Genomic DNA, 72,089 nt, shown 5'->3' with positions numbered 1-72,089 from the left:
TATGGTTATTTTCCATAACACTATGGTATTACAGATTACACAGTACAAATATTACAATATAATCAGGATTAGCTTTCAGTGTTATGGTTATTTTGGAATCATGATGAAATAGTAAGATAATTATGCATATCAGAACTACATAGTATCTGACCCTAATGAATCAATTCAGTAAATATTCAGTTATTAGAGCACGATACCGTTGCTATTACAAGATCAGAGTGCAACCACACATCTTAGATAATGGGTGGGAGGTTTTCGTCAACCGTGGCTAGAGGGATTGTAGACTCCCCAAAAGACTGGGTTGAGGTGGCCGATTTGACGAGGTAGTTACCAGTTCCGCGCCTAAGAGAGGTTGCATTTTGGCCGAGGTGAGGATTGGTAGAGTTATAGTCAACTTACCTGGTAGGCCAACCAGGATTAAGTCTCGTCTATGGGCCACACAACCCTGTTAAGAGGGGTTAAATCATGACATTTAGTTTTCCAAGGTAAACATCACAGTTATGTATATATATACAAATTTAGAGAATATCAACAGATATAGTATGATACTAGAAGTATGAGAAAGTTGAAAACTCAAATATTACAGTTATACTTTAAACCATGTTAGATGCAAGTTATATTGTACATTGATTTACCAGCTTATATAATTTAAGATATTGTCAGTATAGTATTTACGAAACTCAGTCATCACACACTAGTAATAGCATATTTTCTCTTATTAAGCATTGTCTCATCCCAGTGATTTAATATTTTTCAGGTGATCCTATTAGGCAAGCAGATCAGGCTCGCAAATAGAGGAGGCGAGTACACTGCCCTATTTGTTGGGTAAGTGTACACAGGAGATAGCATTTTTGAGTAGATGATATTGGGGTAATGTGTATATATATGTGTATGGTTGGGAAGAGTACTAAAATTCTAGTATTGTTTATATGGATGGATAGTTTAATGTTTTTCTGCTGCATAGGTATGTAATATAAACAGGTTTCCTCAGTGCTCCCTTGGGGCCTGAGATGTAATAGCAGATATTATCAGAGTATATGATTTTGTAGTATAATAAAAAAAATGGTATGAAATTTCAGGTCGTTACACAAACCATCAACTGTTATACTCAATCTGTCAATGGTTACAGCTAAAACGTCTACGGTTACCTCCAAATCGTCGACTATTTGAGGCAGAATGGCACTCCCTATGCTCAACGCTTCATTATGCTTTCCCAGTACATGTATTCCTCATAATATGAGCCACATCCTCAACAATCTCCACCTTGGTGAATATTTTCCACTTAGGAGAAAATAACTGAAAACATACCCACTGCTCTGCCCGAGAACGTAGATTGGGCTCGTATCCTATCTAGCACCTGGAGACGTTAATCAAGTCGAAGTAATGCTTGAACTTGTCCGTTGTGACTGGTTTCGTCAGCATATCAGCAGCATTTTTAAATATATGAACCTCATCAAGAAGAAGCTCCCCTGAAGCAATAAATTCCCTGATCTTGTGATACCGCACATGAATGTGTTTCGTCCTCATATGGTACACCTGATTCTTCACCAAGTAGATGACACTCTGACTATCAAACTGCTGCTGAACTCCACCTTACTAGACACCCAACTCCCTAACCAATCCTGTGAACCACAACACTTCCTTGGCAGCCTTAGCAACTGCCATGTATTTTGACTCGGTAGTAGATAAGACAACTAGCGACTGTACCATAGACCTCCAATAAATTGGTCCACCCACAAGGGTAAATACGTACCCTGTGGTAGACCTCCTGTTATCCAAGTCTCCTGTATAATCTACATCCACATACCCCACTACTAATGGGCCACTCTGTTGTCTACTGAACATGATGCCATACCTAGTCGTACCCCTCAAGTACCTGAGAATCCACTTGACGACATCTCAATGTTGTCGATCCGGATTTCGAAAAGAACTTGCTCACCACACTAACAGCTTGGCCAAGCCTGACCTCGTACTTACTATGACATACATCAGACACCCCACTACACTAGCATAGGGGAATTTTGACATGTCACGGACCTTATTGTCCATCTTTGGGCACTGAGTGGTAGACAGCTTGACAGCTTGAAATGACTCCCTAATGGTGTATTCATCGGCTTAACAACAACCATGCTAAACTTCTCCAACACTTTCTCCACATAACTACCCTGAGATAACCATATTCTCCTTACAACTTTGTCCCTGCGAATCTCCATGCCAAGAATTCTCTTGGTTGCACCCAAGTCTTTCACATCAAACTCTTTTCCCAACAGAGATTTCAACTGATTCACCTCGGTCATGTCTTTTGCAGCAATCAGCATGTCGTTTACATAAAGCAACGGAAATATGAGAGACCCATCATCAATATTCCTCATATAGATATAACAATTGTACTCACACCTCCCTCCTCTAACCAATACAAATCATATAGACATCAAATTGTTTGTGCCATTGCCTCGGAGACTATTTCTATAATGACTTGCTTATCTTATCATATAATAAAACATACTTAATAACAAAGTCAACTTGAACACATGGGTAACGGGGACACCTCTGACATTCACAGCGGAAACCTAAGCAGCAGTAAATATAGATCACATTTTCATAACCATAAAATATAAATACCAGAGCCAACTACAATCCACCGTGATACTATATTCATATACAACCTCAAAATATCAAAAATACATCTAGGATCCCACAACAAAAATAAATCTCCAAAAATACAACATACGTATAGACATATCTAGGAACCCACAACACACATCTACTGTCCCTAGATCAAAACTTACCCTCCTAGCCGGGTCGTACTACTAACTCAACGGCGGTCACAGTCCGCCTATCTTTCTAGGTTTCCTGAAAATCATTTAATGTTCGGGGTGAGACACTTCTCAGTAAGAGAAAATAAACTAAATACAGCTGTGTGGCAACATGAATATTTAATGATAATATAGATATACAGTACATTCTTCATACCAGAAAACATTAATCATTTAATAACTGCATAAACGTATACCTTCATATTTTTAATAAATCATACTAATCATAAATGTTTGGTATAGCTAATAATACTGAAAACATACCCACGATGAATAGCTAGTTAATGTCATGTATTACCCCCCATAACGGGTTGTGCAACCCGAAGGCGGGACCCGACAATGGGTGGCCGACCGCTACCGAGTAAAAAATGTCTGTAAGTACGATGGACCCACCACACTCTAGTCCGGACTGTCAGGTGGACGTTTACAACTCTACACTGAAAGCCACATCAACTATCCATCTCGCACCCCCTCGTAGGGTGGTTAACACCAATTTGAACATAGATATCTAATCTATATAGCTACAGTACCGTGCTCCTGTACTGAACTAAACTAACATCCGGGTTCTGATAACATATAATACATGATAATATAGTGTTTAACATAAATGGATTGATAGCATTTTCTATATTTCATAAATACGGCCTTGCGTCAAACATTTCATAAATACGGGCTCAAGCCGAACATTTCATAAATATGGCCTCGCGCCGAAATCATATATCACGCACAACTTCATGCCAACTATCAATTTCGGCCTTGCGCCGAATATTTCATACACATCATTCTGAATAAATAAATCAATTATCATGCATTTTCAAAATCATAATATACTATATTATTTCATAATTCTTGAAAATATGTTTTACTCGTAAAATTGTCATATCATAATACTTTTCATGAAAAACAATATTCATGCCACACAAAGTTGAGTAAATTCGTACATTTCATTCTAAAATCACATTTTCTGTATAACAATAGTATTTTCCCAAATATACATTTTCTCAATAATATTCAAATGTAATACATGCTTTCTTGAAAATTAATTGCTGATAAATAATAATAGTTTGCAGGGACAATAACTGCTTTAGTTTATTCCTCTGCCTGGCACTGAAAAGAAACCCCCTAATTTCACTCGTCCTACACCAGCAGGGTTCCCCGTTCAACACCTTGAATTCAACAACTCCCAGAACTAAATTTCAGTATTTTCACGTGAATATCATTTTCTATAATTATGAAAAGACCAAATTCTGAATATTTAGCCTTACCTCGAATAAGGGATGAATTTTAAACTAGCCCCACCAACGATCCACTTCGGCAGATATGCAGAGAACTTCCCCAGGAGTGTCGTGGTGCTTTCTGATCGTCGAACCAGCGTAAATCCGGCCCAGAAACTTAGAGAAAAGGAGGAGAAACCGAAGGGAGGAGGGAGAGAGTGAAAATTTCTTACTTTTCCTCTGTAAAACTTAGTTTTTGCACTATTTATAGAGCCAGATTCGTCTACGAGACACATCACCTTGTCAACGAGTCCCTGAAGAGTTTTGTTGAAGAACCTTCACCCCTCGTCGACAAAATTCAGAATTTCCAAAACCCTCATCGGTATTTTCTCGTCAACAACACATGTCCTCCTTGATGAGACCCTCTTGTACCCTGTCGATGAATCCCCTGTGTTTGTTGACGAGGCCATGAGAAAATTTCTTGGATTATTACATTCTCCTCTCTTTATAAAATTTCGTCCTCGAAGTTTACTATTCATATAATTCATCATCCCTTAAGGCAAAACGGTTTTCTTATTTTATTACTTACCCTCACTTATGACAAAGGAATACCGTGGTTACATTCCAAGTCTTGGGAGATTACATATATCAAAAGAAAATTCCCCTAAAACTAAAATACCACTTACTAACTAAAGCATTACATGTACATGCAAAAGAAACATTACATATTTACTCACATTTCTTAATCACATCTGGACTTCTTAGAATAATTGCTGGTATTTCTGTCTGATCTGTTCCTCAAGCTCCCAAGAAGCCTCTTTTATTGTGTGATTCCTCCATAGAACCTTTACCAAAAGAATCTTCTTATTATGTAGTTCATGTTCTCTTATGTCCATAATTTGCATGGGTACCTCCTCATAAACTAGAGAATTACTGAGCTCTAACTTTCCATAACTGATAATATGAGAAGGGTCTGGGACGTATTTCCTCAACATAGAAACATGGAATACGTCGTGCATCCTAGATAGTGTAGGTGGCGAAGTTAGCCTATAGGTCACCGGCCCCACTTTCTCTAAAATCTCAAATGGACCGATAAACCTAGGGTTAAGTTTACCCTTCCTAGCAAACCTCATAACCCCTTTCAATATAGCTATCTTAAAAAATACATGATCACCAACATCGAACTCCAAATTCCTACGGCGATTATCGGCATAACTCTTCTGTCAGCTCTGAGCTACACTAATTTTATCTCTGATGAACCGAACCTTATTATACCCTTACTATACAAGCTCTGGTCTCACAACTCACCGCTCACCCATCTCGTCCCAATATAACGAAGAACGAAATTTTCTACTATATAGTGCTTCAAATGGTGTCATGTCGATGTAGGACTAGTAACTGTTATTATATGCAAACTCTACCAGTGACATAAACTGAGTCCAACTACTCCCAAAATCTAATATGCTTGCTCGGAGCATATCTTCTAGTATCTGTATTGTCCTCTTAGTCTGCCTGTCTGATTGAGGATGGAATGTCGTGCTAAATGATACTTGAGACCCTAGAGCTTCCTGTAAGCTTCTCCAAAAACATAACATGAAGCGCGGGTCCTGATCTGACACAATAGATACTGGCACCCCATGAGAATGAACTATCTCCTAAACATAAATCTCCGCTAAACGGCTAAGGGAATAGCTGATCTTGATAGGGAGGAAATGGGCGGTTTTAGTCAACCGATCCACTATCACCTAAATCACATTCTGGTCATGCGATGTCGACGGCAGCCTTGAGATAAAATCCATGGAAATATGATCCCACTTCCACTCTGGGATAAATAGTGGTTGTAACTGACTTGCTGGCCTATGGTGCTCAGATTTTACCTTCTAGCACGTCAGACACTAGGCTACATACTCAGCAATTTATTTCTTCATACCACTCCACTAGTAAAACTCTCGCAGATCCCTGTACATTTTCGTACTGCTGGGATAAACCGTATACAAAGATCTGTGAACCTCCTCCAAAATAGTCTTCCTAATGTCAATATCAGCAGGAACACATAATGTGGAACGAAACTGTAAAGCTCCGTCATCTGAGATGTAGAATTCCTCATCCTGACCAGTCTGCACTCTATCTATCACCTCTGCTAATTCAAGGTCTTCCTTCTGAGCAATTTTAATTATTTCTTGCAAAATAGGTTGTACCACTAAACTGGCGATACATACTAGAGGATCACTATCTACCAACTCTATGCCGAATCTCTCCAGATCCATCATGATCGGATGCTGGATCTCCATAGCCATCAAAACTGATTCCCCAGACTTTCTGCTCAGTGCATCAGCTACCATGTTTGCTTTTCCTGGGCGGTAACTAATAGTATAGTCAAAATCCTTAATCAATTCTAACCACCTTCTCTATCTCATATTCAATTCCTTCTGAGTGAAGAGATACTTTAAACTCTTGTAGTCGAAGAAAATCTCGCACTGCTCGTCGTATAGGTAATGCCTCCAAATTTTCAATGTGTGTACCACCGTAGCCAATTCAAGATCGTGGGTAGGGTAGTTCTTTTCATATTCCTTCAACTTTCTGGACGCATATGCCACCACTCTGCCATGCTGCATCAATACACAGTCAAGTCCCTTTAAGGACGCATCACTGTAAATGACATAACCTTTACCCCCTGATGGGATGATTAGTATTGGTGCCGTAACTAGCCTCTACTTCAATTCCTGAAAACTCTGCTCACAGATGTCATCCCATTCAAATCTGGTATTCTTCCTAGTCAGTCATGTCAGAGGCCTTGATAAAACTAAGAACCCCTCAACAAAATGGTGGTAATATCCAGCTAACCCCAAGAAACTCTTGATCTCCTAGTCGTTCCGGTCTAGCCCAATTCACTACTGCATCAATCTTACTGGGATCCACAAAAATTTTGTATCCTAAGATAACATGCCCCAAAAACACAACTTTCTCGAGTCAGAAGTCACACTTACTAAACTTTGCATACAACTTCTTGTCCCTGAGCATCTCCAAGATCTGCCTCAAATGTATCTTATATTCCCCATAGCTCCTCGAATAGACCAGCACATCATCAACAAAAACAACAACAAACTGGTTTAAAAATGGAAGGAAGATCCTATTCATTAAATCCATAAATATCGCAGGAGCATTCGTCAGACCAAATGGCATAACAAGGAACTCATAATGCCCATACCTCGTCCTAAAAGCGGTCTTCGATACATCTTCTACTCTTATCTTTACTTGATGGTAGCCTGACTTGAGGTCGATCTTGGAATACACCAGTGTACCCTGGAGTTGGTCAAACAAATCATCTATACGAGGTAGAGGATACTTATTCTTTATGGTCACCTTATTAATCTCCCTGTAATCTATGCACATCCTCATAGACCCGTCCTTCTTCTTCACAAATAGTACTAGAGCTCCCCACGGAGATACACTAGGTCGTATAAAGCCCTTATCAAGTAAATCCTACAACTGATTTTTCAATTCTACCAACTCTACTGGCACCATTCGATTCGATGCTTTAGAGATCGGTACTGTACTTGGAAGTAGATCAATAGGGAAATCTACCTCACGATCAGGTGGCAGACCTGGTAATTCATCTGGAAACACATATGTAAATTCTTTCACTACAAGCATGTTAACAAGCTTTAATTCATTCTCTGACATTTCTTTTACAAAGACTACAAATCCCTGATAACCACTCAGAAGCAGTCTCCTCGCCTGAATGGCTGAGATCATCTGAGGTAGAGATTGCACTCGTGACCCTGTAAATTTAAATTTTTGTTTTCCTAGAGGTCTAAATATTACTTCTCTCGCATGGCAGTATATACTGGAAAAATTAGCAGCTAGTCAATCCATGCCAAAAATAATATCAAACCCATGCATGTCCACCACTACCAAATCAGCAGATAGGATCCTCCCCTGAACATCAACTAGACAACCACGAAGCACCCTACTACATCTCATTGCTGACCTGGTCGGTGTAGCTACTAAGAATTCAACATCTAGTAATTGTGTTTTAGCCCCACATAATTTAACACACTCCAAAGATACAAACGAGTGTGTGGCCCCCGAGTTAAAAAGTGCAATAACTTTAAATGAAACATATTAACCGTACCTGTCACCACGTCGCCGACTGTCTCAGCATCACTTGACATTAGAGCAAAGACCCTGGCTAGGGCCATATTTCTCTGCTGGCCTCCACGTGGTGCCTAATAGTCTCCTTGAGCAGGTTTAGGAGCAGGAGCAGCACCAATTTGAGCCTAACAATCCCTCATCACATGCCTTGGCTCCTCACATCAGTAACAAACACCTCATACGGGACGACACTCCTCTAAGTGTCTCTTCCTGTAAGACGGGCAAGCTGGAGATGACTGCATACCCGAAAAACCGCCATTCCCGATCTCCTACCTTCGATCTCTATAGTAGCCACCTCTCTTCCATGAACCATGGCTGACTCCCTGCCGAGAACCAGAAGGTGCGGATCTCTTTTTCTGCCTCTGCTCCTCAGCCTCCAACCACTCCCCAACCTCTACTATAGTGGCCCTATCCACCAATTCAGTAAAATCTTGTAACTTCAATATTGATACCTATTTATGTATTTCTCTTCTTAGACCTCTCTCAAATTGTCGTACCTTCTTTTCTTCATCTGGTATGATGTACGGGGCAAAGCAAGATAATTTGATGAATCTCGTCACGTACTATTGTACGGTCTGCTGTCCCTGCTTCAAATTCAGGAACTCCTCTATCTTAGCTTCCCTGGACGAGGTTGGAAAATACCTGTCGAAGAATGTCTCCTTAAACCGATCCCATGTCATCTCCATAGGTACCGTCCTTTGCTGCTCTAGGAGTTTCACCGCCGTCCACCATCTTTCAGCCTCTCCAATCAATCTGTAGGTAGCGACAACACCCTCTGCTCCTCAAAACACTACAGCACTGTAAATATTTTCTCTATCTCTTGCACCTAGTTTTCAGCGATTGCAGGATCTGTTCCCCCTGAGAAAGCTGGAGGATTCATCTTTATGAATTTCTCTATCAAGCTACCGTGGCCGGCCGATGGACCACCCTGTTCCCTTGAACTCCTAGCAACTTCGACCATAACTTGCTGTGCTACACTATGTAAAACGGCATCTGAATCACCACCCACTGCGCCTGAGGGTCCAACACCCTCATTCCCACTAGCATAGGCACCACTACTACCAGGGTATATCTTGAAAAACAAATAACTTAACTTAGAACCCCTTCACTATACATATCACTCAACCAATATAGTATATACTCCAAATTAATTCATCTCTCCTTATCTCAATTCAAGGTTCAATCCTGCAACCTAGATACCCAACCCGACGATAGTTTACCATGACTTTCCTAAAATCGTCACCCCAGGAAAATCACACATACAACCACGGAAGTCCTGCATCTAGACTACAAAATCAGACTTCAAATCCCCTTATCCTATACTTTGGTATTATTACTGCTGCATTCTAGAGTCTATAGAACCTAGTATCCTAGGCTCTGATACCAAATTGTAATGATCTGCTTATCTTATCATATAATAAAACATACTTAATAACAAAGTCAACCCGAACCCATGGGTAACAGGAACACCTCTGACATTCACAGCGGAAACCTAAGCAGCAGTAAATATAGATCACATTTTCATAACCATAAAATATAAATACCAGAGCCAACTACAATCCACCGTGATACTATATTCATATACAACCTCAAAATATCAAAAATACATCTAGGATCCCACAACAAAAATAAATCTCCAAAAATACAACATACGTATAGACATATCTAGGAACCCACAACACACATCTACTGTCCCTAGATCAAAACTTACCCTCCTAGCCGGGTAGTACTACTAACTCAACGGTGGTCACAGTCCGCCTATCTTTCTAGGTTTCCTGAAAATCATTTAATGTTCGGGGTGAGACACTTCTCAGTAAGAGAAAATAAACTAAATACAGCTGTGTGGCAACATGAATATTTAATGATAATGTAGATATACAGTACATTCTTCATACCAGAAAACATTAATTATTTAATAACTGTATAAACGTATACCTTCATATTTTTAATAAAATACTAATCATAAATGTTTGGTATAGTTAATAATACTGAAAACATACCCATGATGAATAGCTAGTTAATGTCATGTATTACCCCCCATAACGGGTTGTGCAACCCGAAGGCGGGACCCGACAATGGGTGGCCGACCACTACCGAGTCAAAAATGTCTGTAAGTACGATGGACCCACCACACTCTGGTCCGGACTGACAGGTGGTCGTCTACAACTCTACACTGAAAGCCACATCAACTATCCATCTCCCACCCCCTCGTGGGGTGGTTAGCACCAATCTGAACATAGATATCTGATCTATATAGCTACAGTACCGTGCTTCTGAACTGAGCTTAACTAACATTCGGGTTCTGATAACATATAATACATGATTATATAGCGTTTAACATAAATGGATTGATAGCCTTTTCTATATTTCATAAATACAGCCCTGTGCCTAACATTTCCTAAATACGGTCTCGCGCCGATCATTTCATAAATACGGCCTCGCGCCGAAATCATTTATCATACACAACCTTGAGCCGACTATCAATCACGTCCTTGCGCCGAATATTTCATATACATCATTTTGAATAAATAAATCAATTATCACGTATTTTCAAAATCATAATGTACTGTATTATTTCATAATTCCTGAAAACATGTTTTACTCGTAAAATTGTCATATCATAATACTTTTCATGAACAATAATATTCATGCCACACAAAGTTGAATAAATTCGTATATTTCATTCTAAAATCACATATTCTGTATAATAACAGTATTTTCCCAAATATACATTTTCTCAATAATATTCAAATGTAATACATGCTTTCTGAAAAATTAATTGCTGATAAATAATAATAGTTTGCATGGAAATAACTGTTTTAGTTTGTTCTCTTATCTGGTACTGAAAAGAAACCCCCGAATTTCACTCGTCCTGCACCCGCAGGGTTCCCCGTTCAACACCCTAAATTCAACAACTCTCATAACTAAATTTCAGTATTTTCACGTGAATATCATTTTCTATAACTATGAAAAGACCAAATTCTGGATATTTAGCCTTACCTCGAATCAGGGATGAATTTCGAACTAGCCCCACTAACGATCTACTCTAGTAGATATGCAGAGAACTTCCCAAGGAGTTTCGTGGTGACTTTTGATCGTCAAACCAGCATTAATCCGGCTCAGAAACTTAGAGAGAAGGAGGAGAAACCGAAGGGAAGAGATAGAGAAAGAGAGTGAAAATTTTTGATTTTTCTGCGTAAAACTGAGTTTGTACACTATTTATAGAGCCGGATTCGTTGACAAGACACGTCACCTCATCGACGAGTCCCTGAAGAGTTTTTTCGATGAACCTTCACCCATCGTCGATGAAATTCAAAATTTCCAAAACCCTCCTCGGTATTTTCTCATCGACAAAAAATGTCCTCGTCGACGAGACCCTCTTGTACCCTCGTCGACGAATCCCTTGTGTTCGTCAACGAGGCTATGAGAAAATTCTTTGGGTTATTACAATTTCAGCCTATAAAGTGACTTCTTCAATTTACAAACTAAGTGCTCTTGTCTACGTTTGCAAAACCCTTATGGCTGTGTTATATAAATCAGCTCCTCTAGATCACCATGGAGGGACGCCATCTTTACGTCCATCTACTCCAGATGCATATCGTGTTGTGCCACAAGTCCCAACACTACCCTAATGGAAGTGTGTCTGACTATAGGGGAGAGGATCGTGAAAGGAAATTTAAAATTTCTTTGTACCCTCTTTAATTAATTCTTTCTTAACTCTTTTTGGTTTCAGCAAACACACATACAAAGTTGGTTTACAATCACAAGTTCAGTGGAAAATTAATTTAGTTATAAAACTTTATGAATGAGAGTTCTAACTTGAATACTTCTTTCAGCAATTTAGTTCAACCAACCAAGATTCCCAAAGTAATATTCACAATATAGAATGAATTCAGAAATGCTTCCAAGATTTAGCAATTGAGTAACTCAAAGTCAAGTTTAAGAATGTAGTTGATAAAAGCCCTGTATTAATAGATTTGATTTCTTAATATGAAGTATAATTGAAATTTCCAACACTCTTCCAAAACTAATAATTTGAATAAACTTTCAATTAATGAGTCTTGAGTGCTAATCAATCAACGTACTCCCTTATGGTTTCCGCAATAAGTATTGATCAACCAACGTTCTCCCTTTTGGTTTCAGCAATCCCAAAGTCAAATTCATTTTCAACTTATTTAATATCCAATCAACGTAGTTTATATGAGCAAAAATTAAAATCCAACCACGTAGTTTATATGAGCAAAAATTAAATGAGAGTAGGGAAGAGAGTGACACCACGAGTTTTATGAGGTTCGGCTATACCCGCTTACGTCCTCGCCTTAGGCAACACACCTAAGGATTCCACTATACCACTCCTTTATGGGTAGGAGCAACCTTACGCACTCCTTTGTGGGCAGGAGTAGCCTTTTACAACCCCTCCTTCAACTAGGGTGGAACCCCCTCTCCAAGTAATACCCCACGCTCGGTACAACGATTCAACAATCCTGAACCGTCAAGAAAAACAAGAAACAAATTTGGTGTACAAAGACACTCTCTTTAAAAGTAGATTAGTACAATTGAAAACAATATACATCAATCAAATAACAATATAGAAAGATGAAGTTCAAGATAAATATCACGAGTTCTTTCTTAGATTGAAAGATTTAGAATTTGTGCGCAATGATTGGTGAGAAATTCTCAGCAAGACTCAGTTGAAACTTCAGCAAGTATGTGAGCAAGAGAGCTTTTTGAAGATTATAAGCAATAAGGCTTGATTGTTGATTTTAATTCTTGGTGTATTGAATCCTTTGTATTAGGGGGTATTTATAAAGTTTAGAAAGTGTATTTCATGTTCCCCAAGTGACTTGGAGTGTTTCCCAAGTTTTCATAACGTACGTTTAGAATTCAAAAACTCAATTTTGGAAACTTCCCGTTACTTTTAAAAATTTTGAATTTCAAAGACTCAGTCGACTGGGGACGAAGAGTTAGTCACCTGGGTCATTAAAAACACAGAAAATTTAAAGGCAGTAAGGTGTCAGTCAACTGGGTTGATAAGAGTCAGCCGCTTGGATAGGTTCTATCTGTTGTTCAGTCTCCTGAATAGATATAGTCAGTCACTTGACAAGTTCAACCACCCTTAAGTATTTTGGTCATAACTTTTTCTATAAAACTCCAAATTGGATGTTCTTGGTATCAATAAAAAGCTAAGAGAAAATCCCATAACTTTCATGTTAAACACTTTTTAAGATAATGTTGAACTTTTTAGTCCAATCCTTGGTTTTGATAATGACAAACAACATGTTACTAATGTGTGTGTTGAAGTACTTGAACATGTTAATCATTCAGAATACACACATGAAAGTGATGTGGTTGCCAGAAAGATATCAACAAGCACATACTTCTGGTATAATCCATGGGAATCTGAAGAGCAAAAGAAAGAAGGAGAAGTTTTCATTGTATTGCTTTTAGTTTTTTCAATTTGGTCTATAATAAATTGCATGACTTGCATGATAGATTGCATAAACTCAAAAAGGCCATAGAATGACCATAGGAATCATTATCCATATAACCTAAAATGCCTTATACTTAATTACACTAGGTTGATGAAACACTGAGACCAAAACATGACTTAAATGCACATTTTAAGTAGTCTCGGTCGACCAAACCCGAAACTATATAAAAGCTTTGGTCGACCGAACTTACCAGAGTCAACATGTTGACTACTCGGCCGACCGTTCTTAAATGAACGTGCCTTCACATGGTCAACTGAATTGACACATGGCTGAGTCCCAACAACTTGGTCAACCAAACCGTTAGTTTAAAACTAACCTGGTCGACCAAACCTTAGAAAATGGTCAACCGAACCTACCTTGGTCGACTGAACCTCGAACGGTTCAAAATCGCTTTAATACGACTAACCATATCTTATGTTCGAAATGGCCATGGTCGACCGAACTCAGCAATACGGTCAATCGAACTCAGCAATACGGTCGACTGAACTTAAAATATAGTCAACCGAAACCTCTCGGGTTGAACATTTTTTACTACAGTATAACAATGTTAATTTTATTTAACCTTTAATAATCTTTTCTAAAAAGACTCCTATGTCCCTCAACGGTTATATTTTTATGTATGTCTATATATACCAATTCATTTGGAAAGATTAATGATGGATTAGAAAATATCATTAGCCAAAACTCTCTGAAATTCAAAACCCTTATTTTCTCATATACAAGCCAAAAATCCATCTTTTACTCATCCTACTTGCTAAAATCTCTTGGTAAGATTATTATTGAGATTGTTCATACTAGCTCACACTTTCATTGTAGTTTATTTTATTGAAAGTGAGCTTGAGAGTTGCCTTATGATTTAATTCATAAGTCTTCTGTGGGAATACTCTCTAAAGCTTGTCAGTCTTGCATTATCGTTGCAAGTATTCAAAGGCTTGTTCTTGTGCTTTGTGAAATACTTTTCAAACAAGTTTGATTTCAAATATTTCATATACTTTATACTTAATATTTGTTTTTTTTTTAATTCTTTGTGGATATTGCTTGTGATTGATATACAAATTTTTAACACAAAGATATACTCACACCACTCTCATATATTGCTTGATAATAATGACATTATCTTGAGGGTAGTCACATTTAGACTCCACGGAGCTTATACCTTCATATCATACAGAAGTGCAATTTGTAATTGTATTAAGCACATCGTGGTACATATCTGCTTATGTAGAAGCATTTGTACTGTACGCAAAATTTCATTTTCATTGATTATATTCTAGGAGTGGTTTGAGGGGGTTTGATCTAGCCCGTAAGGATCCGTAAGGCCTTCTCTGCCCTGCAAGGAGAGTTTGTAAAGGTTGAGGTTAGCTCTAGAAATTTGACCTAGTTGTAAATGGTACTACTCCACTCGTTAATTGAGTAATAGTGGTAATCCTCGGGCTTGCGAGCTGAGGCGGGGATGCAGGCAGAATTGGCCGAACTCCGATAACATTTCTTATGCCTGCTTTTAATTTTTGAATTCTAATTTCAGCACTTAAATGTTTGAGTATAATTGTTTGAATATTGATTAAGTTTTTGATTAAATAGAAAGACCCTAAGTTTGTGCAATACTGGTTGAGGAATCTGAATTGACTTAGGCAAATGTTTTTAAACTCCAATTCACCCCCCTCTTAGGAATACACCAATTCCAACATATATGTTGGCCTTACAAGGCTTAAAATCTTGTTTTTATACTAACAAACAAGTGGAACTTAATATTTTTGGTTGAGTGGTGATATTTCATAACTCACAAGGATCACATATATGAAAGCAAGGTCAAAGTGCTCACAAGGATCAAATGAAACTTATATTCCAAAGGAACATGATCATATAAAGCTTAAAGAATACTTAAAGGCATGGATGATATATTAAAGCTTGACGACTATGAGAGGATGAACTTGATATTAAAGCTTGAAGAAAGATCCAAGACAAAGCATGAAGACTTAAGCGTTTAAGAATGTCAAAAATCTAAGAAGTCTTTATGTAAGTACTTCATTCGATTTCAATATGGATACAAGAAGCTCTTAGGTTAATTTATTGGACCTAGATACCTTTTAAAATACTTCAAAAATATTTTTATAAGGTGAAAAGATATTTCAAAAAGGTTAAAATTATTTTTAGAATGAAAAACACCAAAAAGAGGTTTTTCCAAATGCTATCATTTTTTTCTACATCCGCATTGAGGTGCATTTTTCTCTATCAAACACTCCTTATTTTAAAAAGTATTTAACATAAAAATTGTAGGATTTTATCTTACCTTTCTTTTTACACTTAGAACACCTAATTTGGAGTTTTATAGAAAACTTTATGACCAAAATACTAAAGTAGGGTCGAAGTTGTCAACAAACTGAACATTGTTCACGACAGAACTTCAGAAGATTGAACAGCAAACAGAACCACTTCAGATGACTAAAGTGTGACTTCAAACGTCTGAAAAATTTTTTTAGAAGACTAAAGATTAAATTCAGACTTCTGAAGATTTTGCTAAAAGTTTTCTAAAGAGCAGAACCACCTCAGGCGACTGAACCCGAAAGTTCATACATCTGAACACTGTTAACGGTTATTTTGTAAAAAAGTTTTGAAATTCAAATTCATATTTCTTAGGCTCTAAACTTTGAGAAAACTTGAGGGACACTTCAAGAAACTTGGGGAACATTAAATAGACTTGATTACTCATTTATACACAACCCTCCAAGGCTAAGGATTAATTACACAAAAAAAATACAGCAAACAAGTTTTCTTGCTCTCAAATCTCCCATTTCTCTCAAAGCGCTCTTGTGCAATCAATTCCTAAGTTTCATTACTGAGATTTGCTGTAACGAAAATTCTGAGTCAACTCTTAATTCTTTCAACCTAGAAAGAAGGCTTACAGTGATATCTTCTTGAATTTCATATTTCCATATTGTGAATTTGATTGAAGTATATAGATTTAACTTATACTAATCAGCTCTTTGTGAGAGCACTCTTTGTACACATCTATTTTTTGTATCTCTTGTAGATTGTGACTAGTCCAAGGTATTCGGATCATTGGCTAAGCGAGGGGATATCGCTTAGAGAGGCGGGCTCTAGCCTAATTAAATGAGTGACCGAGTGAGGGGATATCACTTGGAGAGGCAGGCTCTAGCCTACTAAAGGAGTGTGTAAATGGTGTTGTTCCGCCCGGCAAAGGAACTGGTTTTAGTGAATCCTTTGGTGGTTTGCCAAAGGCGAGGACGTAGGCTGGGGATAAGTCAAACCTTGTAAAAGTTGTGGTCTCACTTTCTCTTTCTCTTACTCTCTTTAATTTCCAGCACACATATAAACTGCGTAGATGTTTTAATTTCATAAATACTACAGAGTTTGGATATTAAATAAACTTAAATATTAATTTATTTTTGGGCTTGCGAAAACTAAAAGGGAGTAGTTGGTTGATCAATACTTTGCGGAAACAGTAAGGGAGTACGTTGATTGGTTAACACCCAAAGACTCTTTAATTGAAAGTTTATTTAAAATCTAAATTTTGGAAGAGTGTGGATGTTATATTACTTATCACCTTGAAAGACCAATTTCATTCTCTACAGAGCTAGAGTCAAATAATAATTATATACAGGGCTGCAAACAAACAAATATCTTGAATTTTTGAAAAGCTGAGAATTGCCAAAAGAAGTTGTATTGTATATCTTGGTTTGACATTTAGTGGTTGATTGGTTTGATTGGTTGGTTGAAGTTTTGATTACTTGAGTTGAGATTGATTTGTGGATTGATTATTCATTTAAGTTTTTGTGTAAATCAACAAGAAGTCAAGAAATCTTTGAAAGAATTAAAAGGCTTAAAAATTCATTAAAAGATTTGAAAAAAATTTTAATAACCTAATTTACCCCCTCTTAGGATTACACCTTGGTTTTCAATTGGTATCAAAGCGGGGTTATAACAAATCCTAACAAGTATTTATATAAAGATCTATATGGCACACATAGGAGTAGCTCCCTTCGGAGAGGGTCAATCCTCAACCCAGCTACCCATCTTTGTGGTTTGAACTATACTTTTTGGAAACAACGTATGAAAATATATCTTCAAACTATGAATTGGAAAGCTTGGGAGGTTGTCATGGATGGAAACCTAATCCCCCTTAAACTAGTAGATGAAAAACAAGTTCCTAAGGAGAAAAATGATATAACAGACTTAGATCATAAGATGCTGTAAGTTAATTCTAGTGCTATGAATGCTTTATATTGTGCTCTAGACGCTAATGAATTCAATAGAGTAATGGCTTGCAAATCGGCCAAGGAAATATGGGACAAGCTATAAGTAACTTATGAAGGCACTACGGATGTCAAGGATAATATGATTGTTATGCTTATAAGCAAATATGAAGCTTTTAGGATGAACCCAAATGAATCCATAACTAATATGTTCACTAGGTTCACTCACATAATAAATTCCTAATGGCCTTAGGAAAAACCTACACTACCTATGAGATGATAAGAAAAATTCTTAGAGGACTGCCACCTATATAGGAACCAAAAGCCACTGCCAAAACGGAAGGAAGAAATTTGAAAAACACCTCCTTAGATGAGCTAATATGTTCTTTACTCACATATGAAATTGCAATGAATGAAAGGAGTGGAAAAACCAAAGCCCAAGAAATGATAGCCTTCAAAGCCTCAAAAGAAAACTCTAGTAGTGAAGAAGAGATGGATGAAGATGAACTAGCCTTCATATCTAAGAAACTTGCAAAAATCCTTAGAAGGAAAAACAAATTCAAAAGAAGAAACCAAGACTCTGAATTAGAAGAAGAAGAAATTAGCAAAAAGAAATCTAAAAATAAAACTCCTACATGTTATAATTGCAACAAAGTTTGACATATAAAACCAGAATGTCCATTTCTTAAGAAAGATTCTAAAATGAAAAAGAAAAAGGCCATGAAAGCCACTACTTGGGATAATACAAGTAGTTCGGAATGTGTATCAAGTGACCAAGAGGTTGCTTATACTTGCTTTATGTCTTGGGACGATGAGGAAAGCTCCTCATCCAAATCCTTAAATAATTCTTGTAGTAATTCATCAAATGAATCCAATGATGAGTGTATGTCATCTTATGATGAATTACAAAATAATTTGTTCAAAGTACAAAATATGCTAATCAAAGTAACTAAACAAAACACATAATTGAAAAACAAGATCGAAGGAATAATGAAAGAGCTAGAATCAAGTAAGATTGTTGAAAATGATAAAGATTCAAAACTCAAGAAAATAGAAAATAAGTATGATGCTGCAATAAAAGAATTAGAAGTTAAAAAACTTGCCGAAAAAGAAAAATACTTAAAAATCAAGAAATTAGAAAGTAAGAATAAAAAGATGATAGAAGACCTTTGATCCCTATCCTTTATGGAATATGAGAAAGACATATATTGTAATAACCCCAAAAAGGGATATAGAAGATTAGTTTAGTGATTCCAAAAAAAAAAAAAAATTAATTAATTAATCAGATTTATAAAAAAAATAATTAAAATTTATTTTTATTTTTATTGATAAAATATATTATTATTATTATTATTAGTATATTAATATATATGTATATATATATATATATATATATATATATATATATATATATATGATAACTTCCTGAAGGATAAGATCCTTCAAGAAGACCAAGTCCCCCCCCCCCTTTTCTTTCTTTCTTGTTCCATTCTCTACGTAGAGCCGCAGCCCCCCACAACAGTTTCTTTCTCTCTCCTTCTCTTTTCAATTTCGTGACGAATTTTCACCCGATCGAAAATAAGAAGATACCGCCGGACTCCATTCTCCGTTGCCTTCATTTCTACCGGAGCGGATCGGTGGTAGGAACGGCGTACACGTATCTCCTGGGGTAAGTCAATTTTCCTTTTTTCTTTAATTTCTTACAAATTATAAGCCCAATCGACGAACGAACACTACCACAAGAATCTAGGGATGATTCTCTACAAGTCTAGGGACAGAATTCTCATAAGGTCGTCGTGGACAAAACCCCAAATTTGGGGTACGGGGGTAATTAAGGGGCTTATTTTTAATTAATTAAGATTAATTTAGAAATGCTAAAATATTGAGCATCTGGAATTGAAGTAGAATGTTCGGAATTCAGGGCTTGGGTGAGTGCCGTGGGTGTAATTTTGGGACCTGCAGGCAAAATTCAGAAAATTAAGTGGGGGTGTTAAATATTAGTTTAAATGTTAATTTGAGGTATATGGAGCCTAAGGAAGGTTAGATGGGTATTATTTTGGGAAAATAGGTTAATTAATATGGGAAAAATGTAAATTGTAGGATTTGAATTTCGGGCGCTAAAGGCGTAGGATTTGAGTCCTAACAAGACTCACAGTAAGTCAGGTAAGTGGAATAAATTATAGTAGTATTTTTTAGAATTACCATTTGAATTAATATATGAAAATGACCATATTGTATTTTTCTTGAAAATTATTACGATATAAATATCAGATAAATTGTGTGGCATTTAAGTAATATTAAATTGTGATGCTTTGCAGCGTGAAATTAACATATTACGAATATTAGATGAAAATTTTTTGTGAAAATATTGAATTGAGAATGATTGATGTGATTAGTGAAAAATAATGAAATGTGGTATTTATATGTGAGTGAAAATTATTTGCATGAGAAATGAGTTTGTACAAATTACTGATATGAGTATTTTGGGAAAAGTGAAAATATGTGAAATATGATATATATTATCACGAGATGATGAAATGTGCACAGAAAATGATGAGAATATTTATATTGAACTAAATTGTGATATCTGGAATATATGATTTATGAAATGCTAATACCGTATAATGATTGTGGGTATGTGGTAGTGAACCCTGATGGATGGTTATGATATTGAGCACGGTACCGTTGCTAGTGGCGTTAGTGCAACCACACGGACTCTTGGAGCGTGTGGCATGACAATCGACTATGCCATTTTGTAGGGTTGTGGGCCCCCTGAGACCGAATCAGGGTTATAGGTCAGCCAGTCGTACTACAGATGCGATATGTGATATGATATTTGATCCAACCAGGTTGGCCAACCGCAGTTAGATCCAGCCTTCGAGCCGCACAACCTTGATCATAGGGGGGAAGCATGACGTGGATAGAAAGATCTTCAGGGTGAGCATGAGTTACAGACGCGATGTTGGTATTTGATACCAAGGATACTCATGAGCCGGAAAGTAAAATGGAAACGAAAAGTAAAAGAATGATAAAATTGGCTAAAATGATAAATGAAAGAAGGAATGGAAATTAAGAAATAAAGAATGATAAAATTGAGAAATGGAACCGTGTGAGTTAATAATATAAACAATTGAGGCGAAGTGAACCTCTCTGCCTGAGGGCTTACTGAGTAAGGTGAGTGCCCTGATAGGTATTAGATGTGGTCATACCTGACTGCATAACGTGTTAGGGCAGAGGAAAGCTATCTGTATGAGCGGGTAATCTTCTATATTCTCAGGAATTTCGCGAATAATTATGTGTTGGAAATCATTGAATTTGAGAAATGATTTTAAAGCTTATAAAAGCTTGTGTTGTATATCTATATGATTATGAGAATGTGTATATCAGTGTATTTTCTCAGATGAAATGATGATTTGAAAAGTAAAGTGTATTATGGCCGCACACTGTAAATAATTTATTCCTTCTTACTAAGATGTGTCTCACCCAAATTATCTAAATTTTTCAGGGAATAGGGATAGATCAAGCGATAGAGCTCCGTGACCATTGGGAACTAAGACCCTGATACATAGGGTGAGTTTCTTGATTAGGGGAGGTGTAATTCCCCTAGTGTTGAGTAGTTTTTGAGTTTGTGATAATGATGTATATGTGTGTATGTAGATACTCTAGGAATTGTATATGTGTGTATGTAGATACTCTAGGAATTGTATTCTGAATTATGTAAATACACTGTCTTCTACTACTACGTTTTATAAATAAAATGACTTTTTACCCGGTACCTAATGCGGGTTGGGTCGTACGAACGATAGGAGGATTGTTGACGTGACCAATTTATAAATGAATATTTATTTATTATTGATTGAAAAAAAAAATTGTACGAAAAAATTAGGTGTCACATATATACCTCTGAATTAGAGGATAAAATCAGAAAATTATCTCAAGAATTAGAGAAATCACTAAAGAAGGTTGATGACAAGAAAGATATTGAGATAAATGATCTCAAAAATCAAATTAAATATAAAAAAAAAATCATTTACAACTTCACAAAATGAAAGAAAAACTTTGACAAAATGATAGGCTCACAAAGGATGACCTTAAATAAAGAAGGCATTGAATTTAATGGGGTTGAAAATAAAAAGAAAAAGAATCTTTACATGAGTTATTTTTCAAAAGCATCCAAAGATTATGCTAGCACATCTTCCAATGCCTACACTAACACCATATGCTACCTATGCAAGAAAAAGGGTCATATAAAATTTGAATGTCCATTAAAGCAAAAGGATGTAAGAATTAAACAAGTATAGAGAATAAAAGAAACATCACTTATGAAACCTACCAGACCCAAAAAGATATGGGTACTTAGATAAAAAGCTTTGTTTGAGACAAATAAATAACATTGTTGGCAAAAATCATAGGATGATTCATATCAGCTTAAAATAGAGAGTTTTAAAATTTGGAAAGAAAATTCATATGAAAGCAAAACTCAAGCATATTACATGAATATTTTGATAAGAAACATTTTAAGAATGAGAGATACTTGAAGACAACTTGAGCAATATGACAAAGCAAATGAAAATGAAATACATGTTGTGCTAATTTGCTATACATGCTATATGCATGATCAGGACTTGACTTGTATTAATAATGTATGGCCCATTATATTGTAAACTTAAGCATGACTATGAAGCTAAATCTTGATATAAGAAGTATAGAGTTTGAGCATGAGATTATTGAGCATGAGCATGAATCTTGATATAAAATTAGTTTTTGACTATGCATGCTAATAATGAATCAAGTAGATAAATTTGTCTTGTGCTGCTCTTTATATTGGTATCCATGAGCTACGAATGATATTTTTGATATCCATGAACTATGCATGATGTGATAGTATTTTTGGTATCACATTTTAAAATTTTTAATTGGTATCACGATTTAAAAGGCTCAATTGGTATCACAGATTGACATTTGAAAAAGACAAGCATAATTAAATTCATGAAGCATGTTGATGATGATATTGGTATCCATGATAACATACATGATATGAATCAATATTTGAAGCATGGGATGATAAACTTAAAAGCATAATTGGTATCAGAGCTAAATGTATTAAATTCAGGGGGAGTATTATGACTTATTGCTTGTATTATGTTTCTTCCCAAATTATTAAATTGGAATCATGGAATAAATAATTGCTATCATGAATTATTATGCATGTTGAAGTTTAAAGTACTATACTTTTTATGGTTGCTCATAGCCTTAGTACTTAAAGTCTTACTCTTTTTGATTGATGTCAAAAGGGGGAGAAGTTTTGGGTAAAAATTGAGCATAATATTAAAAATTGGAAGCTTATTGAAATGATATATCAAAAAAAGGAGAAGTGCTTGATATTGATTGATATTGATATTGAATAATGTGATGAGCATGATAGTAAAAGATTTTTTGAAATTGATCATGATATTGTTAAGTTTGTCAATATGATGCTTATTGAAAAGGGAGCCTTCTTAAGGCTTATTCAAATTTTTGCTTTTTGTTTGTCATCATAAAAAATGGGGAGATTGTTGGCCTTACAAGACTTAAAATCTTGTTTTTATGCTAACAAAAAAATGGAATTTAACATTTTTGGTTGAGTGGTGATATTTCAGAACTCATAAGGATCACATATGTGAAAGTAAGGTCAAAGTGCTCACAAGGATCAAATGAAGCTTATATTTCAAAGGAACATGATCATATAAAGCTTAAAGAATACTTAAAGGCATGAATGATATATTAAAGTTTCATGACTATGAGAGGATGAACTTGATATTAAAGCTTGAAGAAAGAGCTAAGACAAAGCATGAAGACGACGTATTCCACGTTTCCATGTTAAGAAAATACGTCCCAGACCCTTCTCATGTGATCAGTTATGGTGAATTAGATTTCAGTGATTCACTAGTTTATGAGGAGGTACCAGTATAGATTCTGGATAGGAAAGAGCAAGAATTACGTAATAAGAAGATTTCTCTAGTGAAAATCCTGTGGACAAATCACACAATAGAAGAAGCTTCTTGGGAACTCAAGGAACAGATAAGACAGAAATACCCGCAATTGTTCCATGGGGTTCAATCATAATCAGGTAAAGTGTAAGTAATTGTGTAATGTTTCTTTTGCAGGTTAGTCAATATGTGTAGTAGTTTAGTTAGTGAGTAGTATTTTGGTTTCAGGAGAATTTTATTTTATATATGTAATCTCCTAGAACTTTGAATATAACCACGGTATTCGTCATAAGTGAGGGTAAGTAATAAAATAAGTAGACTATTTTCTTTAGGGGATGATGAATCGTATGGATAGCAAATTTTGAGGAATTTTATAAGGAGGGGAGAATGTAGTGACCCAAAGAATTGTGGTATTTAAATAATAAAAGAAGGAGGGAAAGGAAATTTTAAGGGGGTCACAGCAGGTCTTCATCGATGAAGTGGCTTATTGGGATCGTCGACGGGGACACGTGTCTCGTCGACGAGAAGATATCGAAAGGTTACTTTCAGTTCTGAATTTCATCGACAAGGAATGGGTGTTTGTCGACAAACTTCCTTCGTGGCCTTGTCGACAAATGACGTGTCTTGTCGACAAAGGCCAGTGTATAAATAGCCCTAAATCTGGATTTCAGTACAGATTTTTCATACAAAATAGTGTTTCTCTCTCTCCTCTTCGATTTTTCTCCCTTCTCTCTAAGATTCTGAGCCCATTCTTCGCTAAATCGACGATCTGAAGCCGCTACGACACTCTTGGGGAAGTTCTCTTCAAGTCTGCTAGAGTGGATCGTTGGTGGGGCTAATTTGGACTCCATCCCAAGTTCAGGATAAGGCTTTTTATTTAACATTTGACTTTCCCACAGTTATAGAATAGGTAGTACTTGAAAAAATACTGAAGTTTTGTTCGAGCTGAAGTTTTAATATGATATATCAGCGTATGGGCCAAAGTTTTTATATGATATGTCGATGTACGGGCCGAAGGTTTTTATGATAAGAAAAATAGGCGTACGGGCTGTGATTTATAAACACAAAATGCCGACGTAAGGGCCGAAGATTTTTATGATATATTATGCAAAAATGTATGAAAATATTAACATGACAAATATGATTATGAAATAGCCATGAATCATTATTTGGAAATATGTTATATGTTATCAGAACCTGGTTGGCTTGGTTTAGGCTTTCACGAAGCACGGTACCGTAGCTATATAATTACGATCATGATTATGTTAGTGTTACCGCTTGTCGTATGGGGCAGTGGGAGATTGGCAGTCGATGTGGTTTATTGTAAGCATGCATCCCTCTGGTGTCCGGACCAGGAGGGGCAGACCCATCGTACTTACAGACTTTTGTTTGACTCGACAGTGGTCAGCCAACCACTATTGGGTCTCACCTTCGGGCTGCACAACCCAGTCATATGGGGGAAAGACATGACACCAACAAACTAACCATCCAAGATGTTTTCTATGTACTGTTATATGAGATGATTTATGTGTATAGAAATTCAGTATGTTATACCATGATATGATAATATATGTTTCCCCAAATATGATACAGACGGTTTTATCAAATATGTTTATGTACTGTTATATGTATAACACGAAATTACTTATGTTGCCACACACTAGTATTAGTTTATTTCTCCTACTAAGAGGTGTCTCACCCCAAATTACATAAACATTTCAGGAGCCCCAAAAAGAAGAGCTGATAAAGCTCCGTAGTGTTAGGATTTAGCTGTTCTACCCTGTTTGAAGGGTAAGTGAAACGCCCCGAACCCTTAAACCTGGGCCCGGTGCGTTATACCTGATCATATCCTTGATAAATCATGATCTATAACATACACAACAGAAAATATCAACAAAATCTCCATATAACATAACACCAGAGTTTACTAATTCTAACTATAATCCATATTAAATCATCCAACACCTACATTTCCATAAATACGTAACTCCCCAAACAATTCAGTATTTTCATAAATACATATATCTCCAAAACATTTTAGTATGTTCACAAACTTTCATTTTTCCATAGACTTAAAATATAAGGACATAAAACATAAATATTTGCATCCCAAAATTAACATAGAAATATACCATTTTCTTTTTCTATTCCCCAATAATGCTATAAAAACTCGAGCTTTTAAAGCTCGATCTCGAGGAAATCCTGAAAAAGATAAATTCATATTCAGGTGAGACACATCTCAGTAAGCGAAGAAACAATATATTAAAGCAATGTATGGCCAACATGAGTTTATAATCAACATAATATTTAACATTTGCAAATTCTTAGCATAAATTCTGAAATCATTCCCTGAACCTAATCAAACACATGCAAATGTTTAACCCACGAGATTACCTGAGGATATGGGTGATTACCCGCCCATACAAGTAGCACCCCTCTGCTATGATATTTAGGCAACCCAAAGGTCGCGGCTAAAGCATACTAGGGCCCTCACCTTATTCAGTAAGCCCTCAAGTGATAATTGATCTCATACTCACACCATTCAACAATAGCTTACCGGCAAAGACCCTAAGGATAGGGAAATCTACCCACCCATACAAGTAGGTTCCCTCTGCCCTAGTACGTTATGCGGCTATTGCCACATCTGTAGCTACTAGTCCACTCGCCTTACTTAGCAAGCCCTCAAGCAAAAGGCACGCCTCGCCCAATCGTAACATGTTCTACGTACATATATACTTCTAATATCATAATACATCGTTCTTTCTATCATTATTCAATCATACACATCTGTTCATATTCATGGTTTAACACTGTATTGCATTTCACTTTAAGTGACTCTTTCCCATTTTACATTGTTCACATTTCACATTTCATTTCCATTCCATTCATTTCCCTTTTCATTTCATTTTCATTTCATAATCATTTTTATTTAATTCATAAATACTTGACATCTTTCCAGCTGCGGTTGGTTAGCTTTGGCATCATTTCAGCCGTGGTCGACATCTTTTCAACCGTGATTGGTTAGTTTTGGCATCCTTTCAGCCGTGGTCGGCATCTTTTTAGTCGTGATTGGTTAACTTTGGCATTTTTCAGCCATGATTGGTTAGCTTCGGTATCCTTTCAATCGTGGTCGGCATCTTTGTAGCCGTGATTAGTTAACCTTGGCATCCTTTCAGCCGTGGTTGGCATCTTTTCAACCATGATTGGTTAGATTCGGCATCCTTTCAGCCGTGGTTGGCATCTTTTCAACCGTGATTGGTTAGTTTCGACATCCTTTTAGTCGTGGTCGGCATCTTTTCAGCCGTGGCTGTTTCCATGATTGTATTAACACTCACATGCAGCATATTTCATATATCATTTTCATGCTCATTTGATTTTCTGTATATCTTGCATCTCGTATATATAACATAATTTCACACAAAATTCTATTTTACTCATGCCACACAATTTAGCAATAAAACTCATACACTACCTGTAAAATAAGCCAACCAACATTTAATGTTTATATACTAAAAATACCTTTTATTTCTTACATAAATACTTTGAAAATATGTTTCCACTTTCATCAGTTCATTTTCACATATACATGTCTAACAAACAAACCTAAACTCGAAAAAAAATATAATTAAAATGGTTGGCATTTTACCCATACTGAAAAATTACTCGTACATATAACACAATTTATTTTTCATTTAATTCATAAAACTTCTGATTTAATATATATTTTTTCCATTACCTGATTTCTTGAACTATGCCAACAGAGACTCCAAAAAATACCTGCAGCGCTCACTCGGACCCTGAAATTAAAATCCTAATTCTAATAAATTATTCCTGAATAAAATATTATTTAAATATTTCCTAGGGCCATAATTCCTAAATAAATAATAATACCCTTAAATTTAGTCAAATTGCCCAATTTCTCGAATCCCACTCTCGCTTTAAAGTAGGGTCTAGAAAATCCCTATTGAAAAATTACTTACGTCAAAATGACGACGACAACGACTAGGACCCCGTGGTGGTGTCCGATCGTCGATTTAACCGCATATTAACGGCGAAATTGAGAAAATGGAGAAAAATTACCTTTCCTCCCAAGAGCAGTGCTTAAGCCGTTCCCATGAAAAATCTGTTCCAGTAGAAATGTCGGCAGCGGAACCAAGATTCCAACGGCACATTCCATTTTCCGATCCGTCGCAAATTTGCCGAGTAATTGAAAGAAGGAGAGAGACGCAGACGAAGTGGCTGAGCGTGCAGGAGAAAATAAAATTGCAGAGGGGGGGGGGGTTGCGTGCAGTTCTTCTCCTACTTCTTCTTTCTTCTTCTTCTTTCTTCTTTCTTCTTCTTATCTTCTTCCAATTAACTTTACATATATATATATATATTAAACTTATCTTATACTTATTTTATATATATATATATATATTTATATATTTATAATAACTTACTATATATATATGTGTGTGTGTGTGTATATATATTATCTTATTTTAATTAGTTTTTTTTTTTTCAAAATCAATGTAAAAATGTTTAATTTAATAACTTATTATTTAATTATTTAATTAATCTTAATTTAATTTAATTTCTTTAATTTTTATTTTTTTTAATTTAATTTTTTTTCTTTTTCCCACGTCATTCCTTTTATTTATTTATCTATTATTTTATTTTTTTTTCCAAATTATTTTAATCCTTTTAAAATTTCGGGTCTTTACAGTAAGTCTTTTGCTAGGGTCAGGCAGATGTTGGGATACTACCCTAGGACTTATTTTTGGATATTTTGGGTTATGTGTAATCATATGAGGAATGTAGCAAACTCTGGTATTGTGTTGTTTGGTAATTTTATATGTATATGATGTCACGTTTCCTGTTGCTTAGGTACTAGTATTGTATTTCAGGTATACCCCTGGTACCATGGGTCTAGGTGGGTTATGATTTTCTATCAGGATGATTATGATTTTCTAGAATTATTATATTGGATATTATTATGAAAAAAAAAATATGGTAAAATAAGCAGGTCGTTACAAAATCATCTTTGAATCCATGCTTTAATAGTATAAGCTTTATGAGATCTTCTTTCTTTGGAGTATAAGCTTTCAATGATCCTTATGTGCACTTGACCTTGTATTCATATACTCGAGTCCTGAAATATCATCACTTAACCAAATATGTTAAGTTCCTCTGATTTGTTATCATCAAAATAAGATTTTAAGCCTTGTAAGGCCAACAGATCTCATTATAGTCAACTTCCTTCCTCTGCGAGTATCCCTTTACTACCAAACAAGCATTGTACTTCTCTTTTTCCTTTTCTAAAACTGCTTCTTTCTTTATATGTACCCACTTGCATCCAATCGTCTACCTCCTAGCTGGAAGCTTCACCAAGTTCCATGTCTAGTTCTTATGTAATGATTCCATCTCCTTCACATTGGCGCTCACCCAACTACCTTTCTCTTAGGTGTGCATGACCTCCTGAAATGTAGTAGGACCCCTGCTGCTAGTGACAAAAGCATAAGATACCAATTCGTCAAAACCATACCTAGGGGGTGGCCTAACAATGCATTTGTTTCTGTCTACAGCTATACTGCGTAGCGGCTGCTGGTCACCTGAGTTAGAACTCCTTGTGATTTGAACATCATCATCATCTCCACCCTGAGTTTCTGACTCCATCTACACCACTTACTGATCTCTTGAGCTAGAACCTTCTGCATTTCTGCCCTAAGTTCCCAACTCCACCTGAAAACCACAAGCCTGTTACTGTTGTAGTTTTCTGGCATCTGTTTCCCTTCTTCTTCCTGAGTACGTCTCAACATGACTTTTTCATCGAAAACCATATCTTTGCTAATCACCACTTTGTTTGCAACTGGATCCAATAGTCAAGGGATTAATCCGCCCTAGAGTCTGCAGAACCTAACAACCTAAAGCTCTGATACCAAACTGTAACGCCCCAAACCTGAAACTAGGGTCCGGAGTGTTATTTAAAATATATCTCTGATACCACCTTTTGATGGCCCGAACCTGCCAAGTGGGGCCTGAGTGCCACGTGTTCCATTACCTGTATAAGATATTCTCACATCAATTACGCAGCGGAAATAATAACAACTCCTCAATAATATACCAGAGTTTCCATATATCTATAATCTCAAAAGGTATTCTCCAACACCAAGTATTCACAAACATATATATACATCTTAGAAAACTTAAATATAATACAACCCCAAAATATACAACTAAAAAATGTAACCAAAGTTTATACCCTCTCTCTCTAAAAAACGCTACACCAAGCCCCGAGCTCACTGAGCTCGATCAAGTGGTCCGAAAAAAAATAAAATTCCATATCGGGTGAGACACAACTCAGTAAGTCGGAATAGATTAACACCAGTGTGTGGCTATCATGAGGTTAAGTGTACAAAACATAATCATCATTTATAAATTTACCACAGTTATGAAACCATTCTCTGTCCCTACACACACGCATGCAACATATTTTACTAACGAGAGTTCCCAAAGATTAGGGTGATTACCCACCCATAAGAGTAGCATCCCTCTGTTCTGATACCTGATGCAACCTATGGCTACAATTATAACATATCAGGGCACTTACTTTACTCAATAAGCTCTCAGGTAGATATTTTACTCAATAAGCTCTCAGGTAGATATTTTATCTCGTACTTACACACACATTCAAACAAAAGTTTACTAACATAAGTACCCGAGAATAGGGAAGATTACCCGCCCATACAAGTAACTTCCCTCTACCTTAATACGTTATGCAGCCCAGTATGACTTCATATGATACTAATTAAGGCACTCGCCTTTCTCAGCAAACCCTCAGGCATAGTGTATACTTTGCCCCAAATAAATATAATACTACAATATATAATACATATTTACTTTACTCTGCATCTGTTATCTCTGTATTACTCATCTTTTCATGTTCTTAGTATTTCACATCACATAATTCACTTTCACATTTCACATTACTCTGATTTCATGCATGTGAATCTCACTTCCACATTTCACATCATCCACATTTCACATTCACATTTCACATTACTCTGATTTCATGCTACTATGTATTCACATCTGCATTCACTTGTTCTGTTTTCATATTATTCACTAGTTAAATTAAACAATTATGCATTTAGAACTCACTACCAGATGGATAATCACTGTCATGCTTCCCCCCATGACGAGTTGTGTGGCCCGAAGGCTGGACTTAAACCATGGTCAGCCCACCAGAGCTAAATCAGAAAACAACCTCTTCAGTTTGTAAGTCAGTTTGACTTTCCCTCACTAGTCTAGACTCCAAGGGGAATCTCTACCCTACACAGTACAATCGACCATACCGTCTCCACACTCTCCATGAGACTTGTGGGTGCACTAATCTCTACCAAAATCATACACAACAGTACTGTACCTCACTATGGTCCACCGGAGTTCTCAAATCATACATTGCAATTTAACATTCATGTCTTGCTCTGATTAACAATACACATGCAATATAATCGCAATACATTTTAGTATTTCCCAACATGTCATACATATATATATATATATATATATATATATATATATATATTCACAACTCAATTTAGTATTTTCATTTTACTCATGCTACACCATTTAAGTAATACACATAATTATATCATATGAAATAACAAAAGTCAACCTATGTTCATCATCCGTTTTACTAAAGATACACATTGAATTATCCCCACAATTCCCAGAAAACACATTACTTTAATCATTCCATTTTCACAAATAATAACTATAGCCTTAAGCTCAAAAACCATAGTTTAAATGGTTGACTTTTCTTTTAAAACTCACCTAATAATCATATTCATTTATAAACACATATATTTTCCATTTAAACCGGTAAATTCATAAAAACTACTGGCTTAATCTATTCCCCTTACTTGGTTTCCATAAACTATGCCAGCAAGGACCCCAAAATGATGCCTGCGGCGCTCACCGGAACCCTGATTCAATAACCATTGTTCAATCAAATCAACCCTAAATAAAATACTATTTTAACATTTCCTAAGCCCATAAATTTCAAATAAACAATTAAACTCCCAAAAATAACCAATTTTCTTAATTCCCTAAATCTCACCCTCGCTTTAAAGTGGTGCCTAAGATCCCAAATTGAAAATTTGTTCCGGCCAAAATGACGACGACCAAGACTAGGACCCTGTGGTGGTGCCTGATCGTCGATTTAGCTGAAGATTTAAGAATAAATTGAGGAAAGAGAGGGAGTATACCTTACCCCAGGAGTGGTTACGTCGCTCCTATGACAAATCCACTCTGATAGGAATGTCGATGGTGGAGATAGGAATCCAGGGGTATCTTCCGTTTTCCGATCAACCGAATATTTGCTGAGAAAATGAGGAGAGAGAGAAGGAAAGGCGTGAGGATCGTGGAGAGAAAAGCAGAAAAAAGAGATGAGCTGCAATCCAATTTGAAATTTGACGAAAAGAAGCTTCCTCAAGAAGCTTTACTAATATATTTATATATATTATACTTTAACTTATATATATTATATTAAACTTACATATATATAACTTATATTATATTAATCTTATATATATATATATATATCTTTATTCCAATTAGTTTTTTTTTCATACTATTCCTTTTATTTGTTTAATTAATTAATTAATTTAATAATATTTATTTAATTAATTCATTAATAATAATAATAATAATAATAATAATAATAATATTTTTTTCCAGGTTACTACAAAATGTCTTAGACTTGTGCCTTATGAAGTACACCTAGACCTTTCGTGAGTAATCGTTGATGAAACTCACAAAGTAAACATGTCCCCCTCGTGATACTATTCTTATCGGCTCCCAAACATCCGTATGAACATAGTCCAGTAATCCCTCTATTTTGTGTGTGGCTGTCATTAATTGAACCCGGTTTTGCTTCCCAAATACACAATACCTGCAGAACTCAAGCTTACATAATTTTACACTATTCAAAATATTTCTTTTGTGAAGTTCCTTTATCCCATGCTCACCCATTTGCTCTAATCGCATATGCCACAAAACTGTACTGTCAAACTTAGACTTTGCAGTTGTAGCTCCACCTACAACCGCTATACCCAGTAGTGTGTAAATATTACCCGACACTCTCTTCTCTTTCATCACAGTCAGAACTCCTTTGCTTATCTTCATTACCCCACCTTCGGACTTGTAACTGGACGAGTTACAATCCAAGGTGCCTAATGAAATAGATTCTTCGTCAACTCACGTATGTGCTTCACATCACACAATGTCCTCACCACACCATCGTACATCTTGATTATGATATTCCCCATCCCAACCACTTTGCACACAACATCGTTCCCCATCAGAATGGAACCAAAACTCACTAATTTGTACGCAGTGAACCAATCCTTGTTGAGCGTCATATGATAAGAACACGCTGAGTCCAAGATCCAAGAATCCTCGAACTCATCTACCCTAGATGAAACCGAGAGCATATCACCGTCACTACTCCTAAAGTCTCATTCTTTTACTATATTCATTGTATTTGATAACCCTTCGTTGTTTTCAGCATTCCTCTTCAATCTCTTCGGGCACTCAGGTTTTATGTGGCCCTTTTTACCGCACTTAAAACATTGCACATCATTCCTCTTCCTGAATTTGGACCGAGCCTTGTAACTGTTCAATCCAACCTGAGACTTACCTCTCCTAAGATCCTGATTTCCCTTCACCATGAGCCCTTCACCTTGAGTATTATCGTCACCGACCTTCTTCCTTTGATGGAAATTCAACAGGGCACTTGTGATATTCTCCAACTTTAGGGTTTCTTTTCTCCAAGTCAGTGTCGTAACTAGGTTCTTGTATGTTGGAGACGTAGGTAAAGAATTCAATAGCATCAGCGTTTTGTCTTCATCTTAGTACTTTACATCAGCCCATTTCAGATTGCTAATGATCTGATTGAATACATTGATGTGTTGATTTAGATTCGAACCCTCTATCATCTTAAGTCCGTAAAGTTGTTGCTTAAGATACAACTTGTTCGATAAAGATTTAGACATGTATCGACTCTCCAGTTTCAACCAAACTGCAGCAGACGATTCCTCGTCCATGACGTGGTATATTACGTCATTGGCCAAACACAATCTAATAGTGGCAACGACTTTAGCTTCCAGCTCCTTCAAACTTGCGTCATCCATGTCATCCGGTTTCCTTCCGTAAAGCACCTTCACCATACCTTGTTGCACCAACACATCCTTCACCCTTCTCTGCCAAAGTTTGAAATTTCCCGTTCCATCGAACTTTCCAACATCGAACTTTACCGAAGAGATCCCAGCCATTCCGAACCAACGACTTTGATACCAATTGTTGGAGTTAAACACGCAACGGAAGCACGTACAACTCAAATCAATCTAGAGAATCCAATCCAGAACCAATTCAGATAACTTTGATTTTTGTTGGAACACTTGATGCAAACACTCAATGATGAATATACAAATAAAACAAGCACAAAAGCATCAATCACACACAAAGTAATTGAAAGAAATAGACAAAGACACAAGATTTACGTGGTTTGGCAAGGTTGCTTACGTCCACGGGAGCAAGGACTGATTTTTCACTATGTAATTGTAGGGTTACATAAACATGTATTTATACTAACCCTATGCGCACAAGAGGCTCTAGGTCCAATCTCGGAGGTAAAACTCCCAAATCCCTCAAATCTACAAGTTTGCGACACGAGTTTCCATATTTGTGTTGAGTTAAATCGTAAACTGTTTTACTCAATTCGTCGACGGTTACCTCCAAACCGTTGACCATTTGAGCCAGAATGGCACTCCCTTTGCTCAATGCTTCATTATGCTTTCCCGGTACATGTCTTTCTCATAATATGAGGCACATCCCCAACATGACCGATTTGGAGCACCCGACCAAATTTCAACAACAACACCTATAATTTTTAGTAAGTTGCATGTACACTAAATTAATTGCCAATGAATTGAATCTAATCTTAGATCGAGTAAGGGAAATATTTAAGCAAACTAATCAGTCTCTTTGTTTTGCTAACTCGATCTCTATATCTTTTGCACAACCAATGACACATATATGTATATATCATAAAAGTAACAATTTTATTTATATAATACATTCAAAAATAAGGAAATGATTTAAATCAATAATAAAAAAATATAATCAGCTTTTATATATTACAAAATAAATGGTGTCATTATACAAAAAAAAATGTTATATTTATCATGATTACACAATCAAAATTTATGCTATGAAATCATAAAAGAATTTTAAATTAAAATAATTTTATTTTAAAATCACCCCAAAATTTTGAATCTCAACTTACACACAGACCGACAAACACAATGTCCGCCATCCTTGTCTTTAGCTCTTCTCCTTAAGCTCTAATGATTTTTTATAGTTTCGCACAAGCTTTGTACTTAAGTCCTCTCTTTAGTGTGACAGTCAATCATTGTGGCTAAGGCAAGGGTAGGCACGACGAAAGTTAGGGTTTTTAGAGAGAGGATGAGATGTGTAAGAAAAATTAGAGGGGGGGGGGGGGGAATAATAAATGAAATCCTTTATACATTATATTTTATTTTTGTCTTTGAACTAGGAAAATCATATTTATGAAAACAAGATAATAAAATAATCATATTTAAAAGCCAAGTGAGTATTGCTGCCATGTGTGCAAAAGATTATTGGTAGGATAGACAAGGAGACAAAATAAAATAGAGTAATGTAATATGCATTGTACTTATTAAATATAGTAATTTTAATAAAATAAATTGAAAAATTAACGGCTTCGGTAAGATTTACTTAACAATTAGGTAACTATTGATAAAATTTACTTATATTTTGTTAAGTAAAAATGAATACTCTTAAAATGTAAAGTTATATAAAAAGTGCGATCGAACATGCATTCAAATATCTCTAATTTTTAATATTAGAGGAATGATTTTTCAATTTTGGTCTCTTCTTTTATCTAAAAATATTCCTATAATTATTCGTAATTATTAGCTTAATCGAATTAAAATACTTGTCAACTCCTATTTATTTTCTCTATATTTATTTTTCAAATTTAAATATTTCTATAACTACCTATAACTACTTTCTTAATGTTTAATCTCTAATAATAAAATATAAAATTCAAACTTAATTTAATTTTTGAATATTAAAAGCACCTTTTAATTCTTTACAATCGATCTATTAATCAAATTAAAATATTATTCCACTATTATTTATTTTTGTTTTTTTTTTGTCTACAATTATTATTTAAAAAAATTAAAATTTTGAGGTGCACTGCCGCTAGTTTCAGAAATGCCATTCTCACCCAAACCCAAAGTTGGAATCACAAAAGAATTGGACACAGAAGCTTCCCCCACCGCCCTCCCCGACCTTCCTCTTCCATCTTCCACCTCTCTTCTTCGTTCGCTCGGGATTGCATTGATCGGGACTGTATCTCTGGACTGCATTGCGATCCAAATCTTCACCATTATTGTCTCTCTCTCTCTCTCTCTCTCTCTCTCTCTCGCTCGAATCTTCACCAGAATCGATCGGAACGGCATCGATCGGGATTGCATCTTTGTTCGAATTTTCACCGTCATCGAATCTCGACTCTCTTTCTCGCTTTCGTTTGAATCTTCACCATTATCTATTGGGATTGCTACTGCGGTGAGCCTCTCTCTATCTCTCTCTCCCTCTTCCTCGCATGTTTTTTGGTTTGATTTCTAGGGCTCAATTTTTTATTTCTGCAGCGCAGTTGAGTCTCCATCGTTGTGTAGATCGAGTCACCTTTATTGCTCAAGAATTGAAAATATTTGAATCTCCATGGACTGCGTGCGCTTTACTAGCTTTTCAATTCTTTTCATCGTAAGTTCAAACGGCAGACGATGATAGCTGGCTCTAACATTCATTTTAAAGATCTATCAAATCATAAATTTTTCATTACTTAAAAAATTTCAACCAAAACAGTTAAAGAAAAAGCTTGTATAACTGGATTTGAAGCAGAATTAAAGAGAAAATGCAATTATTTCAGTTGATTTTTATTATTATTTTGACTATAAGAGTGCAGAAGTTGCTCTTGGTTAATACTAGTACAGAAATGGATCACTGACAGGACATCAAGAGATGATAGTCTGGTAAAATGATGCCATCCTTCTAAGTAGCTCAGAATTCTTTCTTGGATGTTTGGGTATTTGGTCGATTCATGCTTCTGCTACATTCTAACAAGCAGGCAAGGAGGTGCCAAACTAGCTGAAATAGTTATGCCTGGCGACACTTGTTCCGACAAGCAACTCCCTCCAAATAATCTTGTTGCCCAGCAGCCATAAGGTGCCTCCATGAATGCTACTGTCACTCTGGATTGCCCAGGCCAAAATGGGGTATACACATGGTATGCTTTCTTGCAATCGACTTCATTTCTGTAATTTCTCTTTCATTTGGCTTGATTGATGAGAAAATGTAGGGAAAAAATAAAATAAAATTCAAAACCAGAATTTTCATGATTTGGGATCATGGGGGTACAGAAATCTGCAGTTAGATTTTTCCAAATACATCTAATTGCGTTAATCCATGTGGAGTGTTTACTCTTTTGGAAGATACATGAAAGGCATTTTTTTTATTTATGCATGCATTGGTTAGTTTTCTTCGCTTTCTTAGTTTTTCTCAGCGATCAAATAGGCAGTTACAATTCCAAATCCAGTATTTTTTTTACAGATCTCTATCCAAGTTTTATGCAATTATTATTTGGATCTTGGCAAGTGGGTCCAATTTTTACGAATTGTGTAAAGATTGACTGAAGACTGATATTTGGCCCTTTGCTTTACATGTCTTGAATGTTGGGTATTGCTTGATTTGATTCGTAGGACTTTGTCATTAGGATGGAAATTTGATCAGGGTTCAATGTTTTTTAATATTATTTACATAATGATAATGTACAATTTGTTTGTTTGATGTTTTTTGGGCAGGTTTCTGATGTGATTGATCCGGAAGGCTTGAGTTTAGAGTGTGTGCAATTTGTGGCTGGTAGATGGCGTGGTTTAGTGGGAAAGTTTCTTTGGGGGGCTTCCCGGATCTAGCTGGGGCAGTTAATAAGCTCAGTGAGAGTGTGAAGAATATTGAGAAGAATTTTGATAATGCTCTTGGATTTGAGGAGAAGTCCGATTCTGCTGGAGAAGGTATTCTCATGCATTCTTACCAGTTGGTCTCGCACTAGTTTTGTTTTGTGGTGGTACTTTTGCTTTAATTACCTTTTAATGATTAAGTGGAAAAAGTAATTTTTTCCTTTATATTTTGCATATTTTACTCGTTATGTTGGACTTGGTGGACATGAGGTTCTAGTGTTGGGGATTCCAACCTTTCTCATCTTGATGAACTGTTTAGGAAACTTAAATTTGGGTGACCATGCTTGGAATTTGGAAGTAGCTGGAATATGGGTTAGTTGACAAAACCTAGAAATAACTGAAAATTGGAAGATAAATTTGAGAAAATTTTGAGATGCTCTAGTTTGTCCATTGGCGAGCTGTTTTTAATCATGAAAGTTTTGAGGTATTTTGCCTACTTGGTAGAGAACTTTGATGCTCAATTTTCTGAGACGCTTACAACAACATGGGCTTAGCAGTTCATTCAGTATGTCTTTTTTATTGAGGCATTGCTGATTCCTCCATTTAATGAACTGGTGATTCATCAGCGAACAGTTAGGAATCACAATTCCATTCTTGACTTCATTTTCTGAAAGACAGATATAACCCTCACTGAATAGTATATTCCAAAATTACAATGTGACCTGAAAGACAGATATAACCCTCACTGAATATTACATTCCAAAAATACAAAGTGAGCATTTTCTGAAAGACAGATATAGCTCTCACTGAATGGTACATTCCAAAAATACAATGTGACCATTTCTCAATGTCCCATTGCTTATAATAACTACTACTACAACAAAAAGAAAATTATTATAAAAAATATAAAAAACAATAACAAGAACAATAAATAAATGACAGCAAAAAAAAAAAAAATCAGCAGCAATAACAACAACAGCAACAATGATAATAGTTGTAGTAGTGGTAATTAAAAAAACAATAATAAAGAAGTACTTATAAGAAAAATATTGAAAAATAACAGTGAGTAATGACAATGACAATAATGGCAATAGTTAACAATAAGAACTTATATTATTATAGTATAGCAACAACAACAACAATAATTGCAATGATAATAATAAAATTATTATTATTATAAAACAATAAAAAATAATAATTATGCTTACAAGAATAATAAAGAGTAATAGCAACAATAACAAAAAAAATTAATAATAGTATTATTGTCGTTATTATAATAACAACGACAACCACAGGTTATACTTACAATAATAATGGTTATAATTATAAAGCAGTAGTAATGATTATTGCTATTAAAACAATAAAAAACTACAACAATCTCAAGATTCAAGAATAATAAACATAATATTACTATTACTGTTATATTATTACCTCCAAATGATAACAAGAAAATCCAAAAGAAAATGTTACTACCTCCAAAAGAATAATAAACATAATATTACTATTAATGTTATATTATTACCTCCAAAAGATAACATGAAAATCCAAAAAAAAATATTATTACCTCCAAAAGAATAATAAACATAGTATTACTATTACTGTTATATTATTACTTCCAAAAGATAACAAGAAAATCCAAAATAAAATGTCATTTATTATTGTTATTAAAAATTAAAAATATATTATGATCCAAAAATGCTCAATTTTCAATAAACAATAATGTTGAGTCAAAGTCATCTTTGAAAGATTACAAAATTAAATAATTTTGTACTAACTTTATGCTGTAATCACATTCCAGTGATTCCATTCCTACCTTGATTCACTTCCTACTTCAACTCCTTTCTGCGAACCAAATGGCTGGTTAGGATCCGTTCTTGGGAAATAATTACCAGTAGTATTTACCAATATTACATGTTGGCATCTGTCTGGTATGGGGAGTGCCCTTTGTTGTATGATATGCTTTTGTGCCTCAACATTTTTGTTTATGCTTCCAGGGCAGTTAGTCTTTGCACATAGCTTGTAAATTAATCATGAAATTCCTAAAATACTGAAGAGCCCGCTCGGTATTGTAGTCAAAACTGGTTTTGAGAATTGTGTTCATTTTTTAAAATGAAAAAGTGGAAATGTAGGTGTGTTTTGAAACACCCTTCCAAATGTTTTCTACATCATTCTCATTTCTAAATGGATTAATTTAAAAAAAAAAATCTTAATATCCAAGTAACCAACTACAAATAAATTGTCTTTGTATTTAAGGCCATAGTGTTTAGTTTATTGTTAAAACACTTCTCTATATAACTTCCAGCTTCAGAAATGTGTCTGTCAGCCACAGATAAGGAAGCACTAATTGAGCTTGTAGTGGCCTTAAAGAATTTTGAAATCAATCCTAAACATGCAGCGAAATATCAGGAAAAAAATCTGCTTTACTTGGATATTAAAATATTGTAGGATCCAAATGCATATGAATTGTCAATGTGTTGAAGTTGAACAAGTAGCCTTGTTTTATGTTAAATCTCCTCTCTATATAACTTCCAGCTTCAGGAATGTGGCCTTCAGCTACAGATAGGAAAGCACTATTTGACCCTGTCATGGCCTTTATGGGGCAAAAAGATGGAGAAAGTGCTGTTGAATCATCGGAACAACCTGAATCACTACAGCACCCAACCCCAGCTGATGAAAAAGAAGAGGCTGAAACTGATATATCAGATTCTGCCACTGGGAAAACAGTGTCTGTGGAAGAAGAGAACGAGGTGCTCAAACTAGGTGAGGAACATTCACATCCAGACACTACAGATGAAACAAATACTGGGATAGTAGACTTCTCCAAACCTGAGTCTCATTCCCAACCACTCTCTGTTGACCTACATGAATCCACTCGGGAGAATCTTGAAATGACTGATTCTTTCAATCAGCACCAACAGAAAGAAAGCACAGAAGTAGATTCCTCAGAAAATTTACAGTCTGCAGAATCGAAACCATTAACTGTTGAAGTTGGTAAAGATGAGGGCAGTTCCTTCGTGCCGGATGACTCACAAAATGCTATTGATTTGCATGAGAGTACGCATGAACAGAAGACAGGGATAGACGAGGTGGTAGAGCAAGTTTCTCCAGGCCAAGTTGAATCATCAGGTACTAGTCAAGATGGAGGGGAGACTAAATCCACTGCTTTAAATTCTGTCGATAATGGTGAGACTGAGAGTGCTGGTGCTGGTGAATTACCAGAGAATCACTTTCCTAATGCATTCCCATCAGAGGGGACTGCTGACACTGTTTCCAAGTTGGTTTCTCATGAAACTGATACAATTGCTAAAGAAGTTGAAGTGATTCAGCAAGCAAATGATTATGAACCTGACAACAAGGAACATCGTTTGAGTTCGGCAACCAGTGTCTCTGACGCTGATTCTGTCATTGAACTGGAGAAGGTGAAGATGGAGATGAAAATGATGGAAACTGCACTGCAAGGGGCTGCTAGACAAGCTCAGGTATTCCTTTGTTTATATATGCATGCATAATATACTTTGAAATTGGATTATGTTAATGTATTATTCACAAAGAAGGGGTTGCATCAGAGCAACTTGTTTTCTTTTAGTTTTCGTTTTTTCCCCATTGTAGATCAGTGAAGATGGGTGTTATTATTGCCATGTTTGGTGTGAGGTGGTTGTTGCCTTGGTCTTCCAATGACTTCTTGTTGAGTTAGTAGGTCCAGGCTGAAGATGAATATATGATAGGGAGTGGAAATGTGGCCTCATGCTTATTTTGGTGTATTTGGAGGAAATAAAATTAGAAAATAATTGATTGCGTATGGTTGTGAAATTGGAGATAATCTCTTTTTTTCCTTTTTCTTTTATTTTTTGGATATAAAAGAAATTCATTCACAGAGGAGAGAGAATTCCAAAGAACGTAAGATAGTAAATCTCTTTTCTTCCTTTTTCTTTATTTTTTGGATATAAAAGAAATTCATTCACAGAAGAGAGAGAATTTCAAAGAACGTAAGATAGTATCTTCCTAGAAACAAACAGTAAACAGTTAGAAATAACACCTCCTCCCCCCCAACCCACCTAAATCTCTAAGAAGATTAGTCAACAAACTTCCTGCTAGAACCTGAAAGAGTGAGCCCAAAAGGAAGCAAAGAAAACAACTCTATCCTGTAATAGGGGTTGTTTGGAACCACTTTTGAAAAAGTGCTGAATTGAAAATTAAAAGTCTTGTTTGGTTATGTCTAAAAATAAGTACTGATTGAAAATGTTGATTAAGTGGCGTTTGGAGAATGACTTTTTATTATAATGCTCTATCAGTTTTTATTATCATCTTATGAATAATATTATTGTACTTCAAGACATAATAAACTTACTATGACAATAACATAATATATAATTTTTGAATTATGTTGATAATATTATTATTTAATAAATTTACATTTTAAATAATATTTTATAATTAACAATTTCATTAATATTATGTTGATTAATCTTAAAACAGACATAATAAACATACTATAATAATAACGTAATATATATATTTTAAATTATGTTGCGACAGCATCAATAATATTGTTGTTTTTGTGATTTTGATTAATATTTTTAAAGATTTATATTAAATAAAATAATATGTGATTATTATTTTCTAATTAACAATAATATTATTGTTAACTTCTATTAGTAATATTATTATTTAAATAATTCATCAATTATTATTTATATAATTAATCAATAATTAATAATTAGTAAATTAATCAAATTCCAAAAATGCAAAAGCATGTCTGATAGGAGGAGGTGGGGCTTCGGAATTTTGAGAAGTGGGAGGTGATGGTGGTATCTGGTAGCATGAGGTGATGGTGATAGGCGACTGGCGAGAGGCGACGGTGCTTTATATTACAGGAGATCATTATAATTACAGAAATGTCATGTCCTGTCAACAGTACCCACTTAAAAAGTGCCTAAAAAGCAATCCCAGATTGCTTCTCCATGTTTACTTAGTTGTTCTGAAGAAAGTGGTTAAAAAAAGTACTTTTTTTCAGTAAGCACTCCTTTTTTGTTTAAGACAAATGCCACTTTTTTTTCTCTTATCGAAGTTCTTAGCTATAAGCACTTCTTTTTAACCACTCCCAAACAGGGGCTAAATGCGATGGAGCTGTTTTGCCATTAAAAATTCTTACATTCCTTTTGATCCACAAAGGTCCAAAAATTCAAAAAAAGCACATCTCCACAAGACATCTTTTCTTACTCCTCGCGAAACCCCTATACTGTAGCCAAAAAAAACATCGACAGTTTATGGCAGCACTATTGCCTCATAAAAAATTGGGCCAAATGCTGCTTAGCTACCTGACAATGGAGATACAGATGTTCTTTATTACCACTCAACCCTGAACATATAATGCAAATATCTGGATCAATAGCATTATAGGCCTCCTTGCCTGCTACAAATCACATAGTAAGCCTATTAAAATCTGGAATCCACATGAAAGCCCTGGCAAGGAACCTTTGCCTTCCAAATAAAATTATTCAAGGGGAAAGAAAAAGATTTCAAGGTTTTTCAACAGTTAAGAGAAAAAAGATTTTGTGGTAAAAGAACAAACAGCATCCTATATCCAAATCCTTGATTCATTCCTCGTTTCTGGAACAAAAGAGTCCAAGACTCTGAATAAAATGTTAGGGACATACCTGTCTCATTGGAGACTATCTTTCTGAGGAAGCCTTTTTTTTTTTTCTTGCATTTTGGGGTCTTTTGTGCGAACTTATTTTGTGGCTTGTCAGCTGTTGCAACCAAACATCATAGTGATGTTAGAACCAACATAAAAAAATATGCTTTTTTGAGAAATTATCTTTGTTGTTGTAGTAATAATAATAATAATAATAATAATAATAATATGCTGTTTAGACTAGTCTTTGAAGGCTTTTGTGGGGTTATAAATGTCTTCAAAGACGAGTTTAAATAGCTTACTACTACTACTACTACTCCTACTACCATTACTACTAGGGGTGTACAAAAATTACCGGAAAACCGAAAATTGGACCGAAACTAAACCGTTTAACATTACGGTTCGGTTTTGGTATTCAGTTTTGGTTTTCCAATTTTAAAAAACCGATTTTCGGTTTCAGTTTCAGTTATATAGTAAAACCGAACCGGAAAAATCGAAAAATCCGAATTATGTGTTTATCTAAATTTTTTTTCCCAATTTATAACTCTTAATTTTACCACCCACAATTATTTAATATATTTTATTCATTTTAATAATACATACAAAATTTTAATTATGGCAAGTAGAGGGATTAGAACCCTTTATGCATGAGGATGGGAGGATTTCTCCCATGTATTACCGATGTGGGATGAACCCCTCATCAGTCTCACTCTCACCCACAGTGACACACATCATCCCACACTCTTAGTCTCTCTCTCTCTCTCTCTCTCTCTCACACACACACACACACACACACTGACACACATACCTCCCCGCCCACCCCCCAAGCCCAGTCACTGCCCAGGAAGTAGTCCCGGCCTTCACCCTTCACCCTTCACATTCCCCTTCGTTCCTAGTTTCCCACGTCCCATATCGGCTGGCCATTACTTTTGAGGTAAACCTTCTCCGCCTATAAAGTCAGACCTCTCCCCGTCATCTGCATTCCACTTGGGCTGCATGAGAGCTGATTCTTATGCTTGGCCCACTCTAATTAAAGCCCATTTAATAATCGTAAATGGGCCTAAAGTCATAATATTTTGGGAAGGTCCAGTTTGGTTACTAACTGAAAACCGGGCCAAAGAATCGCTATTTATTTAAACCGAACCACTGGTTTACAGTTCGGTAACGGTTCTCAAATATGAAAACCAATATGTTTCGGTTCGGTGTTCGGTTTTTGGTAAAGCCAAACCGAAAAGAACCTAGTACACCCCTAACTACTACTAGCAATTTCTAAAAAGGCATCTTTTCTTGTGTAGTTGTAGCACCACCGTGTATATACTCTCTCTATATATATTTATTTGTTTGTTTGTTTATTCCATTTGGGTTTCTTCATGTGACATTTTGTGTTACTATGCCCATTTCTCTTCAAATATTTCTTGATATTTACTATTTCATGTTTTTTTCAGGCAAAAGCTGACGAAATTGCTAAATTGATGAATGAAAATGAGCAGCTAAAATCCATTATTGAAGATTTTAAGGTGAGTTTGATCGTTGTTATGATCTATTGTTGGGACATCTTATTTGGTTGTCATTGCTGCTGCAGTTTTTTTTTTTTTTTTGTTTTTTCCCTCAAGGATATCTGAATATATATATATATATATATATATATATATTTGCAGTTCCTTCCTATCCTTCATTTCATTAATAAATTTTTGTTTTTTCTTGTGGAAAAAGATGTGTTTATTTGGATAATAGATCTATTTAGAATAAGACAATTATCTTCTCTCTCTCTACTAAATTAAATGTGAATTTACTTGTATTTAACCCTTCCATTGTTTAGGGGTCTGTATGAGGTAGTGGAAAGCTTACTGATACAAGGGCAGCATCAAGGTTCTGCAGCCATGGAGAAATTAGAAGAGAAGAAGGAAGGGGAAGGGAGGAGAGAGGAGATACTAGGGGGGAACTTATATTCACTTTCAATTCAAATTCATCAATAACTGCGTACAACATGACTTTCACACTATTTATAAGAAAGCCTTCTTACATGAAATTACGCATAAACTCCTAAAACTACATTACATTACAGACGTCCCCTACTTCACCATGTTACTGAATTTATGCATATACATGCTGCAGCTATATATCACAGCCCTTTTAACACAATTTCCCACAAGTTGTACTCCCAATTTCTCAAAAATTACCTTTAATTCACCTTGATATTGATTGTCCTGCTGAAATGAAACAAATTGGTGAAGAAAATTCACAAATTACTGCAACAAAACCTGATTTTTGATGCTGGCAGTGGCAATTTCAGGGTTTCCTGCCAAAATTATCGTGCTTGCTTGCAATATGTTGTGTCCACAACAAAATATCTCCTTGCAGGTCAAAACTACTTATGGAAAATCCAAAATATCATGGCTGAAGCAATTTTTCGCATGGCTGGAAATTGCAGAAAACTGTGGAAGTTTCCTAATTGCAGGTTGCTGGCGTGTGGGGCGCATGCACTGCCAGTGAGGCAACTCTGGATGAGACTTTGATCGAGGAGAGATCAAGGGATGAGGAGTTCATCAGTGGTGGCAGTGTGTTAAAAAGATCACCAAATGTTAGGGATTCAAAGGGGCTGACGGCTGGATTCCTTTTGGCTGGCACATGAGCCTGTTCCAGTGATCGTAAGGTGATGAGATTATAGGGGAAGGGGTGTCAGGGTGTTTTCTTTGATGGTGTGGGTGGTGTTGCAGGATGGTGGCTGGAAAGTGGTGTTCAAAATGGGACATGGCTGGAATTTCAAAAAAAGTTCAGAAACTGCCTTTTGGTGGTTTGTTTTAGTTTTTTTTTAATACTGAATTTTCAGAACAGAGATTATGAGATGAGAGACTAACAGAGCAGGAGAGATTAATGGAGATAATGGAAAAAGAAGAAGAAGGGAGAACAACAGAACAGAGAAGAATATAGGATTAGCGGGTGAGAGAACAGAACAGAGAAAAGAAAGAAGAAGAGAAGGAAGAAGGGAAGAGGAGATGAATGAGGGAGAATGGGTGGACTGGAAGCTAGAGAACAAGAAGGGAAGAAAGAAGAAGAAGCAGCAGAGAGGGAGTGAGAAGTTACAGAATGGAGAGAAGAAAAGAAGAAGAAGAGAGGGAGAAGAACTGGGCAGAAGAGAAGAGAGGAGGGGATGATGTGGGGATTGAAATGGAAGAATGGAGATCGAAGTTGGGCTTCGATACCAAATGATGCAGGGGCAGCATCAAGGTTCTGCAGCCATGGAGAAATTAGAAGAGAGGAAGAAGAAGGGGAAGGAAGGAGATGCTAGGGGGAACTCACGTTCACTTCCAATTCAAATTCATTAATAACTGCCTGCAACATGGCTTTCACACACTATTTATAAGAAAGTCCCTCTACGTGAAATTACACATAAACCCCGAAAACTACTTACATTACAAACATACCCTTTACACAATTATTACAAGTAAGCCCTAAATACACATAATCCTATTCTAATTAATACTAAACATATAGTAAACTACTAATTAAACCCGACAATTATCAATACTATACTTTTTAAGTAGTCTCCAACATGGATCTTTCCAAGGTCTTGCTTCTTGTCCTACATCACCTACCTATGCTTTAGGGAAAATGAGAGGTAGAAGAAAGTAGTACAATTACGAGTTTAATTAAAGGAGTGAGTACTGCAACACAGTTTCCAAGCGTCCATGGATACCTTAGTTTTCCATTTATTGATCCATGGAATTGAGGACATTGAGACATGTAAGGACACAGGGCTTATGCATAACAGATTTTCTTTTTACCGGGGGATTATAAATCTAATGTAAGAGGAATTACCTAGTCAGTTGGGAGGTAGTTAGGAGGCCCAAGCTGAAGCAGAAGGGGATTTGGGTCTTGGAGATTTGTTGTCGAACTTTTCTTTAATGGGAAAGTAAGGGGCAGTTTTCTATCATTGTCACAAATTATGAAGACGAAAATCAGAAACGAAAACTAAAAACCATAAATAGAAACTAAAAACCAAAAACTAGCAACTTGTTTGGTTAATATTTGGAGAATTAAAACAAATTAAAAACTTGATTAAACAAATGCTCATTTTTGTCCTTGAATCAAATAACAATTACAAAATATGATTAAAATAATAAAAGAAATATAATTAAAAATACTATAATAGAAATAAAAATTATTATAATTAATTTTCTTAGTATTCAAAATCCACTTTACAATTACAATCTTATTGTATATGACAATTGAAAATGTAGTAAAAATAATTTGTAAATGGATTTTATTATTTTTAATTTTTTTTATAAATTATATTTTTATTGTATTTTAAATTCATATGATCATTATATTGTAATTTTAATTGAAAAATATGGATAGTGATTTAATCCCAAAAAAAAAAATAATTTTGGATGGTGAAATATTTGGCAACAAGTTGCCGAAACAATTGAAAACCATAAAATCTGGTTTTCAGTTTTTTCGCAAACAACTGAAAACCATCAATAGGAACAGAAAATTGATAATACAAACCATAGTTAGTTTCTTCACTACACAGAAATGAAAATAGAAAATTGAAAACGAAAACAATTCCAAAGAGGCCTTTTGGCTTCCTTTTAAAAACAGGCTCCCTTTGGGTTAAGGTTTTACTATTGAAAGGATTTTCATCATAAGGAGTGGGATGTGAAGGAAAATGTTTATGCTGCTCAAGTGAGTCCTTGGAAGTTTGTTTCTCAAATGTCGTACCTATTTTTTCTTCTTACTCGTTACAAGGTTATGATAATGCTATTTCGTTTGAGAAGATCCTTGGGTTGGAGGTGCTTCTTTGGCAGCTTTGTTTTCTTGTGTTTTTAGACTTTCGTCATGCACAATGCTCCTATTGCTTCTTTTTGTTCTTTGGTGGGCAATCTTATTTTATGTGATTTTCATTTCTTCCAGAATCTTAAGAGAGATGTAGATGAAATTGCCAACTTGATGGTGGTTTTGATTCTTGTGTTCCTCATCCTTGGTGTAATGCTTATAGTTAGCAAGGGGAATAGGGACTGCTAATATATTTTTATTTTAAATCTTTTGGGGTGTATTTTTTAAGCTGCCCGTTCTTCTCTTCTAGAGAAAGTTATTTTGAAGGCTAAGCTCCCCCTCCAAGATTAAGGCATTTACATTGACTTTGGTTTGAGTTAATACTAATGACTTGCTGCTGGTGAGAGATCTAACAAAGAAATTAGTCTAGATATTTGTGTTACATGCTTAGTTTCTAATGAGATGAGAGAGCACTTGTTTCTTCATTGCCAGGGGGTTAGGCAGTTTTGATGCAAGCTCCTTCTGCTGGTGCAGTGTGGGGGTCTCAGGTAGTGGATATTTTTTGTTGGTAAAGTTTTTGGTTTTGGTAAAAGTGAGAAAAATATATTGTGGCAGTGTGCTTGGTTTGCCATTTTTGATATTTGTCTAGATGTTTGTGTGATGTGCTTAGTTCTAATGAGACAAGTGAGCACTTGTTTCTTCATTGTCAGGTGGCTCGGCAGTGCTGGTGCAAGCTCTTTCATTTGCCGTTGCAGTGTGGGCGTCTCAGGCAGTGGATGATTTTTTGTTGGTGAAGTTTTGAGTTTTGGTAAAGGTAGGAAAAAGGACATGTGGAAATGTTCTTGGTTCGCCCTTTTTTAGATTTTGTGGATGGAAAGGAGAGCGAAAACTTTGAAAGATTAAGTCACGCCTTTCTACTTGTTATGGGATAGAGTGTTTTTTTCTTGCTTCTGATTGGGCTTTACTTGTTGGGATGTTCTAAGATGTTTCTTTGTTCTGGAGACTAGGGGCAACACTTTCGTAGTTTTTATTTTCTCTATGTTTTTGTTCGACATTGTTCTCCAGCTTTGCATCTTCTCTTCCTTTTAAAATAAATTTCTTTTAGTGCCTCTTGTAGGATACTAGAGTACCAAGAAATATCAAATTGTGTAGCTTGCAGTTTCTTGAGCACATTATGAATAGTTTTTCACTTAGCATCCAACAAGAGCCCATCAAATTGCATGTCCAAGAACTCATCAAAATGCAAGTAGAACTCATTCCACGCTTTCCTAATCTACTTCTACACTCCCTGCCCCTGAGGTCCTTTTATGTTCTTGATGATCCAGTCAATCCAGTCTACAATCAGCCCTACCACAACCAGTTTCCAAAGACAGTCTCTTTCCTCCCTAAACCTCCAGTTCCATTTACGTAGGATGGTTTGTTAAAATGAAGGAGATATTTACTTGTCAAACCTCCCAACTTTGTCAGTTGTTTAATCACTTCTACGTCACCAAAATTGATGTTTAAACTTCTTCACATATTATCCACAAGATATTTTTTTGGACATTATGCAATCTCCTGAGTACTAGGCAAGGAATGGGAAACCACAACATAATAATAGGGAGGCTGGATAAGGTAATTGTATAACTGTTACAATCAACAAGATGGTTTATCTCCCAACCAACAAGCTTCTCTTCAAACCTCATGGTGTGGGATCCTACAGCTCCTCTTCCACAGTTCCACCTCTACGCCTCTTTTGAAATCTCTTCATACTAGGATCCCAAACACTTATATCCTTGAATTTAGGCAGGACCAAATGTGGCAAGGAGATCCCTCAGCACACCCCAATGTGCTAACCCAAGGGTCTATCATCAATATTTTGCTCCCAACTTTTCCTAGATTCACCAAGGCTAAAAGACACTACAAAACAGCTCAAAATACATCTTAGATTGAGACCTTATTTTAGCTCTGGCACTATAGTCATGTCACTGGCAAAGGGGTATGTTTGAGAGTATTAGATCAACATTTGTTCCAATACTAGAACCAGCCTCTCTGCAACAGCTTTAGATGACATGTTGCTAAGGACCTCCATCACCAAAATAAACAATAGAGAGTGTAGCAAATCTCCTTGTCTAGGGGTAGGGACTCATGTAGAATCTAAGTATCTAAAATAATTTTCATTTATGTGAATATAAATTAATGTAAAAACACATCTTGATCCTTTTACTCATCAAAGAATTGAAACACATCCTTATCATCACTTTAAAAGGTAAATCCGAAAATATGATCCTACATTCTTCATGTCAGCTTGCAAATCACCCTCTTTCTCTTCCTTAATATGAGCATCCACCATCTTATATGGCCTGCAGACCTTGCCAACCACCTTCTTTAATCAATTAATCTTGAGGCAGCATTTTGGACATGATCTTATACATGCTACTGACTAGACTGATAGGCCTAAAGTCCTTAATGTTACTCCTTAGGTTTTAGTGCCAATTGGGAAACGGTGTTATTGCTTGAATTGTTATTGTATCCTTTTAGAAATTATCACATCCTTTTTAAAAATTATCATTTTGTGGTTTTCACTTTTGTTTTATTCATTTTTGGTAATTTATTTTCTTTTCTTCATTTCTATATATAATAATTTTTATATTTAACAGTATTTGAGGCTTCTTGTAAATCTCTCAATCTCTCTCTCTCTCTCTCATATTTGTAATTACTGGAACTGTGCAGAGGAAATCCAATGAAGCAGAAGTGGAATCTTTGCGAGAGGAGTACCATCAAAGGGTTGCAGCCCTTGAAAGAAAGGTAGACATTATTTTATCATATCTTGATTTTCTTGGTCCTTGAGCTTGTCACAGAAAATTTTTTGGTACAGTTTAGGGTTATTTGTACAGTAAATGGAGTTTTACGTAATGATAACAATCCATACTGTTGGCACATAACAGAACTAAATTTTTGATGATGTGAATGTTGGTGGTAATTTTGTTTCAAAACCTTTTGCTGCGGTCAAGCATCAAAGAATGAAAACAACTAATGGCCAACCGTATTCTTGATATTGCCCCCCAACCCAATATCTTAAGGCTTTTTAAGTTCTAGATCACTCTTAAATGTATTTTATGCTGTTTCTTTTTTTGTTGTTTCTAATTAGAAGTTATTATGTGATGGTTTTTCGTTAAACTGTAAATGTCATAGTGATTTGGTTCAAGTTAAAGGTGTAGCAAGACGAAGGCCAAAAAGCATGACTTGTGAGGTCTTGACAAAAATCATGATTTCTAAGAATAATGTAAAATATGGCCCCTAAGTAAGTTAAAACGGAAAAAGTGGTAGTTGGAATTTGGGTTTTGCTGAGCTAGTTTAGCATAGTAGAGTTGCTTTCAGTTTTCAATTTTCATTATTTGGTAACTTTGGTTAGATCCAATTATAAAACAATATCTTTAGTTAGAAAAGCATTGGACAATAGATCTATATTCCTAGCATTTGGACTTATTAATCTAACGGATCATCTGGTTCAAAGAATCTTTAGCAAATTTTTGCAACGTTCCTGGAATGTGAAAAAATATTTTTGTTCTGTTCACTTCTAATCTTAGAATTCTAAAACATAAAATACTGTAGTTCTTAGATTAAGTGAGGCACACTGTTAAGGGAATTTAGACCCAAATGCCACATTAAAGTTTTCTAAGGAATATATGGGCAATGTTTTAAGTTTTGATTCCAAGTTTCTACTAAAATTTTGAGGTTAAAAAATACTAAAATTTTGTTGTCAATTTCAATTTTTGATTTTTTAAAAATTTTAAAAAATGATAGAAATTAGTAGTGAGGCATGGACTTCATTTTTGCAACTTCAGAAATTGTTAATAGACTTCCTAGAGCGAGATTTAGAAGTAAAATATTGTAATAAAATACAATGACAAGTAGATGGTGGTGTATAAGGTGCTAAAATGATAAGCACATACAGACAAACACACACACACACACTAAAAAATGCACATTAAACCTCTTCAATTGATATAAATATTCGTTAAATATTATTTCTTATGCAAGCATAACTAGTTTAGGCATCAATGGTCGAGTAAAATGTTGTTGGTGTCTAAATTCAATTTTGCATAGAACTTCAAAAGTCTTGAAGCTGTGTTTCCTACCGTCATGTAATGTTTATTTTCAATAAGAAAAACATCCATTAATATGGAAAATGAATTTGGAGGGTTTTGAATGCCAAACCCAATTTCAAGGAAAAGAACATTTCTACTGAAATTTTACAATTTTGATAAATTCCGATGTTTCTTGGAAATTTTGATGGGACTTTTGTAAGATGGAAATTGAGTTCCGCTTTGATATTTATGGTATTGAAAAGTGGAAAATTTGACTGAAATTAGGGCAATTTTGTGAAAATTTAAGACCTCACACACCTAGGTTAGATTTTTTGCATGGGGATGCAGCACAGGAATTTCGATAATTTTGTGAAAATTTCAGACTATGTACATCAGTTAAGCAGTAAATTAGTTAAGATTTGTTGGATGATGATGCAGCACAGCTTTAACAAACCTGCAGTTTGGTTTCTGGTGGATTTGAAAGCTAAAGGTGTAAAGAAAGGGTTTAAGGTAGAGTATATTTAGACTAGATACGAGAGGATTTTTTGAGGTTGAAACAGGGGCTGTGAACAGTGACCCAACATTAGTGCTGTGCCTTTCTTGCATAGGAGTAGATTCAGTAGAATAGGAAGCAAATTCACACAAATCCAAACTCAATTCTTATTCATTCAGTATCAACTTATTTATAGGAAAACCAAATTCGAGCAAGAATACTTGGTGGTCAAGTACTAGACTAGCTTATGATTGACCCCCACCCCCCCTACTCATTAAATCTAACTAAAAACAATTGACCTGAAATTACAACCCATTTTCTGCAAATACAAGCTTAGTAAAATGCAGTTGACTATCAAATGTAAGAAAGCATGAAAAAAAAAAAAAAACCAATATTATGACTTTGTTGACACGTCCTTTTGGATCAAAAGTTCATCTTGCATTTAGTAGCTACAGGGTGTATGGATATGTCTCGTTTTACCTAGCAATGGCTGCTGCTGAAGATTAACCTTTATTTCCTCACAATGATCATGAAATGGAACAAACAATTGTTATTGGTGGAACCATGCTTTTGATTTTCATGTATTATACTTGCCCAAATAATAAATGCTTCTACTTCATATTACAAACTACAATGGACGTCTCAGTTATTTGAGAAGCTGTAAGTTTCATATTGGACACTTATTGGGCCTGTGTCAGTTCATCCTCTTGTTTCTAAACTTCTATGTATCTAGCCACCCATTAGATCAGCTTAATTGAACAAAACCGTAATTCCAAGTGCTCAGATTGCTTACATTAATCTTTTATTTGCAATTTCACCATTATGTGAGGCTGTATTCTTAATAGATTCCTCATTGCCTGACTTAGTCTTTTTTGCTTTTCTCGTGTTCTTGTACTTTCTTCAACTTGGTTGAAATTACTCCTCCCTGGTTTGGTGCATTTATTAGTTTTTATTGCATGCAGCCAAGGCAATTTAGATTGCTCTCTCGTCTGATATTAAGTAGTGCTGTCTCTATCTGGAAAATGCAGTCATTTCTTATTGCATCTTTACTTGTATTTCTATTTTCTTTTATTGCTATGTTCTCATTTTTGCCTTTGCATCACACTATTTTGAACTTGCATTTGCTTGATTACCCATTCTTTTAAACCCCTTACATGCTGTCTCTTAAAGAGGTAAAAAAACCTTGAAGGATAGTTGGCTTTAGAGTAGTCTTGCACTTCTAACTTCAGGCTTCAGCTTTGATATACCAGGTGTCATGGGCTGAATATTTCACACCTTTGTGAAGGACCGTGCGGCGCTAGCTTAAGCACTCATGTTTAACTAGCCAGCCTGAAGTTTACCATGGTTTACCAACAAAACACTTTTGTTGTCATTCAAATAAGTATAGGCGGAAGCATTAAGCAATTCATGAAAGCAATGGAAGTATGGAACACAAGCGGAAAACATTGAAACAACGTAATTCATTAATTTACGCCTCTGTTAACAATGTGTCTAGTGAGGGAGGCTAGTAGGCTAAACACGTTTGCAATGACTAGCGAGTTTTGCAAGTTGATGTACACTCACAAGTATTCCTACATTCACAAAGCACTCCAGAAAGTACTACTTCTGTTGGACATCTTGCTCAAATTTTCTGGACAAGATTGTTGCGTTGTCGTCATCTCGATAATGGACATTGTCGCTTTTGGACATTCAACATTCCTAATTTCAGGACCACTAAATCCAAATAATGCTTAGTTAAAATGTTTTGTATTTTTAACAGTCTCTCCAACTTCTTACTGTGAAATTACCATGATTTATTCTATTTCTGTGTGAAGTAAAACCATGTATTTTCAAAAAACTATTGTAGGGAACTCTTTGTTGGTTCAATATCATTTCTAAGCTAGTTGCCTTAGGGATATATGGGAGGAGAAGAGAGGGGAGAAGGGGGTCCCCATATCTAAAATCATAACCATTGCCCTCCTCCCACCAAGCTCTTGCGCTCACATTAAGGGGCCTTGTCGTGCTTTTTTCTGAGTTAGTGTGTGGCATGTGGATGTCTTTCTTCTTTCATATTCCATCCTTCAGTTACTTATTAAAAAAATATCTCTCTCTTATCTGTTGTCCAAAAAGGCAAAAACTCAGCCTTTCCAACTTATTAAGTACTGATACCTTGCTCACTTGTTTATACTGGATTTTCTATAAACCAATTTCGCTAGAAATATATCTCCAGTACATAAAGTTATGCTTTTCTTTCTCATATTTACTGGCCATAGTACCTGTTTTTGCATAGTATACCTTCAATATTTTGACGGGCTGGGGCTGCTTTCATTGCCAGTACTTTCTAATTGCATTCTTGCTTGCAATGGTTTCAGGTTTATGCTCTTACAAAAGAAAGGGATACACTACGGAGGGAGCAGAGTAAAAAGAGTGATGCTGCTGCTTTATTGAAGGAAAAAGATGAAATAATCAATCAAGTTATGGCTGAAGGTTGAGCTCCACAAGAACTCTGAATGCCTTCTGTATGGTGTTCCATATGTTCTCATTTAGCATGTAATGTTCATACAGCTTATATGTTATCATGATTGTCGTGTCTGAGCTGTTCACTTCAACAGGATTACATTGCCTGAGGTGCTGTTGGAGAAATGTTTTGATGGTTTCTTTGATTTAATTACATGACAAAATAACTCACTGATCAGTGTCATTTGATTATTTTAGAAAATTTGGCATTTGAAGCCTGAAACTTAATTAAACAGAACTACTCATATCTCTCTGAAGAGGCAGAAATGCAAATTTCAAGCGATATGCACAATCTGTACATAGTAATATATCCATTGTTAATACTAGACTTAATAAAAAAAAGATTATGTATAAAACTGCCCTCAAAGAGAGGGAAAAAGAGACAGTGGAGGCTAAGTGTGTGGCGACTGTGTGTAGTTAAGAGGTGACTGTGGGGGCTAAGTGTGTGGCGACTGTGCGTAGTTATGAAGTAAGTTTGGTTTTGTTATTAAATCACCCATTTAACCTTTTACATTTTATTATGTATTTTTAAAATAAGTTGGCGTCAAAGGATTGTTTGGCTAAAATATGAACATTGAGAATTATCAAGAAGTCCTATTTATTCGTAAATATATATATTTGTCTTGGTTGATGTATTTGTCATTCATATCACAGGTGAGGAGCTTTCAAAAAAGCAGGCTGCTCAAGAATCTCAAATTAGGAAATTAAGGGCACAGGTATGCAATTATGCCATCTGATTGTCTATTGAAAGCTTGTAATTCTGTTTCAACAAATTCTTGAATTTCCCCCCTTTTTTTTCTGAAAGCTAGATTAGAGAGTTTGAGGAAGAGAAGAAAGGGTTACTCACTAAACTTCAGGTAATTGAGTTCTCCTAAAATTCTTTAGTTCTTTTGTTTCTCCAGTTAATTATGCATTTGATTATTCTGAATGGAATACTTTTCTTCTTCATGTCTGGGATATATATATTTAGATTTCTTCCCCTAAAATATTTTCATAGGAGCTTTTCCATGTATAAATTTATCATCAAATTCATTTCATATGTTGATATTTTCATGTGATTGCTGCTTGAGATGTATGAACTCTTGTTTTATTTAGTAGGCTTTATGTTCTTTATGTCCATTGAAATAGAGTATATTTATTGGTCGTCATTATCTGTCATGAACTGCTGCTTATTTCTTCGCCTGTGTGGAACGGTTTTCACACTTAGTTTTGAACTCATTCCAGGTAGAAGAGAATAAAGTGGAGAGTATTAAGAAGGACAAGACGGCTACTGAGAAGTTGCTGCAAGAAACAATAGAAAAACACCAAGCAGAACTTATGGCTCAAAAAGAGTACTTCACAAATGCTTTGACAGCAGCTAAGGAGGCTGAAGCATTAGCAGAGGCACGTGCCAACAATGAAGCGAGGACTGAATTAGAGTCTCGTCTAAGAGAAGCAGAGGAACGTGAAGCTATGCTTGTTCAGGCTCTTGAAGAATTAAGGCAAACTCTAAGTAGAAAGGAGCAACAGGTTCTTGTTTAGCTCTTGTGAAATTATGGAGTGGATCTGGGGGAGTTGACCAATTTGTATGCTCAAATAATTTCTTTTGATAATGCAGGCAGTTTTTAGAGAAGACATACTACACAAAGACGTTGAGGATCTTCAAAAGCGTTATCAAGTGTGTTGAACTTTATCTAATTGTTTATTTGTTTGCTTTTAGTTTTCTATTAGTTTCTATCAGTGATTTTTGAAATTAATCTAACGAGTATTGTTGGTCTTTAGGCAAGTGAGCGCCGGTGTGAGGAGTTGATTACACAAGTCCCTGAATCTACTCGGCCTCTTTTGAGGCAGATTGAAGCTATGCAGGTTTATTTTGTTTTCATATTACCAATGATTCAATGAGGAGTTATCAAACTTATCATTCCCTTTATTTCTCTTTCCTTTTTTCTTGTTGGTTGTTTCCTCATTGTTAGGGTGTCTTCTTGTTGAGTTTGGGGTGGGGGTTTTTAAAATCTAGGCTTCACATTTGTCTCTTCTTATACTGGCTATAGGAGACAACAGCCAGAAGGGCGGAAGCTTGGGCTGCTGTGGAAAGATCCCTGAATTCTCGACTCCAGGTTCTGTAGATTTCACTGTGTATTGTATATTTGGAATTTATCTTACACTGTATAATTTATAATTTTTACTACTTTTTCTTGCATCTACAGGAAGCAGAAGCCAAAGCTGCGGCTGCTGAGGAAAGAGAGCGATCTGTAAATGAACGCTTATCTCAAACCTTGTCCCGAATTAATGTCCTTGAAGCTCAGGTTATTCCATTTCCTTGGGTCATATCTATGCTATATACGAATCCTGAAGCATGAGGCAAATCCAATGCTGACACAAGGCAGTGGGGTTTTTTTTTTTTTTTTTTTCTGTTTGTCCTCTCTAACTCTGCCACCCCTCTCTCTCATGTCAGGCAGGCTAGCAGAGCACCCACCAAGTTTTTAAAGTTTATTTTAACTCTCCTCTCTCTCTGACAAGTGGCACTGAGGTTGCTTTTTTTTTTTTTTTTTGCATCCATGTTTTGCCTTTTTTTTTTTTTGGGACAACAGGCACTGACCTCCCGAGGTTTGGAAAAAAGATACCGACCTTCCTTGAGGTTTCAAAATCCCAGGGATTGGCAAACCTTAGGGGAGGTATATGGAATTCTTGAAACCTCAAGGGATGTCCGTGGGTTTTTTCGAAACCTCAAGGGAGGTCAATGTCTTTTTGCCAAACCTTAAGGGAAGTTAGTGTCTTTTGTCTTCTTTTTTTTTGGTTTGTCCTCTCTCTCTCTCTCTCTCTCTCTCTCACATTAGGCAGGCCAAAAGGAAGGGGGCCTCTGTGGGCCCTACTAAATTTTAAATTTTTCTCTCTCTCTCTCTCTCTCTCTCTATGTATATATATATATTTGGGCCCACTAAATTTTTCTAAATTTATTTTTTAAACCTCTCTCTCTCTCTCTCTATGTTTGGCTCCACTAAATGTTTTTATTCATTTTTAAAACTCCTCTCTCTCTCTCTCTCATAAAGAAAAATTTAAAAACCCCCCAATATGAATGGGTTCCATTGGAATAATTTTTTTAAAAATAATTTTTGGATGGGTCCCAATTCAGATGCTTTCCTTCCCAATATTTTTTTATTATGAAATTAATCTAAATTATTAGTACTTACTTTCTTTATCTTTTTGTTTATATTTACATATTAATTCAAAATTTATATCGTTCAAAACTATAAAAATATATATACAATGTTATATTTCTATTTACATACATTAACAATTATAAAATTAATATAAATTATTTTTAAAATTATGAACTTAATTCAAGTTGAAATTATTAAAAGTAGCCATGAAAATGCACTAGGTGCATGTTTTTTTAAAATTTTATATTTATTATGAGAAAATAATTGTAAAAAAAATAATTAGGAGTTGTAGAGTATTTAAATTTATTTAAAGTAGCTATAATAAATTATAAGGACATTTTAGGATGGTTATGGATGGTTACAAGGGTATTTTAGGTAGAGACCTGAAATTTGAATTGTCTCATGCTTTTAAGAGGTTGGTTCTTTTTTCTTTTTTACATTAATATCCTTAATTATTAATTATTTTGGGAAAAAATATTTCGATAATGGTAAATGTGGCATTTGTGTAAAATGACACGAAAGGGAGAATCTCCTTTATAGTATTAGAGAAACTATAGAATTATGTACACAGTCTTACATTTACGTTAATATACATTAAAATTAAAAAGTGATTGGAATTATTTTTAAAATATTTTTTTTTAATAGAAAAATAAATTCATTAGCTAAAGAAAGAATGTACAATCAGGAGAGATGGCATCTCCTTAACGAAATCTGAGAATCCCCAGAAAACAAAACAAAAATGAAAACATTAAAAAAAAAACAGCGAACTCCAATCAGCACACTCTTATAACTGATTTCCAATTCTGTTGAACATCTGTCCAACACATCCCTTTAAAAGTTCCATTGCCCACACGCTACAAAGAAGTCATAAAAGCACTTTCTCCCTCACCAACCTATATGGAATCTTCTCCCCTAAGAAAATACGTATATTATGTTCCTTCTACAAGCCCCATACAGCAAATAAAGCACAATTCCATAAAGCAATACCTTCCCTCCTCCCTCCAAATCCCACAAAAGATATTGCCAATACAATATATACAATACAATTTTTTTAACCGACTGTCCACCAAAAGTTTCCAATAACAAATATATATAACAATTATATATAAATTTATATTTTTATATATAAATACATAAATGTATGTAAATTTATTAAGTGTTCAACCTTCCATGTCTTATAAAATAAGATATTTAAATTTTACTCAAATCTTAAATTTTAAATTGTCATTCGATATTAGTATGGTCTATATCTGTATTTTATTTTCATAAATTAATTTCACACTTAAATTGGCCCACCGCAAATAAATTTATATCATTTTATATTATACATGTTCGTAAGATCTTTAGAATTTTATGTACTACATACAATTTTTGTAAATGTTATGCTTTTTCATATAAATTTTCAATATTTGACAATTATTTTGATCTAATGATGCAAAATAATGTGCTAAATTATGATATTATTGTTAAAATCAATTATCGAATCGCATGTGTGCCCGCCACAAAGCGCGGGTGGGTTTTTCTAGTTTAGTATTGTAAATGGTGCAAATCATGAGTCTTCTGCTAATGAGATGCTGGCATGTTGCAGATTTCATGCCTTAGAGCAGAGCAGACACAGCTGAGTAGGTCTCTTGAAAAAGAGAGACAGAGGGCAGCTGAAAATAGGCAGGAGTACCTTGCAGCAAAAGAGGAAGCAGACACCCACGAAGGGCGTGCAAACCAACTTGAAGAAGAATTGGGGGAACTCAGGAGGAAACTCAAGGAAGAGTTACAAGATGCATTGGCACACAGGGAACTCTTGCAGCAGGTTGCGCTCTTGTTTATGCTAGAGTTTAACATCTGTTAGCATCATTTATGCTGAACCAGTTGTTCAGACTGGTATAGAAAATGTCTGTGCTCGTATTTACCCAATTCCTGCCATGCAATCTTCAGTCGTGGAATTTTTGCATGCTTTTAATTAGTGGTTTCAGTCCTGACTGTCTAGACATCTCTTTGTATCAACTGTGTCCTAACCTATCGGAGAGTGCAATATGATCAATGACAGTATTCTGCACAAACTATGCAATTATGGATTTTTTATTTTTTTTACACCAAATCCATTTTAATTATGGAATAATCATAAGTTACAAATACATCCATCAATATAGCAATTTAAATAATTGCATGTAAGTAAATGATTAAACAAAAAAATCAATTTGTTTTTTGTTCAACAAATTCACTACACAAGATGAGAACTCTTAAAGCAAGTGTTAGTAATTTCTAGTTGTGTTTGAAAAGATTCTTGGTTGTCGTCATTTTACTATATGAAGCATTTAAAGACTCTTGTGCTTATAGAAACCACATAGGCCATTGTCGCGAAATCTTTTCTTCAGACATATTATGTAAGGACTTTTTTTAATATATATATATCTTGACCAATCAATGCGATATCAAGGGTCCTGAACTAAGTTCATGGTTATTGAATATTGACAGGAGATAGAACGGGAGAAAACTGCTCGTATGGATTTGGAAAGGACAACTCGCCTTCAGTCATCGTCTGCTGTATCTGATCAAACTCCTAAAACAAAGCATGGTTCTATTTTCGAAAATGGTAATTGATACTTTGGTTGTTTGGCTTTACTTGGTTTCTGTTCATGGTCTTTGTAATCTCCCTCTCTGTGACGAATATTTTCTGCAGGAAATTTGACCCGTAAACTCTCAAGTGCTACTAGCCTGGGCAGCATGGAGGAAAGCTATTTTCTCCAAGCATCTTTGGATTCATCAGACAGTTTCTCTGAACGGAGAAACTTTGGAGAGACAACCATGACTCCGTACTATATGAAGAGTATGACACCGAGTGCTTTTGAAGCTGCCTTGAGACAGAAAGAGGGTGAACTCGCATCCTACATGTCTCGTTTGGTATAAAAATATTTTAAAAAGTTATTTTTTTCGTCATGTTCTATTCAGAATTTCATGAAATCATATTTAGCTTTTGTTGTGCTCTGTTCTACAATGAATATTAGTGCTGCATTTGGTGTGTTTAACCATTGTGGTGGAAGTCCTAGACATTTTTATCATTTCCCGGTTCCATCTTAATGCAGCTTTCATTAAATACTTATTATTCTATTATTCCTAGGCGTCCATGGAATCCATCCGTGACTCTCTTGCTGAGGAGTTGGTTAAAATGACAGCACAGGTGAGTTTCCACCCATTATCATGGTAATGCATCTTCTCTCAGATAAGTTAGCTTGAGAATCACTTGCTTTGATTGTAGTGTGAGAAACTACAGGCAGAGTCTGCCATGCTGCCTGGCTTACGGGCAGAGTTGGAAGCACTAAGACGGAGGCACTCTTCGGCACTGGAGCTAATGGGTGAACGTGATGAGGAGGTAAATATATTTAAATTTCAATTGTTTTTGTTTGGAAGATCACATTTTTTAAGAATGGGCTAGTGGTGTTATTGGCTAGCACGAGTGCGAACTGTGCCATTTATTTGCTGTGTTATTGAGGTACTTCCATTCTTCTGGGTGAATGAAATGTAGTCAGCTGTTAGATGATAATGCACTAAGATGGAACAAAGCCTTTAGAGTCATCTTTCTGCCATTTGAAAGGGCTCTAAGATAGTGTGGCTTTGGTGAGGTAATGCATTGAGCTTACACCAATTGTATATTCAAAATGCGGTGGATGTAGGTGAGGGCAGAAGCTTTAAACTGCGTCTTTGAGGAGAGAAAGGGTGTATGATATATGGAATTGCCCTCTAGTGTTACTATTACACTTCAATCTAATGGAAGAAAAGAGTATTTCTTTGCTCCTTTTGTTATTGTGAGACAAATAGAAGAGAACTAGATGAAAGAATTATATTATGAAAAAAGAAGATTGTACAAGGGAGGCTGCAGAGCAGTTTCCAAGCCTCTCAATCACAGGAGAGGAAAGCATAGAGGAATTAGAGTGATAGGGAAGAATATAATAGAATGGGAGGGAGGATATCAAGAAAATCTCCGCATCAATATACTGTATTGATATCTTGATTCTAAATTCTAATACTACAAAAAGGGCGTCCCTGGTCCACAAGGCCCCCTGCTTAGTCCACCAGTGCTAAAACTAATAACGCATCCTACGATAAAGGGTGCTGGCCTCCTGGATGGGCCAAACTGAAATTGATGCTGATTAGCTTCTTGGGGTATTCTGATGCAGTGATGTCATTGCTTGTCATTGAACCTAGGGCCTAGCTGTATTATTGTATGATAAGACGAGCAACCTATTTCTTTGTCTATAAAGGTTGTACTATCAATCTCTCTTGTCAATATTCTGGTGCATATTACGTAGCTTTTCTTATAGCCTTCATGTATAAAATTTTGCTTTTAATTTTATAGGCCATATGTACTTATTTTGATTGGGCCTAAAATGAATAAATAAATAAATAAAGGAACAATTATACTAATATTTTCCAGTGGATGTATAATGTATAGTTGGAAGAACTGCGTGCTGATATCGTGGACCTGAAGGAGATGTACAGAGAGCAAGTAAACTTGCTTGTGAACAAGGTAATTCTAATCTGCAACAATTAGTGTCTTCCCATTATACTTGGTATTAGTTTTCCTATGACTTATTTTCATAAAATCTCCCATCTGTTTACAGATCCAGACAATGAGTTCATCAATGGGTCACGGATAAGTTGTCCTCTTGGCTGGCTAAGTTGTGACGTTTCCGATGTAGTTCAAAGCATTTACAGTAAATATGATTGGTCAGAATTTTTTCTTATTTTACTCGTCATCTGAAGATTGTATTTGTTTTTTTTTTTAACTGAAAAAGCTCGGCAGCAGAAACATGGAAAAAAGCCCTTCCCAAACTTTTATGTTGTAATTTGGGGTGTAATGTTGTATGGCGTGGAGTTGAGCATGATGGAAACTGAAAAGCCCTAGTTTTGTTTGATTAAATTGTCAATAAAGAGTTCTCATTTTCCCCCCGTTCTCTCTCTCTCTCTCTCTCTCTCTCTCTCTCACACACACACACACACACACACACACACACGTGTGGGGGGGAGGGGGGCACACATGAAATTGTAGGGAGCATGTAGTTTTTCACACTACCACATCTATCACTCAAAATTGTCGAGATGGGGAAACCTATCAGCAAGCTTCATGTAAAATATTGTGTATACAATTCATATTAATGTTCCATTTGGTCTCCTTTTAAGTTTGTGCTTAAGACAACAGATTTTGAATTTTTTGTCTTTGGATTTAGATTGGTATGAATTTAGATAATTTAAAATATTTATATTTTATTTTTTTAAATTTATGTGAATTCAAATTTTATGTTAAGATCCCTTGGGTTATTATGATTTTTATTATTTCTAATATTGAGGGGAACCCTCTCAAAATAATAATGATGAGCATGATAATAATGATAGTAATAAGTAAAATTTGTCTTAGCTAGAATTTTGGAAATAAGAAGTTTATATTAGGAAGTTGCATGATGTGGATATATATGTAATTATAATGGATATTCCTAAAGTATGAACTTGAAATTATCATGCTATACATGAGTTAGAACCTTAAAAGGGTAAAAAAGAATAGATGGGAGAAGGGCAATTTTTTTTTGTATTATTAGCGTCCAATATATATCTGTAATGGTCTCAAAACATTATACATATTTATTTAATGACTTTTGATTTTTAACTATGGCTGTCATATGAATTAATTTTCTGTTTGAGCATGAAATTACAAAAAAAAAAATTCATATAAGTCTAAATTCTCAATTTGTGCTTTCAAATGTTTGGGACTTCTTAGATACAAATGCTAGGTAAGTTGTATGCTTATTCTTAAAAAAGGTTCGAGCAATAAGGAGTTCAGCTGTAGCTGTCAACTGGGTGCTTGATTTGTGACAAGCTTTAGAAGCCAAAAAATAAAAACTAGGTCTCGGTAGGTTCCAAGCTTTGAGTTTGAGCTAAGATTAATGGTTTGCCTTCACTGAAAGTTTCTGAATTTAATCTTTTTTTTAATCCTCTCTTGTTATACAGGAGTATTGTCCAAAATAAGAATTAAAGAAAAATGAAGAGAAAAAAACACTAAGCTGAAAATTTGTGACTTTAATATTTTTTCTCTCTCTTAAGGTTGAATCTAAATTCGTCTTTACTATGAATAAAAGGAAGGGTAAATATTTCTTTTAAATATTGTTAGCTAAAATACAAATTTTCAAATCCTGAATAAATAAGTAAATTAATAAATTCATAGATTAATGTACAAGAATGCATTTTCTTTATATTGTCACCCATAATTATGTATTCATATATATATATATATATATATGAATACATAATTATGGATATATATATATATAACTCACAACTACTACTACTACAAAAAAAAACAAGTATTCAAAAGTTACATCTGTACTAGTGTTTATGGTAACATACAAAAGTCAATACTGCTTAATGAATTTATATTTCAAATTTCTTATTTTCATAGTAATAATTATTATTTCAATCTCAAGCAGAATATTAAAATGAATTTGTTTCTTAGATAATTAAAATATATTCTTTACTTTCTTAAAATTTGAATTTAGAAACTTAAAAAATAATTTTTATTATTTTTCAACTTATTCACATGAATGTTAGGAAAAAGTTAAAAACAATGTGGTATTTTATAATACTTTAAAAAATTGAATATATATATACACACACGCGCACATATATATACTAGAGCAAATTTTACAATATGGCATTAGTCTTTGCCAAAGCTTGACTCCTAATTATCTTTATTTTTATTTTTTAATGTTAATTAGAGGCTTTCACCAAATTCAAACTATATACATTGAAAGGTAACTATCTCCTGTTGAAATATTTTCTAAAATAATCGATTTTATGAGTTTTCAAAGTCTTCAATTTATTAATTTTCTAAAGCATTCATGAGGAGCATTTAAAGTAATGTGAGTTTGTCCACCATTGAAAAGAGTGAAAAAGAAAAAGTCCTTAATAAATGATAAGGTGGAATAATATCTTAAAATTGGTTAAGAGATAGTATTAGTGTGTACTCTAGTGCACCCGAAACACCGTTCGTGCACGCGTGCACCCGTGGTGTGGGCTGTAGGGCGCTAGTGGCACATTTAGTTGACGCATAAGTTGTCATGCCCCAAACCCGCAAGTGGGTCCTAGGTGTGATTTTAGTAACTTAACTTGTCTCTGTATCATTTAAAACATACATGATACCATACTGAATGAAGGTTTGACCCCGTGGGGTTCACGTACACTCTATACACATTCACATACATATCCATACTCATCAAATACGCAGCGAAAATGTTTTTTCTATACATACATCATATCATACCAGAGTCTATACATAACTGGAAAAATATACATCCCAAAATACAATACACACCCTGGGTGTCTACAAAACCCAACATTGACAACCCCGTTACGAAACTCGTACCTACACAGGTACTAAATGTAGCTAACCGACACCACCGCTTTCGGACGCTAGGATGCTAGTTTCGGTTACTCGAAAGACCTGAAAAATATTTGTATATTCGGGGTGAGACACCTCTCAGTAAGGAAGAGAGCAGGTTATATCAGTGTGCGACATACGAGTATTATTTCAGCGTAAAACATAACACAATACAGTATAGTAAGATACGATACAGTTTAATACATTTCAATATAGTTCCAGTATTTTTCACAAATCCATTCCAGTACATATGATACCAAACATACGGTCAGTGTTGTCACACTCAAGCACCCAATACCCTGCGATAATCGAAGCCTCACAGCGATATCGTTGTCAGTACGATGTAGCTCACATCCATCGGTGACCAGCTAGAAAGAACATACGATATTTCACACTCTCGAATATAGAGCCGAACACTCTTGCCCACGGTAATTAGCTGAGACATGGCGTTAGCGTGAGGTAATTAGCCGCCACTAGCTAATTTCACAAAACCTGGAACAATTTTGGAACTCATGTCCCTATACTCATCAACACATGGAAGTTAGCCGCCACTAGATGATTTTACAAAACCTGGAACATTTTTACATATAACAGTTCATTCTACACTTATTTGGTATACAGTAAATCATATCGTTTTCAGTTCAAGAATACAGTTTAATACAAATATGGGTACGGTCATCTTAATATTACAGTTTTAATACAACATACGATTCCTACAAAAAAATAGAGATGATACACGAACCCCTAAATTTTCCCAAAAACTGTAACCTGAAAATCTGGCATTTTCCCCCGATAGATTTTACCAAATAAGTAATCAAAACATACATACGATCATAAACTACAAGTTTACTGATCCCGATTTCAAAAATAAGATGATATAAACAGAATCCCCTTACCTTTTCTCGAATACCAAACTACGAACTCTACGGCTCCAAAACTATGAACCGAGACACCAAAACCTAAACAACCCAGAACAAAACTTCCTTACGATTCTTATTGCTACACATATTCTGAAACGAAATTAAAATTGAACCCTTACCTCAGTTTGGGTCAAAACTCAAAAATCCCCGAAACAACTTTTTGATCCACTATTCTCGAAGAGATTCCTCCCCTGATCTATGCGGTAATGTCGGATCGTAAAATCAGATGACGAATAACGAAGAATCGAAGAGAGAGAGAGAGAGAGAGAGAGAGAGAGAGAGAGTTCGAGGTTTCTTAGCAACTAAGCAAATGAAACAGATATTTATAGTCCCTTTGACTCGGCTAACCTCGTCGACGAGATGGCGCCTTCGTTGACGAATCATCCATACATTTCGTCGACGAACCAGCTCCTTCGGCGACGAACCCTATTATGATATTTTACAACACATTCGGTATCTCTTCGTCGATGAGACTCTGAATTTTGGCAAAGAAAAGTATAAGGGCCTTTGTTGACAAGGACAATGGCTTCGTCGACGAAGCCTGCAAAATTTACCTTTTTACCCCTTTTCATTTATTCAATTTACATACCTCGGGTCGGGTTCTTACAACCTCCCCTCCTTAAAAAAATTTCGTCCTTGAAATTTGTAATCTTTCATTTACTAACTTAACTACATACCCAAACACATACCCAACACTAGGAAGAGCTAGCGGCCACCCACATAGCAGCCTCGTCCCAAATACATACATACCCTCACTTATGGTGGAGGAATACCGTTGTTACATGCATACGCTGTCTTGGGAGCTCACAATATTACAAAACTCTTCCAGAGACTAACACAATACTACTATGATAACAGAGTATTACATACATACATACATACCCATACCGACCCTACTATCAAAACTACTACTTAGAAAAACTACGGATATTTCTGACGTATTTTCGTCTCTAACTACCAAGAAACTTCCTCAATTGCGTGATTCCGCTACAATACCTTCACTAATGGTATCTTCTTGGTACGCAACTTCTGAACTTTATGGTCCAAAATCTGAACGGGTATTTCTTCATACGCCAAAGCATCCCCAATCTCTAAAGACTTGTAACTAATAACATGTGACAAATCCGGCACATACCTCCTCAACATGGATATGTGAAATACATCATGGATCCTCGTGAGCGTAGGGGGTAGAGCAATCCTATAGGCTACTGGACCCACTCACTTCAGTACCTCGAATGGTCCGATATACCTTGGGTTCAACTTGCCCTTCTTCCCTAATCTTATCACCCCTTTCATTGGAGCGATTCTCAGAAATATCTTACCCCCAACCTCAAATTCTAACTCATAACGGCGAACATCCGCGTAACTCTTCTGCTGACTCTGAGCTGATTTAATCCTATCTCTGATCAATCTGACCTTCTCAGAAGCTTGTTGTACGAGTTCAGGACCCAATATCTGCCGTTCACCAACCTCATCCCAATAGAAAGGAGATTGACACCTCCGACCATACAATGCCTTAAACGGTGCCATCCCAATACTAGCATGGAAGCTATTGTTATAGGCAAACTACACTAATGGTAGAAACTGAATCCAACTACCACCGAAGTCTAACACACAAGCCCGTAACATATCCTCCAAGATCTGTATCATTCTCTTTGACTGTCCATCAGTCTGGGGGTGGAACGCTATACTAAAAGTAAACTTCGTCCTCAGTACTTCCTCCAAACTCTTCCAGAATCAAGAAGTGAATCTTGGGTCTCGATCTGAAACAATGGACACGGTACCCTATGCATTCTGACTATCTCCTACACGTACAACCTTGCTAGCCTACTCAAAGAGTAGCTAACCTTCATTGGTACAAAGTGAGCAGATTTAGTCAACTTGTCCACGATTACCCAGATGGCATTTTTCCCGTATAGTGCTGGTGGTAACCCGGTGACAAAGTCCATGGAGATATGTTTCCATTTCCACTCCGGGATATTCAATGGCTGCAACGGCCCTACTGGCCTCTGATGTTCAGCTTTCACTTATTGACACGTCAGACAATGCTCTATAAATCGAGCAATCTCTCGTTTCATGCCACTTCACCTGAAGGACTCGCGCAAATCCCGATATATCTTCGTACTACCCGGATGTACCGTATACAAAGAATGATGCGCCTCCTCCAGGATCATCCTCTTTATCCCCTCATCGTTTGGAACACACAGCCTAGTCCCACACGTCGGCACACCTCCCTCAGAGATGTTAAAATCTACAGCCAACCCATGTTGCACTTTCTCTGCAACCTTGACTAACTCCGCGTCATTAGCCCGTGCGACTTTAATCCTCTCAAATAACGTCGGCTGGATCACCAAGCTAGCAATGAAAGCTTGATGATTACCATCCACCAACTTCGTGCCAAGGCTTTCCAGATCCCATCTGATATGATGCTGACCTACTACTGCAGATACTGACGCATGCTCTGACTTCCGACTCAATGCATTGGCTATCACATTAGCCTTCCCCGGGTGATAGCTAATGGTGCAATCGTAGTCCTTGATCAGTTCCAACCACCTTCTATGCCTCATGTTCAACTCCTTATGTGTGAAAAATTATTTTAGGCTCTTGTGGTTTGTGAAGATCTTACACTGTACATTGTACAAGTAGTGTCTCGAGATCTTCAACGTATGTACTACTGCCGCCAACTCTAAATCGTGCGCGGGGTAATTCTTCTCGTACTCCTTGAGTTGCCAAGAAGCATACACAATTACTGAAATTAGGAATAGCTTCCCAAGAGGGGGGGGGGGTGAATTGGCTTTTAAAATTTCTTTTAATTCATTTTTAGAATTCTTAAACTTATTTTATTTCTTTTAACCAATTCGTGACTGATTTGTTTAATTTGTTAAGCACTCAAGAACTTAGTTTCTTTACTTAATTTTTAACCATACAAACATCCAATCATTTAACCAAACCAATCAACTAAAATTATAAAGTAAACAAACAAGCCAATACACAACACTTATGTAATATAACAACTCAAGATGGTTATTTGTTTATATTTGCAAAATTTGAACCAAGCCCTGTAGTGAATGAGAATTTATGCTTGCTGATGTAAAACCCTGTATAGATGAATTAAATCACTCTTTCCAAATATTTAGAACTCAAATAAACTCTTAGTAAATTTATCTTTGGGATGTTAACCAAGTAACGTACTCCTGTAAGGTTTCCGCAAGATATGGTGTGACTAACGTACTCCCTTTCGGTTTCCGTAACCCAAATCAAAATTAAACCGTAAGTTTGTTTGATTTCCAAATACTATGTAGTATATATGATTATCAAATAAACCATCCATGCAATTTAAATATGTTGAAAATAAAGAGTAAGGGAAAGAGAGAATGAGACGGAGATTTTTACGAGGTTCGGCTTATACCCAGCTTACGTCCTCGCCCTTGGCAAACCACCAAAGGATTCACTAAACTTGTTCCGTTGACAGGTGGAACAAACTTTTACAACCTCCTTGGTTAAGGCTAGAGCCCGCCTTCTCCAAATGATATTCCCTCGTTCGGTCACTCTTTTAGGCTAGAGCCCGCCTCTCTAAGCAATATCCCCTTGCTTAGCCAACGATCCAAACAATCCTTGGAATGTCAAAGAACTACAAGAAATACAAGATAAGATCTGCGTACAAGTATACTCTCTTAAAGCAAGTTAGTACAATTTCAGCACTATATACTTGAATGTAAAATATCAATATGAAATACAATGAAGCTCAAGTGTAGAATTCACCAATATGCTTCTTAGATGAGGATTAGCAGTAGAAATTCAGAGGAGGAAGGATCAGCACTTTAGAATATCTTAGAAAAATAGTTTTGCAATGAGTAAACAAGAGAGCTTTGGAATAACAAGAGTGCTTTCAGCTTTACAAGCAGATTTTTCAATTCTTGGATGAGTTTTGATTTGCAAAACCATGTATTTATAGGCTTTTAAACTTGTTTCCATGTTGAAAAAGTTTCCTTAGAGAGTTTCCCAATTTTTTAGAAAGTTTGAAACTCAAACGGTTATATTTTAAAATATTTGAATTTAAAAAATTTGCCCGTTGAACAGTGTTAAGATGTTTGACAGCAGTGACCTCATTTCAGTGTTTTGGCCATAAATTTATATATAACTCAAAATTATGTGTTCTTGGTGTCAAAAGAAAGTTAAGAGAAAATTCTACAACTTTCATGTTTACCACTTTTTAAAATAATGAGTTTTTGATAGAGAACAATTCACCTCAATGCGGCTGTATGAAAACTGACAGCATTTGGGAAAACTCTTTTTGGTGCTTTTTATACCAAAAATGATTCTAACCTTTTTTAAAATAATTTTTGACCTTATAAAAATATTTTTTAGGTATTTTAAAAGGTATCTAGGTCTAAGAAATTAACCTATGAGCTTTAAAATATTTCAAATGATATTTTAAACATTAAAGCACTTACATAAAGACTTCCAAGATATTAACATTCTAAGTTCTTGAGTCTTCATGCTTTGTCCTTGGATTGAGTTCATCTTTTCTTCAAGCTTCCATATTCTTTGAGCTTTCTCACTTTGCCTTTCTTTGGCTCTTTAGACTTTAATATCCCTTGGCTTTCGACAACTCATTCATATCCTCATATTCTTCAAGGTTTCATATATCATCTTTAAATCTATGCTTTGACTCATTTAAGCTTCATTTGATCCTTGTGAGCACTTTCACCTTACTTTCTCATATGTGAGCCCTGAAATAACATTACTCAAACAAATACATTAAATTTCATTTGTTTTTTAGCATCAAAACAAGATAAAAAGATTTTAAACCTTGTAAGGCCAACAATTACCTTCCCTTGTTGCATCAACATACATCCCAAACCCTTTAGCGGTGCGTCGCTGTAAATCACAAAACCACCATCCCCAGATGGAATGGTTAAAATGGGAGCAGTACCAATCGGTGTTTCAACTTCTGAAAACTCTACTCGCACTTGTCGGTCCAGTCAAATCTCACACCCTTCCTCATTAACCATGTCAAAGGGCTAGATAACTTAGAGAATCCCTCCACGAACCACCTGTAATACCTAGCTAGTCCTAGGAAACTACGAACATCCTGTACACTCTTTGGTCTTACCTAGTCATACCGCTTCTATCTTACTAAGATCAACTGAGATACCCCCCTTCGACACTGCATGGCCTAGAAATGTGACCCGATTTAGCTAGAACTCACATTTCTTCAACTT

General features: G+C 35.6%; 1 protein-coding gene across 15 annotated transcripts; it reads left to right on the top strand.

Annotated features, from left to right (window-relative positions):
• Window positions 1-36,150: 36,150 nt before the first annotated feature.
• On the top strand, window positions 36,151-63,465 carry LOC131148939 (golgin candidate 5). Of its 15 annotated transcripts, none has more exons than XM_058098910.1 (23): window positions 36,151-36,520; window positions 36,604-36,718; window positions 36,914-36,987; window positions 37,083-37,241; window positions 37,816-38,025; window positions 40,444-41,390; window positions 44,992-45,063; window positions 51,035-51,109; window positions 55,237-55,351; window positions 56,036-56,097; window positions 56,191-56,238; window positions 56,606-56,890; window positions 56,979-57,038; window positions 57,143-57,226; window positions 57,412-57,477; window positions 57,568-57,666; window positions 60,110-60,328; window positions 60,994-61,111; window positions 61,199-61,419; window positions 61,637-61,696; window positions 61,775-61,888; window positions 62,969-63,043; window positions 63,138-63,465. In XM_058098910.1, exons 5-23 carry the CDS (start codon window positions 37,878-37,880, stop codon window positions 63,171-63,173), a joined length of 2,904 nt encoding a protein of 967 aa, XP_057954893.1. In that variant the 5' UTR covers window positions 36,151-36,520; window positions 36,604-36,718; window positions 36,914-36,987; window positions 37,083-37,241; window positions 37,816-37,877; the 3' UTR covers window positions 63,174-63,465. The 15 variants fall into 15 exon arrangements, with proteins under 15 accessions (XP_057954893.1, XP_057954897.1, XP_057954895.1 ...); XM_058098905.1 differs by having other exon boundaries at window positions 36,173-36,520; window positions 36,609-36,718; window positions 36,921-36,987; XM_058098903.1 differs by having other exon boundaries at window positions 36,173-36,520; window positions 36,609-36,718.
• The last annotated feature ends 8,624 nt before the right edge of the window (window positions 63,466-72,089 follow it).

Source organism: Malania oleifera, chromosome 2 (assembly GCF_029873635.1).
Source record: "Malania oleifera isolate guangnan ecotype guangnan chromosome 2, ASM2987363v1, whole genome shotgun sequence".
NCBI lineage: Eukaryota > Viridiplantae > Streptophyta > Magnoliopsida > Santalales > Ximeniaceae > Malania > Malania oleifera.
The sequence above is the reverse complement of the archived record's forward strand: the minus strand, read 5'-3'. Positions and strand labels throughout refer to the sequence as shown.

Bases quoted from the DNA above. Each gene is read 5' to 3' on its own strand.
- LOC131148939 (XM_058098916.1), top strand. From the start codon at position 37,878: ATGGCGTGGTTTAGTGGGAAAGTTTCTTTGGGGGGCTTCCCGGATCTA. The intron at 56,239-56,605 runs GTAATTGAGTTC...AACTCATTCCAG, and splicing joins GGTTACTCACTAAACTTCAG to GTAGAAGAGAATAAAGTGGA. The intron at 57,478-57,567 runs GTTCTGTAGATT...TTGCATCTACAG, and splicing joins CCCTGAATTCTCGACTCCAG to GAAGCAGAAGCCAAAGCTGC.